We start from the raw sequence: 72,089 nt of genomic DNA on the forward strand, positions 1-72,089 counted from the left end.
TGATAATTGGAAGATAATAGTTCCTAGTGCTTTAATTGGAGATGCTTTGTATAAACAGCATGATTTAAAGGGGCATTTCGGTTGTTTTGAAATTTATGATTTTTGTAAAAGGTTTTATTATTGGCCTAAAATGCGTAAAAGTATTAAGGACTATTTAAGAAACTGTCTTTCATGTGCTAGGGATAAGCAATGCACCTTTAAAATTTCAAAGGAAGAATTACATGTGTATTCAACCAAACCTCACTACTTACTTTCAGCCGACTAATTGGTCCATTACCTTTATCTAAAGGTTTCCAACATATATTAGTCATTGTAGATGTAATGAGTAAATTTGTGATGGTTTATTGTCTTCGACGTGCAACCTCAAAGGAAATAATTAACAAATTTGGAATTTACTTTAATCATTACCCAAAGTGTAAGGTAATTCTCACCGACAATGGTTCGCAATTGAAGTAAACTGAATTTAAAAGTTATTTGGATTCTTTGAGTGTTAAACATGTGTTAACTTCACCATATGCACCTTTTGCCAATCCAATCGAACGTTACAATAAAGAGCTGGTGAGACTATTGAGAATGTTTTGTAAGTATAACCATAAACTTTGGTTTAATTATGTGGATATTGTCGTTCATCTATTGAATAATTCAAAATCGGAAACAACCGGTTTCACACCATCTGAACTTTTTATGCATGTTGATTATCACGATGAAATAATAGACAAAATAAGTTGGCCAGATGACTTGAAACATTTACCCTGGAAGACAAAGTGTATAATGGCTGAAGCAAATATAAAACAGAAAAACCAAAAGATTAAAAAGGATTTTAATGAACCTAAGCATCCGATAAAATCTGGTGACCTGGTTCTTGTTAGAAACCATCTTAAAAGCAAAGCTATTAGTGATAGCATTCACAAATTTTTCAGCTTCTATGTTGTTCCTTATCAAGTCAAGGAAGTTAAGAATAACCAAGCACATTTAATATCATTGTCGACGCCAGCAAAGGAACAAAAGCAGAATTTAACAAATCTTAAACTTTTTAATTGTACAGAAGAAAAGAGAACAGAGCTATTGAAAGCAAAAAATGTGTAACCCAAATGATTTTTGTGTATAATGTTGTGTTTATTTTCTGTGTTCTCAATTAAATCTTTGTGTATATTTATGAAAGTCTTAAATTTTGCTTCTTTGTATAAAGAGAATATGACAAAGAAAATTGCCTGAATTATGTATGAATGGCATGCTTGAACGCAAATATTTGTATTGCGTTCGTGTTTGTAGAAAGCAGTTTGTAATATGCCCCTTTTATTGTAAATTTTCTTCTTGTTCGACAATTTAATGTATATTGAATAATTGTCTCACGCAGAAAATGTTTCCTAAGAGAGTGGAATATATTGTGACAAGCACAATAGTTACAATGTTGTGTTATGTTGAGTTATGATGAGTTTGTAATGTGAATATATGAACGTACGTGTTGTGTTATGTTGAGTCGTGATGAGTTGGTAATGTGAATTTATGAACGTACGTGTTCAAAATGAAACAAATGACTATCGAATATAATAAACAGTTTGTAAAAGTTATGTACCATATCTAAGTTATGAATACAAGAAATATAACTATTGGAATCTAGTTTTATGTTGATAAAAATGTGTAGGTTTCAAGATGAATTGGATAAATCTTATAAATATTATATGACATTCATGCTTTTAGTGATATAATCGCAGGTAGGATAAGTCTTATAAATATTAAAATGACATTCATGCTTTCAGTCATATAATCGAAGGTAAAATCAAATATCTTACGTGGAAGATTTTTTCTTGCTCTGAACTCAGCCAAAAGGCATTTCGCAACGATCTAATACAGGGTGTATCAAAATGAATCATCCAATTTCAAAAGGCTATATTTAGGAAACCAATGAACATAGAACTTTGAATTAAGTTGTAAAATACATGTTGGAATATAAAGTTTTACTTACAATAGAAAGTACAGACCGTAAACCTTTTTTCGGGAAATGGCAACAGACTGAATGTTTTTGCACCTTTATCCAGTCATATCTGGAAATGCAGAACTGGCTTCTCCCGCAATTACAAGCAGACTCTGATGCCTTTCATATTCCAACAGGAAGGAGCACCACCACTGCCACCTGGATGTTCATTCATTTCTTAACAATGATCTTCCTCAACAATGGATAGGCCGTAGGGAGTCTACCAATTTGGCTTCACACCATTGGCGTCCGAGATTGCCAGATCTCACTCTCTGTGATTTTTTCTTGTGGGGGATTCATGAAAGATCCCTCATGTGTCTTCCCCCTCCCTTTAAGAACTGTGGATGAGCTGTGAAACCACATAACCACAGCAGTGACTGCAATAACACCAGACATGCCACCTCAAGTATGGGATGAATTTCACTATTGTGTGATTGTATGCTGTGCATCCAGAGGTAGACATATAGAGCAATTGTAAACATTATGTAAATAAAACTTTATATTCCAACATGTATTTTACAATTTACAGCAAGGTTCTATGTTCATTGGTTTCCTAAATATAGCCTTTTAAAATTGGATGATTCTTTTTGATACACCCTGTATATTCTTCAAAATGTTATTGAATGTTTCATGTCGATAATTTAATCAATGCATCAATTCTTGACGCTGAGACGATATTTTCTGCAACTACCTCTTCTCTCCTCTCGTCTCCAGTCACTTCTGTTCTTCTCTTCTCCTTCTTCTCTCCCCTCCTTCTCCTCTGCTTTTAACTCATATCGCCTTCCCTACTTTTCTCGCATCTTGTCTCCATCCCACTCTTATGCACTCCTCTTATCTCGTATCCTATCTTCGATTTACGACTCCACTGCACTCTTCTCCTCTTTTTCGTTCTTCTCTTTTTCTCTCTTTTACTCTACTCTCCACTCCTCTCTTCTCGTCCCCTCCTCTTCTCTCCTCTCGTTTTCCTCCTCTCCTCTCTTTATTGCTCCATTTTCCTCATCTCTCCTTGAATCTTTTTTCCTTTCTTCTCAGTACTCCTTGTTTCCTCGTCTATCCTCTACTTTTCCTCTTCTACTTTCGCTTTCTCTTTCTCATCTCCTTTGTCACCTTTCGTTTCCTCTCACCTCTTTTCCTTTCTGTAGACTCATCAATGATGAAATACTAGAAAACCTATTTTTTTTCTTTCAGAAAGAATTTTGTCATTTGCGATATAATAGTGATATTCTTATAATTTTATACAATAATACTTTTTTTTATTTCTTTCCCGTATTTCATAAATATCTATTGTGCATGTGGCAACCCTGAAATTGAGCCTAACTCTACACGCAACCCACCAACGCCTTGCGTAAATTTGTTTGCCTAGTTTAAAATGTCGTTGTCCTAAGACTTTTGAGAGACACTGTACAAAGATACGTATCTTATTACATCGTTTTGTATTATAATATAAACGAACATAAGCAGATTTTTAGCACTCTTATTTGGGAAAGTACTTAATTTTCCCCAGTAAATATGTATTCATAATAAGCCATACAAAATGTTTATTATACTTAAACATATGGGCATCATTGTTTTTTTATTAGAAAATATTGTTTTAATTACTGTCTCGTGTGCAGTAATAATTATATTTATTGTAAGCTTATTGTAAATTACTGAATAGAATAAAGAAATAAATAATGTGAAAGTGAATTTCGAACATTATTTCAGAGGGCAATTCTTGTCTTAGTGATCTTTACATCTGTTAAAAGCAATACGTTTATTATTTAGACAAGTGCACGCACTTTTGAAAAATTGAATTTTGGCTACATTTTTTTACGGCTCGGGAAGCAATCGGGGTGTTGATGAGAAATGCCAATTTATAGAATAGTATTTAGGAGGTATGGAATTCGGCGCAGTCGCAGGTTTTCTGGGATCCCTAAGGTCGTAGGAAATACCAATTATAATTGTATAAATATTTATATTGAAATAAGAAACCTCAATGTAAAAATGGGTTAAAAGGGATTTTGTCTACATTTCTATTAATAGAAAGTGGGTTATTAGACCCTGTTGAATGAAGAAATAATAGGTGTAGTACTATTAATATTGGTAGGGGAGGAAAATCTCTATCTATAGAAGTTTATTCATTTGGTTTATTTAACTTTGCTTCTCTCACATGTTTGCCTAATGGCGAAGATTAGAATGAGCGATGGTATGATGAAGGGAGATTTACAAGGAATACCCATGCCCAAGATTGAATTCGAACCCAAGATCCCTGTCGTTTTAGCGCGCTGTTGGCCTTTCATCGATTGGCCACCTCAGAGCCCTGATCTCAACCCCATTGAACATCTGGGAGATGAGTCAGAACGCCACTTGCAATCCATGCCAAACCGTCCGAACACCACCATCGAGCTGTTCGCCATTTAGCAGGAGGAATGGAAGCGACTTCCGGCCGACATTAACCGCAACCTGGTGGAAAGTCTTCTTTGAAGGGTATAGGCTGTGAAAGCGGAGAATGACGGATCTACCCCGTTATGACACCAGACCAGCTCCAAGTAAGCACATTCCTGCAGGTGTCCGGTCATTATTGGCACGTACATCAATCCTTCCTGTTAAAATTTTTACAGCATTCCTTATGCACCCAAACATGTTAGCTTCAAATTATATTCCAAATGAAGCTAATAAGGTTAGTTTCAAATCTTAATCGTGAATGTACCCTAAATTGAAACTGTGACATGCTTACTTACTTAGGAGAAAGTCGCCAAATATGGGGAGATTTCATAATATGGGTAAGTGGGATTTCTCGTCAATGAGGGGATTTGAAAGGAGGGATATTATACTGGGAGGTTATTCGCATAGTAAGTTGGCAATATTGATAATACTCATTGGCGGGCTCACTTGGTGCGCTGCAGTAGTGGAGGGAATTTCTTTGTTTTTCTTTGTTGTGATCACGAATATTCGGAGTCGCATGAAGAAATCACCTTTTCTGGTAATTGTAAGTATTGTATTGTTTTGGTATTTGAATATATATATAAGGTTGGTAGCTGCAATATACAGAAGACTCGCGATTAACCAAGTCCCGATTAACCGAGGCTCCGGGTTAACCGAGGGAGTTGTTAGAAAACATCGCGCTTCATAACGCACCCCCTGTTTGTTTATGGAGTCAAGTCACCGTCCGCGCTGCACGTGTTCGTTACATTGTCGGTGTATCCGATTGTTACGAAGTCTGTGTAGGCCTATTCTAAGCGGAAAAAGTAATCTTCTCATTTATGTTGTACTAGTAATAAATAATTACTATACAGTTTTAAGTGTTGTTTCGTCATTTACGACCTATTAGCACATTATCTCCGTATTATCCGAGTTTTTCCGTATCCGAGATAATCTCGGTAATCCCAATAATCGCGAGTCTACTGTACTGTGAAAAGACAGGTCAGGTCGAAACAATGATTACTGAGAAAGTACTGAAAATAATATACCGAACGAAGTTCCCTAATATGGGGAGGTACCGGGTGCCTAATATGGGGAGCCCCAAATTGGAAGCTGCAACTGGACGTTTGCTACTGAAGGTGACATTTCATTTTTTCAGATGGCCAAACGGAAAGAATGGGACCAAGGAAACATGGATGCAGCTATTGCAGCTGTGAGGAAGAGAGAAATGGGAAGTTTCAAGGTATCGCGCATTTTTTGTGTTCCACAGACAACATTAGAACGATATGTTAAACAGTATAAGTCTCTTAATGAAGGGGAGGACCGTGACGAGGCTACTGTAAGAACAAAACTCGGCAGAAAACAGGTGTTGCCTCCAGATGTTGAAGATGATCTCGTGAACTATTGTGTTACGATGGAAAAATGTTTCTTCGGGTTGTCTATGAGTGATGTAAGACGTTTAGCCTACCAGTTGGCAGTTCGCAATGGTATACCTAACACATTTTCAAAGGCAAGTGAAAAGGCAGGGAAGAAATGTTTGAAGCTGTTTCTACAACGTCATCCACAACTAGCAGTTAGAACACCTGAAGGAATGTCTGAGGCTCGAGCCATTTCATTCACTCGTGAAGCAGTGGATCATTTCTTCAATGTATTCGAACCGGCTATGGATAAAATCTGGCATTCCCCAGTACGGCTCTTCAACTGTGATGAGGCGGATATTTCCATTGTTCAAAGTAAACACAGCAAAGTCATTGCTTTGAAAGGGAAGCGTCAGGTTTCTACCTCCAGTCAGCTGAAAGAGCAACCTTGATCACTGTAGTAACATGCATGAGTGCAGCAGGTATTTATGTTCCGCCTCTCCTAATTTTTCCCAGAAAATATATGAAAATGGAACTCATGAATGGGGGCTGGATTCGAAGTGAAATTTTTCATACTGGTTCAGACATTTCGTGAACTATGTTAAACACAGTGCAGACACCCTGTTGTTCTGATTTTGTATAGACATTATTCACATGTGAGAAATATAGATGTCATAAATGTAGGAAGAGAAAACCATGTGACCATAACATCCTTACCACCACACGCAACTCACAAAATGCAACCCCTAGACTTGTCGTTCATGGGACCTTTGAAATGCTATTATTTTCAAGAAATAGAACGGTGGTTGAGTACAAATGCCGGTCGTCTTGTCACAATTTATCAGGTTGGGGAATTGTTCGGAAATGCATACATGAGAGCAGCAACAGCTGAAAATGCTGCCAGCGGATTTAAGAAAGCAGGATTATATACATGCAATAGAGACATCTTCGGAGATCATGATTTTCTAAAGTAAACAGTGCCTGCAGACGAAAGCCCATCTACAGCTCTAGACCTGCCATCCACTTCAGCAGGACATTCAATTGCGTCCACGGACATTTCTCCTACACCAAGTACACCGCATGTTACACGTTCTACTATGAAGGCTAGTGACATTTCTCCTTCCCCTGTTGGACGCCTCCTTAGGCCTACAACAAAACGCAAAGGATTTGCTAATGCCATAACCAGCTCACCTTACAAAACATGGTTGGAGGTGCTGCACAGAACCTAGGAGATAGTAGCGTGAACAGAACTGATTCTCAACCCACAGACTCATCCAGAGGACGACAGATGTGTAAGAAGAGTGCACGTTCTGCTGTGTGTGGTAAACAAAAAAGTTCAATAGGAGGCTCCGCTTGTAAGAAACTGAAACTTGTTCCCAATGTAATAGACTCAGGTTCCCATAATTAAGAGTCTACTGCATCAGATGACTGTGCTACGGCTGACACTGAGTGCTTATATTGCAGTGGACTTTTTACCGAGGATCATCAAGGGGAAGAATGGGTGCGATGTGTAGTGTGTTACATGTGGGCTCATATTCTGTGTGCCGGTGTGGAAAAAAGATGTTTTCATTTGTGAACAATGTTCTAATTGAGGCAATTTTCTGACTCTTTGCCTTTTATTTATTTATTTATTTATTTCCCTTCAACAGAGACAAGTCTCCAATTACGGAAAGGTAATATCAAAATATTACATTTTCATTTACAACGTGTATGTACACACGTACACATTCTCCCTCCTTCCTCCTTTACACACACACACACACACACACATATTCACAAACATAGACAGATAATACATAATATATATATACAGACATCTTGGTGACACATCAGGTTTACTGCTTAACTGTGACAACAGAAATTATCATATATTTACACATTTCATCTGAATTACACAAAACAAGTATCACAAACACTGGTACAATATATCATTACAACAAACTTCAATATGATAAATCCAATTCTCATAATAAATACATTATTACGAGAGATACCCCTTTAACATATTCATAAATTTGGTTCGTGTCATGCCGAAATCCAAGTCCACCAAATGATTTGAGATCTTGTTATATTGAAGTATCATTTTTTGTATTGGCGAACCTTTATACATTTCTGTTCTTGGGATTTTGTATGAGAGTAAACGTCTATTACGTAAATGACCCTGTCTTACATTAAACCATATTCTCTCTAGTATAGAACTACTATCAATATGTCCATTTATTATTTTATACAGAAACATTTGTTGAGAAATTTCACGTCTATTTGACAGGCTTACAAAAGCAAATTCATTTAGTAAATCATTGTATGGTATTTTAAGAATTATTGGCGATATTCGATACTTCTTATAATATAAAAATCTGAGAAATTTCTTCTGTATACGTTCAATCATATTTTGCTGGGAGTCACAGTTTGGCGCCCATACGGAACAAGCATATTCTAATTTGCTTCTAACTAAACATTTGTAGAGCATACACAAAGAGCACATATCATTTAAACTTTTAGCATTTCTTATTAGAAATCCAAGATTCCTGTAGGCATTCTGGGTAATGCAAGAAATATGCTCAGTAAAAGTCATATTATGGGTAATAATTACTCCTAGGTCTTTAATTGAATACACTCTTTTTACAAATTCGCCGTTAATAACATACTTATCATTTCGCACATTATTTCGTGCTCTAGTAAATATCATGTATGAACATTTCTTAATATTAAACTTGATATCATTCTCTACACTCCACCTATGAACCATGTTTATATCAGTCTGTAATTTCCTAGTAAACCAAAATTAATTACTTATCACTTCAGCACGATACTCAATAAAGATTGTCTCCGTATCTCTGGATTTTTCTATACTCTAGATAGTACCAATAATTTCAATAAAGGGGCAGACATGACATGACAGATCCTTTTGTTCTTTCCCACGTTTCTTAGATGTGTAATAAATAGTAATATGACGCATGCCAGTTATAATTCTTAGATTTTCTCTTTGCAGTATTCTTATTCCATAAGGCAATCTCACACCCCCATATTAGGAACCCGGTTTCGTAATATGGTGAAAAGTAGTACTGTCAGATTTTTATTTTTCACTTTATGCATTCTACACGGTTGTCGATTTTGATGACTGCAATAGATCCACGGGGAATACACCTATCACTCATGCGAATATGAGAGACATGCTTGTACTAATTTTTCCAGGATCACCATTTTACAAAAACCTCCCCATATTTGGCAACTTTCCCCTACTCACTGGTCGGCGCTACAGTCCATGTAGGTCTTTGGCCTTCCTGACTACCTCTCTCCATTCATCTCGATCCTCTGCTTTTCTTCTCCATCCTTTAACTCCCAATCTTCTTAGGTATTCTTTCATGTCCTCTATCTATCTTTTTCTGGGGCTACCTCTTCTCCTTCTCCCTTCCGATTTTCCATTGAATATTTTCTTGACAACCCGTGCTTCTTCCATCCTCTGAACATGCCCAGTCCATCGTATTCTACCCTGTTTGATCTTCACTACAATATCTGGCTGGTTAAACAATTCCTATACTTCCATATTTGTTCTCATTCTCCATCCCTCTTTATCTCTTACCGTTCCAAATATCCTTCTCAGTATTATCCTTTCCCACCTTAACAACAAATCTTCCTCTCTTACCGACATCACCCAACTTTCTGAACCATACTATGGCTGAGTTTGTGTTTTAAGTCCACTTTATGCACAGTAAGGCTAATCGGGACTGGACCTACAGCTTAAAGTGGGATCCGAACCACTTGTGCCTCCACCGGGTATCGAACCCGGGACCCCTGGATTACAAGGCGATGACGCTACCACTGCGCCATGGGGGAGGCCCTGAACCATACTATGGGCCTTAATATTGTTGTATATATTTTAATTTTTGTGTTCCTACTAACGTTCTTAGATTTAAACATATTTTGCAAAGAAGCATAGCATCGATTTCCTGTATTTCTGTAGCTGTCTTTTATCTGCTGTTATTATTGAGCCCAAATATTTAAAGGCTTCCACTCTTTCATATTCTTTTCCATTTATTCTTATGTAAGGTTCTCTTCTGCCTCTTTCTGGATCTCCCATCTTCAAATATTTGGTTTTATTTGTGTTCACTTCCAGTCCTAGTTCTTGAGCTTTCTCTTCTAACATTTGATAACTCTCTTCCATAGATTGCTTATTCCTTGCTATTAAAGCTACATCATCTGCATATGCTACTATTTGTGTTAGTCTATTTAATATTGTTCCTCCAGGGTTGATTGGCAGTTGTCGGATTACTTTTTCCAATGCTAAATTAAATAGTATTGTAGAGAGCAAATTTCCCTGTCTCAGTCCTTTCTCTAGTTAAAACATGTTCGTCATTTTCTGTTCAACTCTGACTTTACATTCCGTTGTTTTCATTGTCATTTTTGTCAGTCTTATCAATTTCCTTGGGATTCCACACTCTTCCATTATACTGTATATCTTATTTCTATCCAGGCTATCGTATGCTTGTTTAAAATCGACATATAGTTGGTGAAGTTCTTTGTTATACTTATAGAACTTCTCGAGCATTTGGCGCAGTAAAAATATCTGGTTCATCGTGGAGCGATTTTTTCTAAATCCTGCTTGGTTATATCCCATTATTCTTTTCATCCAATCTTCCAATCGTGTTGCTACATTTTTACCAAATACTTTATAAGTTCCATCCAGTAGTGTTATGCAGCGGTGGTTTTCACACTTAGCTTTATCCCCTTTCTTATGTATCGGGCATATTATTCCTATTGTCCAGTCTCTGCGCATTAATTATTTTATCCACACTTCTTCTATCACTTTATATATGGCCTTCTTCACTCCCTCTCCACCATATTTCAACAGCTCCGATCCTATGCCATCTTCTCCTGGCGCTTTATTATTCTTTAGAGACTTTATTGCATTTTTACTTCTTCTAAAGTTGATATTATCCCTTCCTCCTCTTCCTCACTTATTTCTTCCTCTTCTTCATCACTTTTCTCCTCTTCTTAATCCTCCTCATTGGTTCCGTTAAGTAATTCACAGAAATACTCCTGCCATCTTTCCATCATCTTTATTTTGTCTCCAATGAGGTTTCCTTCCTTATCCTTGTAGAAAACTGCTCTGGGTTGGTATCCTTTCTTCAGATCTCTTGTTCTCTCATAAAACTTTCGTATCTCATTTCTATCTTTCATTTCATTAAACTCTTCTATTATCTTTCTCTCAAACTGTCTTTTCTTGGCTCTATATGTCTTATCTGCTTCTCTACTCTTTTATCTATATTCTTCCACTACTTGTCTTGTTCTCCGTTGAAGCATCCTTTTTCTGGCATCGTTTATCTCCTGTATTAGTATTGAGCATTCTTCATCAAACCACTGTTCTCTCTTCTTGTCTTGTTTATTTCCGAATGTATCCTCTGCTACATTACCTATTACTGTTTTTAATATTTCCCACTTACATTCTAGTTCTCCTTTCTCCCATAACTCCTTTTTTGTTTCTAGTGCCTCCATGAGTTTTTCTTGGTATTCCTCTCTTACTCTGGCATTCCTGAGTTCCTCTACATTATGTTTCATGTTCCTACTTTCCTTTTTGATCTTTTCACATCAATTTTCTGTCTATACTTGATTCTCACTAGATGGTGGTGTGTGTCTCCATCAGTACCTCTACAACTACTAATCTCCATAATATCTGTGGCATGTGTCCTGTCTATTATAACATGACCTATTTGGTTTTACGTGCGGCCGTCTGGACACCCAGGTCTCCTTTTTTATGTCTTTTCGTGGGAGCCAAGTACTTTTAATTACAATTTCCTTACTGCTTGCAGAGTTTATCAATCTCATTCCGTTATCATTGGTTACTTCATGCAGGCTTTCTTTCCCAATTATGCTTCTCTACATCTCTTCTTTTCCTATTTTGGCGTTTAAGTCCCCTAGTATGATTTTTACATCGTGCCTTTGTACATGATTTATCTGTTCTTCTAATTTTGAGTAAAAAGCATCTATCTCCTCCTGCTCTGCTTCTTCTGTGGGGGCATACACACAAAACATTGTGATATTGAAGAATTTTGCTCTAACTCTGACTGAGCACATCCTATCATTAATTGCTGTAAAGTTAATAATACTTGGTTTGATAGACTTTTGGATTAGGAAACCTGTACCATTATTTCCAGTTTCTCCTCCACTATATATTTTCCAGACGTTATCATTCCTTGTCCCTTCCAGCATGTTTCTTGTAATGCTACCACTTTCACTACATACTTTTCTATTTCTTCTGTTATTTCTCTCAGCTTTCCTGGTCTCTTCAATTTTCTTGCATTCCAGGTTGCTAGCATTTTCCTTCTTATTAGCCTTTTCTTTCGCCGGGTCGTCAACAAATTATCCGATCTGATCCGAGGCAATCTTGTAGTATCCGTAACAAGTTCTTTTGACAGGGTAGGGGAGTTAACCCGACGCCCAAGCCCCAACCTAGAAGACCAGGATTATTTAAGGTTTACTCCCCTAGGTATGTTGGTGTTGCTTTGCCTTCGGAGCCCTTCCTGCCCCTTGGTTTTCTGTCAGGGTATCCTTCCCTTAGCCCTTGGGGATTCCTTCCCTCCCTGCAAGGCAGCAGGGGCTGTGCTTATTTAATGGCGGCACTTCTTCGCCATGTCAGAATGCTGCCTTTGTGCATTTCTGGGTTTTAATGGGCGTGATTCTGCCACAGATCACTCCCTCCACACCCTGGTAACACTGCCACCTCGTTCCGGGACTGCTTATTTGGCTATGCCTTATTCGCAGCTAACCATCATATCTGATGGCCATTCGCTATCCGCCACCTGCGACCCGCGCAGTAGCTGAGGCCCGCCCTGGGTGAAACTGTGACAAAAGCATCGGAATTCACGCCGTTTCAATATTTCCATTCTAAGCTGTATTATCAACATAAAATCCTCATAGAATGATGTTGTGTACTGCAATTGAATGTTGCAGGTTTTTGTCAATTGGGAAAAGCAACTAAAGCACTTCTTTCATCATATTACTTCTTGAATTCGATTTTATAACATGCTTGTGACGACCACAGTAGCGCAACCACAAGGAAGCAGGGGTCATAGCCCTCTCAACCATTTACGGAACCAAGTATAATTGGGGGGAGGAAGAGGGGCAAGCACTAAAGAAAGAAGCAAGAATAAGAAAATCTAAGAAGTATGACGAAATAGGATATTGAAGATGAAATTATACAGTCCCTACAAAACGGAAAGCACCTAGGAAATTCGAACACACGCCTAATCCAACAAATGAGACGAAATTTGAAATAACCAAAGAAATGATTAGGAAAATATATTATGAAATATTAGATACAATAACATGCGAGATGAAAGAACTACTGCCAAAGCTACGATGAAACTCCTAGAAATTACGTTACCACCCCTGTTGCTGAATGGGAAAGTGGTAAGAAAAGTGAGTATGAAATTACTTTGTACGGAATTGCATGCGATTCTTTCATCCAGGAGATGAAAATGTTTTCCCGTCTTTGAGAGTTTGCCAGCCCTGTTGCATTGTTCGCATTCGCAAACTACACGAAAGTCTTTCTCAGAAATCAAAACTGTTATTCCCGGATGTGTGGAAAGTCTTGTCATTACTGTTGGTCGTGCTAGCTACAACGGCAATATGTGAGTGGTCCCTCTCAATAAAAATAAAAACTTATTTAAAAAATACACTGTCACAGAAAAAAGCAGAAAAATCTTTGCGTACTTTACGTATATGAGGAAATTGCAAAGCAATCAACGTAGAAGCGATGGTGCAGAATTCTGTAAACTGAATTAGGGCCGAACTTCAGTTTTTGGATAATAATAGAAGCAAGCACTCTTGTTGTTGCATTTTTCCCAGAGAGAGATTTGCTGCTTCCTGATGTATGTTGGTTTGGTTTGAGTTGGTGTTTTAAGTCCACTTTATGCACAGTAAGGCTAATCGGGACTGGACCTACAGCTTAAAGTTGGATCCGAACCACTTGTGCCTCCACCGTGTATCAAACCCGGGACCCCTTGATTAAAAGGCAATGACGCTACCACTGCGCCATGAGGGTGATGTATGTTGAATTTTGTCTGACACACACTACCAATTTTTTACAATCGTTTATATATTTTTATCTAATCTTCATCGTTTTTAATTTGATATATCTACATACAATACATACAACTAAAACGTGAAGCTTTGAAAATGGGTCTCGTAACTAATATTAAGAAAACTAAATATCTCAGATGTATAAAAGGCAAGAGCAGGTTACAAGACCTAATTATAAACGAAGAGAGAATAGAAGAAGTGAGATCTTTCAAATATCTTGGATCAGCTGTCAATGGCGACAACACAATTGAAGAAGAAATTAGAGAGAGACTTATTCTAGGTAGTAAAGCATACTTCGCCAACTTAGCCCTATTTAAGAGCAAACTAATATCTAAATCTGCGAAACTGAGACTTTATTATAGCATAATAAGACCCATAATCACATATGCATGCGAAACTTGGACCCTCAAAGACTTCTGTAAACAGAAACTCTCAATATTCGAAAGGAAAATCTTAAGAAGAATTTATGGACCTCTGAAAGAACCTGATGGAAATTGGAGAATACAAACCAACGAAGAACTCAACAAGTTAATCAGGAATGAAAATATCATAAATTTCATAAAATCACAAAGACTAAGATGGTTTGGGCACGTAAATAGAATGTCTGATGAAAGATTTGTAAGACAAATATATAAATGAAAACCACTTGGGACACGAGCCGTAGGCAGGCCAAAGAAACGATGGAAAGATGAAGTAATTCAAGATCTGAAAGACATGAAAGTAAAGAATTGGACGAAGAGCATCCAGGATAGGAAAAAGTGGAGAGATGTTGTTGAGAAGGCCAAAACTTTAAATACATGAAGTTGTAGCACCTCAAGAAGAAGAAGACATACAATTCTTGATTTTTCATTATAGTTTCCCCCCTTTTAAACCTTAATTGTGTATGTCCTTTATATGTGACACAATATGAAATTTGTTTCTCGTGACGAAAACTTATTCGCGATTAGACAAATTTAAAACCTAATATCGAAGTTAAAAATGCGTTGAATCGATAAAATTGAGCGTAAAATGCTGGAAGCAGTTTATGTTTTCATATTCTAGAATAAATGGTTTCACAATTTTTAAAATTCCAATATAAACACTTTGACCAAAATTTATCATTGCTTTTAAAACTTTTTCTTGAACGCGATGTGTAAAAGTTAATTACAAAATAGAATAACTATGATTTTTAGTCCACTTACTGTATGAAATGTCAAAATATAATAATAATAAAAAACAGTTGTGCTGGATATTCGCTCATCTGGCGGATCGAGTACAAAAGTCTCCCCAAGAAAATAACATAAGTTTATTATAAGTGCCGAGTACAGCATAGAAACCTAATACAGCAGTAAATCAAATAAAAGCGTACAAAATTAGGCAGATAAAACAAGTAAGATATAAAATAATACAGGGAGAATAACATATTTGCATTTCAAGCTATAGTTTTCAAGATCTTCTACTATGTCCCGCACCGTGACCGTGCGGTCTTTTGGGGGTCCGGCTACGGGACGCGCGCAGGTTGGAGTCTTCTCTGGGGAAAGCATAACAACTTTTCTCCTGAGATTTCGGCCTGTGTATGGGACCGGTGGCCACCCACCATCATGATTAAATTGGGGAGCTACGAATGAGTAGCGTAACCCGGTCACGGAAACCTACAACGACGACTGGGGATTCATCGTGCTGACCACACGTCACCTCATAACTGATGATGATTTCCCACCTCGGCAGGAGGGAGTGAGGCCCGGCATTGGTAGGTAGCCCCCGGCACTCACGGCCTGTTGCGCCACGGGTTCTTATTATTTATATACATATACCTCTGATTGTGATAAATTGTTTATGTTACTTCATGATAAGCACATCAATGGCCAAAGACACTATCACATCCGATTTCCACAATAAATTCACAACAGATCTACCTTTAAATTGTTATAAGAGTTTTTATCAATTCACCATCATTGTAACTATTTATTGAAATAAGGGTTCGCGTTTTGAGCTATATTTGGGAACCTTGTAAGCAATAGCTCTCATGAAATGGTCATATCAATCTCTGAGAGTTAATTATCTTCAAATACGCTTATTTTGTATAATAATAGTGATAATCATAACAAATGTGGTATGAAATTTGTTTATTTTTATTAGTTTATGATAGTTATTTTGCATAACTATGATAGGAATTATAATAATTATTGTTATTATTATTACTATTCATTTTTTATCGCTAACCTGACGCCCCTACAAGAATTTCTGGCGACACAGGAATTGTTTTTTAGATTATATTTAGTTCAGTCTTCGTAGAGTTGCCTGCGTCTGTTTTCAGAAATAAGCTCATGAACATTCACTGTGAAATGAGATTTGAAAAGTCTAAATTGTGTAAACTTTGGGCTATACGAATTCAGGTTCGAAAGACAAATTCAATGGTACGCAGATAATGTAAATTTATAATTTTTATTTTCAACATATACGTATTTTCTAATTTATAATATGATCAGCAATGAATATACATCTAAGTCGTGAGGTATATACTATTGAAATTTGTCGAGAAACTCATAACGTTTAGCCACTCAATCAATCAGTTTCATCTTTGTATCGTTTCATCTTCCCTTCCTAGTCTTGGTTAATCGAATGATATAAATAGCAATATATTCAAGTTTATTCGACGCGTATATAAGTGCACACACATTTACTTCACTGTTAGATGAATTTGGATGGGAAAAAGTTACCAGAGAAATTAAATAGAAAGAAGAAAATGTATGGCCTTTATTGAAATCACAATCCTATAATTTAGAACTGACTGTATTTTATTATTATTTTAGTTGCTTTTCTACTTCTTGGGTTAATTGCGACGATGATGACGACAGAAGATAGCTATAATGGAATTGACATCCACTCTTTACCCAGGATTCGAACTAACTGCCATTTTAAGATGCATATCTAGGAAAGACTCTTGGCATACCCAAACCTACACCCAGAAATATTGTTTTCGTATCCAAATTATGTGTGAAAAATATTCAGAAATAGATCACTTCAAGTCACAATATGACACGGAAAATAGTTTCTTGTATGAAAATCGTGTCTAATTGATTACCGCATGAAGTATCTTCTTATCATCAAGTCATACACATACTCCCAACATACAGTGATGCCATCCTTTGTGACGGGGTGGTTAGCGTAGAACACTAACCCTTTAGATGTTCTCGGTTCGAATCCTAAGTAAGGCATAGGTATATGAGAAGATCGGCCTTGCGACATTTCTTCTTTGGAACCTTCGGATATGCTGTTCTGCGCCTTTTCTTTCTCCGATTGTCTTCCATTTCTGTAAGGTTTACTCTTCTAACAAAGGTCTGGCTGACACTTGTTACAAATAACACGAACTCCCGTTGCTTCGTAAAAGACACCGCATGCGAAGGAAGAGGTTCAAGCATTCCATTGAATGCCAAAAGTAATTGGGGCATTAGCACCCAGCTCCCTTCCGTCGCGGTCCTTCCGAAATGGTCGAAAAATAAAAGCCAACCACCAGAAAACACCATCTTTCGTGAAAAGAGTCGAGGTTGACTTCACCTGTTTATGGTATTTGGAAACACTATTGCCATCCTTAATGTAATTAAAACAAATTATCAAACCATTTGTGTTACAGAGAATTTGAATGTATAGATTACGAAATACACCTTTGAATAATGTCTCATAAAAATTTGAAGGTCGCAAGTCCAATAGTTACGGAGAAGGAGTGGAATCGATTGTTTCCCAAAACAAGTAAACGGGGAAAAGTCCGTCTTTCTGGGAAAGGGAGAGGGAGACGGTCGCGAGAGGCATCATTTCCTCTTAATCCAAACTATCCCTTGTAGGTTTTAGGCTCTGTTTGTATTCCATCAGCTCTGGAATCCTCCCCCGGAAAGGTTCTACATTCTACTCAGCATCAGCTCTTGTTCTGCAGGGGTAACACTGATGAACTCTTTGCAATTTGCTTACAATTAGTTTCTTCTCCCAGCATCTTTCACGTTTCAAATTCCAAATATGCATTTGATATTATGAGTAAAATATAAAGACTATTCAATTCTATTCTATAAAGTCTAAATGTTTGAAACAATTTTCATTCTAATGCAAAACTTGATTGATTGATTGAATTGAAACAATTCAATTGAACAATTAAGAGCGTCAGCACTTAGGCTATTTTCCCCCGTCTAAGGGGCCCAGCCCCTTTACTTGCCAAAACACGTGTCTGAGGTCTAAAACATTCTTACCTGGGTTAAAAACTGAGTCTGTAAAGGAGCACTCAGCATATACAAGGACAAAACACAGGACAAAACACACACACACACACACACACACACACACACACACACAGACACACACACACACACACACACACACCACACACACACACACAGCCCTACAGAGGATTATACTGGCCGTAGCTTCAGACGCCAGAGCCTCGTTGGCCTGCAAGAAGCAGTTACCACTTGTACCACGTGGAAGTGAGGTTGACATTTGGAAGATCACCCCCTTACACGACCTTATGAAAAAACTGCTAGCACTTGTATCCTTATTTTTCGTTTCGACCACCCTGCGTTGTTCCTATATGACTTCAGACAAGTGTTTGTATCTAATATAGTAAGTTAACACACAATTCTTCCTTTTGGGTCTGCAAGGTAACTTAAGCTAGTATGTTAGGCTATATTCCAAGTGCTTTCTGTAACATATTTATATATTTTAGTATTTGAAGACTCAAAACGAAGAATTAATTCATGTTGTGTGACAAGATTCGTCGCCGTGAAAGAAAGTGAGTCGACAGCAGTTGGTTCTCCGGCATAAGGCTGTAAGGTACAAATGGCCTTGCGTCCCTCTTCCAACTAAAAATTTAGAGACCCTCACAGATGGTAGAGACGTTGAAGGCGTTTTGAGGCTTTCCACCAACAGCTAGCTACCTGTACCAAAATTATAGATATCATTCCAGGAGCCTAGCAGTTTCTCTTCTGAAGAAAATCAACATCCGCCCAGCAGACATGTAAGAGCCAAAGCCACACAAGAGCGGATATGCACTAAACAGCGGCGGAGATCATTGTCAACAATCAAATAACATAATAGTGGTGAACAGGTGTGTGTCAGAAGTTTGTTTGCAATGTTTTATCCTATAAATATGATTACAAATATTGAATCGGCGTAATTAGTTTTTGCAAACACTCAGGCAGCCAATGGAATGGGACGAGAGGCAGTGCTGTAGTCGATTGAATTTCCCATACTCCCATATTATATACACAAAACGTTCCTTCGTCACTGAACGCAGGTATGCATTATAATGACCCTCGGGTTTTGTGATCGAACATAGGCTATTCCAGCCTAAATCTGCTCGCTTGCGCGAGAGGTACGTTTATGGCTTGGGGTAACACCCCTGAGAAACGAAGGTAACTGTAAACTGTAAACAAGCAAAGGGGCTCGCCCCTGTGAAGTAAGGACAACACTTAAACATTCGATTTTAATACTTCGGTTGACTGGTCTGGCGGGGTCATGGGAATAATAGAAAAGGAATAAACGAATGTTCGTTTACCTCTGGTATCTTGTAGAGATGTTCGTCTCGCTGATTAAGTAGATAAGGCTCGGTCCTGAAATGAAACGTCGATTGCGCACCCCTCCTCTCGGTAACTCTTTACGTATCAATCGTCAGCCCATAACTTGGAGACAAGAACTATTTACGCGATAACTTTCTGATTACAACTGGGGCTGAGAAATGTTCCCTCGAACTATTTAAAGAAGATTCAAATTTCCGATCGTTAAAGCCGTTCGGAGAGTTCCGTTTTGTCTTTAACTGTCTTTTCTGCCTAAAGCTGAGTTTACTTATTTTTCGTACGATTTCCGTGTCAGCGGAATTTTCAAGATCCGCTGAAGATTACCGGTTTTATGTGCTGGTAGGAAGCTACTTCCAGCCATTCAGCCGGATCCCTTGGCGGAGAGATTAGCCCTGGTCTATCGAGTTATGACGGCAAGGGTCCCGGCTTCGAGTAACGCCTTCAGTGTGATACGCATTATTAAATTTTACAAGTCCAGCTCCCCACTCCCATGAAAAAATCCTGCACACGTCAATGTAAGTGTGTTTTTTTTTTTGGCGGTACTCAACGGTACGCCGTACCCACGCCTTTTTATAGGTGAGAATAAGAGAGAAGAAATATCAGTTTTAGTTTAAGGAAAGAAATATGTGTTAGTGTAACTATGTGCATGTAAATCATTCATGAACATAACACCAAGGAAAACACGTTACTGAATATCCATTATAACATAATATTAATAATTTACAATAGAAAATAAGGGTTTGTATATCTAATGCATTTTATTGATATTGAAACTGATTGAAAATACTTCCGAAAGATATTAAATTGTTAATATTTATAAAAATGTGTCCCTTTGAAAGCGACGATCATCACTTCACAGACTTTCTCTGCATCTAGTGGAACTATTTGCTTCGGAATTTTAAATGTGGGCATTATCTTAAAAGCCAGAGGCATTCGTGATAAAAATATCGTTCACTGATCGCACGCCATGTCAAGATGAATAAATAGCCTTCCATACATGGAAAGTAAATTTGGGAAAGTTTCAAGAAATTGATATCATCGCTAGAAATAATGGAAAATATTTTTTTGTTTCCCTTACGCATTTATTTGACATATCGCTGGGCGATTATGTAGAGATGGATATTACGTATTATCTTTCGAGCACGAAATGGATTGATTCATGTACTAACACAGTTGATAAACGTGAAGTTAGACACATGTTCGATATTTCCTAGTAGAGCATAACAATATTATAAGAACATGAAACTCGATATAATATCTTCTACTTCTCGAAGCAGTTTTGTACTGACTTTTCTTGAAATTCTTGTGACCGAGGCGAATGTACCAAGGCCGAGAATTTTGATCAATCTCTCCATCGAATTTCAGTAAGAATTATAGGATAAATGGCGTCTTATTACATATATAAGCTACATAGGAAATATTAATGTTAAGTATTTGGCAATTATCTCAGTTGAGGGATGAGAGGCAATGGTATTCCCCAGTTAGGAGATATTATGCAAGAAATACACCCACTAACCCCCAAGGCTCGAAAATCCCCCATTGCAATTTTCACTACGAATGCTATTCTTTAGACATTAGTATTGTGAAAGTTTAAATATTTTATCGGGTATGGTATAGTTTAGGGAAATTGTTTTAGAGAACACAGAGGTAAATTCAGTCCTGGTGTCCGACTAGGGTGGGTCGGTGGGTGACCGCTCTTGATTTAGGTGATACACATCTTCAAGGAGAAATGTATATTCATTAATATCTATAATTTACGTAATTCAGAAACACTTACTATATTAACATTTTAAGAAAACCTAAACTCATATACAAAAGGAGCTATCGAACTAGTAACACAGAAAATTTAAGCAAATTTTTTTTCCAAGTTCAAATTTAATGTCCATCCATCTAACCTAACTACAAGTTTCTTGTGAATACTGTAATGCATGTAAAATATGAGAACAATGCCATGAAAAGTCAAGTGGAATACAGCCTACTGTTTCCTCGGCTCGGTAAGGTTGATCAATTTCAAAATAGTGTCCTTCTTTAATCCACAAAGCTGTATACTTTTCGTCAGGAAAATCATTGATGACTGGACTTTTAATGGACACGAATGATTTTTCAATTGTGTTTGTTACGTAATTAGGAAATGGTTTATGAATACTATATGGTTTCAATCCTACTTCCTTTGAGAGAGATAAAGACATCCCACGCAGGGATTTATTTTGTCGAGGACATATTTTTATGGGGGGGAATCCCCGGCATTTCTCCCCGTTAATTCTCACACCGCTGGTAGCGATCCCGTCTTTATAACCCAGAAGTTAGTGAGACTGCATATGCTTTCCATCCACACGCACGTCTATGAAATTTTCACTAAAATCTGCAGTGTCCTTTTTGTTTTAATCTCCATATCTTCTAAATAAAGATCGTGTATGGTATCTTAACCCTTAATATTTCTTACATGCCATAATATTGTTCCGATTGCAATTACAAATATAAAAACGAATATTACTAATACTCCTTGTCACGAATGTATGTAAATAAGTGTCTTATAGAAAATGTTACAAGAGTTTTGGGATCATTTACGAATTATATTTCTATGCTAGAAGGAAACGAAAAATAAATTAGGTATAACTTCAATTATTGTTGATAAGTAAGGAAATAAAAAATGAGTCAACAAATATCAATGTATTTATTTTTATGCATCACCTCACTAACCACTACATTGTTATGTTTTTCTTACAAGGTCAGCTACCTGTATCATTTTGTTGATCCTTAGAAATTTATTTTGAAACCGAGGACTACGTTGCCTAAAGAGAAAAAAAATTATTAATAAAGAAATTGGGGTTGATAAACACTCTACTAATATTATTTAAACTATTGTAGAGATATGGAGATTATTAAACCGAGAAAACCTCGTCATGGTAATATTCACGCTTGTTTATTTCCTGGAATTGTCCGACCAGCGGGCGATCCCAAGAATGCGCTAACTTAGTAACTTCCGTTAAACAAGGAACTGAAAGGCAAACGAATGGATCAAAACAAGATCTAGCGCGTTCGAAAGGTTTAACAACCTTTCGAAGCCTAAGATTATAAAAGGGAGCTCACTCCCGGAGCTCATGCTTTTTTGGATTTTGACGCTCATTTGAACTACACCTATCATCGACGCTCTTTTGAATTACTTTTATCATCGACGCTCACATGGATAATTAGTCTCTGATTACTCTACAACACATTAACACTACTGAACTACGACGACGGAACACGGAGTTACGGCTGCCTAGCATGCAGCGAGTCGCAAGGGATTGCTCGGTTTGGTGAGCCAAGGGTCGCAGGATAGAACCTTGGCACCTGCCACAATTCGGTCTGCAAGAAGCATCTGGACAAGAACATCACACACCTACCAGGTATGAACAAGCGTAAATAACCTTTACATTCACATTCCATATCTCTACCCTCTTAATCGGAGCAGGTTCAGCTATCAGATACTATTAAGCTCTACCTAAAATGTATAATTGAAACTTCCCTGTGACCTCAGATCCCAGGTAAAACGGGATTACAACATGGTGGAGGTGCTTCAGGCCCTTTTTGCAATTGAGTACCCTTCTTTACATTAAATTAGTCTCCCCCTCCCACTTTGGGAGCATTTTTGAAAGTAAATTTTTAGTAATTCCAACTCATACCCCCACAGTACGCTTAAGATGCGTCAGACCCAGTGACAATTTTGTATATTACCCTATGGAATACAACCCCTCTTTTCTCTTTTTATGCCGAGTCTCCCCCCCCCCCAACAAAATCCAGTTCTTCTGCATAACATTCACTCTGGACGTATTTGAGCATCATTCACACAGGAATGAGAACAATTGCTTATATTTATTTCACAGACGATATATTAACGACATAAATAACTGCATACCCATACTTTCATTTGTTCTTTGGTCAACACGACGAACTTTAGTTGATGAATACATCACAGATATTTTTCTCTGGCCAGGGGATAAATTAACTAAAACTAATGTTTTGGAATATGACATCAAGCTGACAGATGACACCCCAGTGTATGCCAAGACCTACCCTATACCCTTTCATTACAGAGAGCCTATGAAACAGGAAATTCAGAAATTATTAGACCAAGGTGTTATAGAGCGCTGTGAAGGGAGTCCCTACCGACACCCAGTCCTATTAGTCAAGAAACCCAATGGGACTTATCGTTTTATTTCTGACCTTCGCGACTTAAACAAAGTAATAGCTCCGATTTCATTGCAATCCCCAGACATAAAAACCATCATGACAGAGATGGCTGGTAAGAAATACTACTCACTTTTGGACATGTCTAGTGCATTTTTTCAAGTTCCATTAACAGGGCATTCTAAGGACATTACCGCCTTTTCTATTAACAATCTTGGTAGTTTTAGATATGCTAGGTTATGCCAGGGATTGAAAACATCCCCCGGTGTAATGAACCGCGTAAGCGAACTTGCCCTTAGTGGAATAGACAGTTCAGAACTTTCTGTTTACACTGATGACATTATTATTTACAGTTCAAATCTCCCACACATGATTAACATTCTGGATAGAGTGTTTCAAAAGTTACGAAAAGCATCCCTTAAATTGTCACCCTCTAAGTGTAGGCTAGCTTTTACTGAAGTGAAAGTCCTCGGTAACTTGGTATCTCAAAAGGGAGTTAAGATTTCAGAACATATTCTTAAAGCTACTTTGGAATATCCTACCCCTACCACCAAACGCAAGCTTCGTAGTTTTCTAGGACTTGTAAATTTCATTCGACGATTTGTGGAAGGATTTTCAGGACCCACAGAATGTTTATTCAAGCTTCTCAAAAAGAATGTCAAGTTTCAATGGACTGATGAACACCAGAAAAGTTTCGAAACACTGAAAGAAATGATCATTTCCGCCCCTATCCTCCGCCCTTATGACCTTAAGCGCCCCTCATATGTATACATTGAAGCAAGCTGAACAGCGATTGGCGGAGCGTTGTTACAGTCTGATGAAGAAGGAAATTTACATCCTTGTGCTTATTGTTCACGAGCCTTAACAGAAACAGAGAAAAAAGCTGACACATTTTCCCTCGAAATTGCAGGTGCATATTATGTTTTGAAAACTTTCAAATTTTTCCTTATGAATCAACATTTTGTGGTTCTCACAGACAACAAAGCCTTATCCTATCTTCGTTCAACTAAACACCATAGTTCTATTCAAGGAAGAAGAGCTCTTTATGTTCAGAATTTTGATTTCGAAATAAGGCATGTCAGCGCCAGTAAAAATGAACTTGCGGATGCACTTTCCCGTGCAAGCTTACCGCTAGAAAAGACTAATCCTGACAAGAAAGATGATGATGATGTTGATGATGATGCACTATTTTTTTATCAAGTATTTCATGCACAAGCAGCAGATTTTGATATTAGTTCAGAACAAAGTAAAGACCCCTATTTAAGATACATTATTGACGTTTTGGAAAACAAAGATAAAGCTAGTAATCCTAAAGTAGAAAAACTTTCGTATTCTTATGTACTCAAAAATGGTGTCTTATTCAGGACTAATAAAATCAAAACTGGTTATCGGGATAGACTTTGTATTCCACATGCATTAAGAAATCAAGTTTTCGATCTTATTCATGCACACAAAATGAATGGAAGTCACCAAGGCGCACAAAAGTCATATAATTTAATGCTTATGCGCTAGTTTTTCCCTAATATGAAGAAATTTGTGTACGATAAGGTTCGACATTGCATCCCTTGCCAGATCCCAAAGAAACCACAAGGTTCTAAACACATACCCTGCAAACATTTCAACCTGCCCAAATTCCTTTCCAACGAATTCATATTGACGTTTGTGGACCACTAGTCTCTTCTAAAACGCACAAATACAAATATTTTCTATCAGTAGTTGATAGTTGTACAAGATACGTTATTACAGCTCCTTTGGCTAATCATGATGCACAAAACATAGCATCAGCTTTAGTTGAGAAAGTCTTTCTAGTCCATGGCCTCCCGGAAACGATCTATTTAGATCGCTCAACACCCAATTCAAGTTTACTTTTACGGGAGTTAGCTGATATTACAGGCGTACAACTAAAATATGTAGATACTTGTGCACATTTCACGAATGGGCTAGTTGAGAGTTCATTTAGTTACTTAAAGAAAGTCATGAGAGTTTTTGTGTTAGAGAAGAAGGTTTCGTGGTGTGACTATTTAGCTAGTGCGACGTTCAGCCACAACATTACAATCCATTCTGGATCCCTTTAGAGCCCGTATTTTACTTTGTTTGGCTACAACCTAAGGATCTTAGCTGACGCAGTCCTTCCTTCGAACCCTGACAATATCTACCAGACGAACGCACAGAGACTTGAACTCCTGAAATCCATACGTAAGACCGCTCACGACAACTTACATAAACGTTACGAACAGCAGAAAAAGTACACAGACCGCACTTCTAGGCAAATACAGTACTCACCAGGTCAACATGTGTGGATTCTAGATGCCACTCCGACTCCAGGCGTGTCAAAAGCCTTTGCGTCCTCTTATAAGTATAAAGGAACTATTCTTCGCAAAGTTAACGAGAATTCCTATGAAGTCACTTTCATCGACGGAAGGAGTAAACAAAAGACTGACACTATTACTGTTTCTAGACTCAAAGCCCGCTACGACTAGTGCCATAAAAACCCCGCTAACATTCATTAACACTCCACTCCGTTATCACTCTCTTTAGCCTCCTCGCTACGTACATTGCACATGCTAACATCCCATGATCCAGCATTTTCTCACGCTCATACACCCCCCTTTCTTCACTTCCCGTGCTCGCACTGCACTTCTGCGTTAGAACGAACTCATTTTTATTTTTAACAAGACCAGGATTACAGAATGCTATCTCAATCGTCGGAACATTTATAATAAATCCCTTGCCTAATAATTAATTTATACTGATATTTTAATGTCATTTTATAATTTGCGATTATACGCATAGTAATAGTCAGAACATATCACTTAGCTGATTTGACTAATAAGTACTTAGCGCGTTTATGATTCTAACTAGCAAATATTTTTTTCCCATTTGCTGGTACATGAAAATGAAAAAAAAGTACAAAGAAAGAAAGAAAGAAAGAACTAAGATAGAACAAGATGAATGATTTAAAGAACAAATGAACTGCGTAGAACTTGCTGAACTATTGGCTTTCTGGCCATAGCAATTTTTTTTATTTGCGCTCAGGTGTAAAGCGAACTGCTTCTTTGAAAGCTGCAATGCACTAAATATGTTAACAAAGCATATAATAAATATAGGCAAATGTTCCCACTCTCTCCTTTAATTTTATAGTTCAATTATTGATAGCATACAACATGGTATAGCTCATATCCCATGAAATTAAAACCTACTCTCTTTTTCCATGAACTTTCTATAAATATATTACTTACTCTTTTACACTTCTTTTTCATTTTTTTTTTTTTTTGGTTAGCAGCGAATCGAAGGCGCTTAATCCTTTGCCCACAATACACGTAAAATTCTTGCAATTATTTTTATATACGACATTTACACATATTACAGACGGAAATGTCTCGTAATCACTTAGTTCGTTCTATTATCGCTGAACTCCCCTTTCCTTTCTCATTTCAGACTCCTACCACAAGATGTCTCCCGCTCATTATGCTATTCTCGCATCCATCGTGATAGCTCTTCTCGGCATACTTATTTTATTGGTGTTATTAATTATATCTTGCTGTTGGTCCCCCAAATCACGTGTCACAACACCCCAAAAACGTTTAAAGAAACCTTCCATCAGTGCCCCGATTGCTTTGCAATCAATTTCGCATGCCCCGGAGACAACAGTCATTCCCACACCACCCCCTCTTACCCCGGCCCATTTCACCTCTGGTACGAAACAAATAAATACCCCAACTCAATGTACCACCACTCTTCCGAAAGGACGTCGACTTCCGGCACCTCAAGTGAAGCCACCGCCGCCCCCGGCCCCTATTCCGGCTAGTCCGGTTATTCCACCTATTCCCCCCCATTGCCCCCCGGCGAACTTTCCTCATGTAAACCTGTCACTCATAAACAGGTCCCCTTAAAAACTCTGCGCCATATAAGTAACAACGCCCCTTCGCCGTCACTACGATCAGATATTACCTCCCCTCTCCCCCAAAATAATTGCCCAGTTTTATCTGAAAGTCCTCTTTCTATCGATTTTATCACCCGCAATCATTTATTATAACTCTGCTCCACTACCTTTTACATTTTCCTAATTTTTTCCCTTTTGCGCTTGTTTCATTCTCATCGCCACGAATGCTACCGGATGGATTCATCATGACGACCACCTGCCTGTGCTTCCGAGAGAGAGAGATCTTGGCTCATCGCAGAGAACGGATGACGATCTTGTGGACTTCCACCACCGAAGGACCCAGTTCTGTCTGGACCGCTTGGCTGATTTTACCATCTTCCCGGCCGCGATCCAGCTGTGGAACGTTTTATTCAGGACGTCTCCTGACCCGAAGCGACATCGTAAGCTTGAGTTCCAGACTGCCATTCAAGTGACGTCATGGCGACCTACATCGGCAAAGCCCCTCCCACTCAGTGCGTGTTGTCCTTGTTTACTGCCATCACGTGATACGCATTGTCGTTTTTCATCGGCTAAAAGTGTGTTCCAGTGTTCAGCCTCCATCACTTAACGTCAGGCACACATATTTAGTACACAAATATGTCGATTACAGTGCCAGGGTTGTGACCATGGGTGCTGCCCATATTTTAGTGGATTTACATTTTTCACGCCCTGTGTGAGATAAGTCTCTTTGTTTTGTGTTTTATCGTCTGCTACAGATTACACTCTGCCAATAGCGCCGTGCAGTCTACGGCGTTGCCATGGTAACAATACCTCAATGCCCCGCCCGACCGCGTGTGTGTTATTCAGTGTGTACTTTGAACTCCGCAAACAGTCAACAAAACCACGTGTGTTACGCGGCGTTCCTTCACTGTGTGACATGTGTTTTTTCCCCAGCTGTTTTCGTGTTGTCATGTTTAATTCAAAACTAGTTCAGTGTCAAACCTATACGATTATTTTATATATGCCTCAAGACTTCGTTATTGGTGCTCGTACTCTGTGAGTACACAAGAGGCTTTGACCTACAGTTTTAATTTTTTTCTACGTGATTTTTATTTTTTTTCTCAACAGTGTTTGATGCTATAACTCTTCTGATGATATCAATATTTTTTTTGGTGGTGATGTGAATCTTATGGTGAATGGATTGATGTATTGGTTTTCTACGGATTTTGAAATTTTTAATAAATGATAATTTTTAAATATAACCTCCTCCGGAGCTAGTCGACCATCCAAGAGTGGATCGATTAACTCAACAAGGGGAATGTAGAGATATGGAGATTATTAAACCGAGAAAACCTCGTCATGGTAATATTCACGCTTGTTTATTTCCTGGAATTGTCCGACCAGCGGGCGATCCCAAGAATGCGCTAACTTAGTAACTTCCGTTAAACAAGGAACTGAAAGGCAAACGAATGGATCAAAACAAGATCTAGCGCGTTCGAAAGGTTTAACAACCTTTCGAAGCCTAAGATTATAAAAGGGAGCTCACTCCCGGAGCTCATGCTTTTTTGGATTTTGACGCTCATTTGAACTACACCTATCATCGACGCTCTTTTGAATTACTTTTATCATCGACGCTCACATGGATAATTAGTCTCTGATTACTCTACAACACATTAACACTACTGAACTACGACGACGGAACACGGAGTTACGGCTGCCTAGCATGCAGCGAGTCGCAAGGGATTGCTCGGTTTGGTGAGCCAAGGGTCGCAGGATAGAACCTTGGCACCTGCCACAATTCGGTCTGCAAGAAGCATCTGGACAAGAACATCACACACCTACCAGGTATGAACAAGCGTAAATAACCTTTACATTCACATTCCATATCTCTACCCTCTTAATCGGAGCAGGTTCAGCTATCAGATACTATTAAGCTCTACCTAAAATGTATAATTGAAACTTCCCTGTGACCTCAGATCCCAGGTAAAACGGGATTACAACACTATAATCGTTTTAGTTTTTTCATTTTTTTCAAATTACAAAAATATTAACATAAACCTATATTAATACAACAAAGTGAGAATGATGCGAAGGAGTTATGTAAAGGAATTTCAGCAGAATAGAAAAAAATCGTGTGGGAAGGCAGGATATGAACAAGTGAGCTCTTCAAGTTGAAACAGAACTGATTTTCCAACAGAAAATATACAGGGATAACTCTGAATTTATACTCGGAGTGGTTAACATTGCACGATACCATGCTAGGGTCTCGGGTTCGAAATCCGATTTAGGCTTTGGTGTTATTTATGAGAGTCCCTTCCGTTGTGTCCTAATTGCGAACAGTCCTAATTGCGAGCAATGCCAAAATCGTCCTAATTGCGAACACAAAGGACTGGAAAACCTGTTTTCAGAGAGAAATAAAGGTAGTGAATCTGACAGCCATCTGCTTTGACTAGCTACAATAGCTAACCTGATTGACTAATCATGGTCTTCTGCTATGTAAATCCCTCCAAAGCCATTTCATCCTTTCACTCTGTCGACGTAATCTGACTTTCATTCGTGTGTTGATGTCTCCAACTTCACTTCCTCAGTGCCAAGAGAGATGTGGAAATGCTTCAACAGGAAGTACCGGACAAATAATGCATTGGAGGGATGGAACCACAAAATCAACAGTGAGCTACTTAGGCCACATCCAAGAGTGAATAAAAAAGGTAAAGTGCTCCCCTGTGCATAGCACCACGCCATGAAGGCGTATAGGGGGTGTGGGGGTAATCCAAGAGTGGAAGACTTCATAAAAAGCTTAAAGGCTCAAACATGGTACTTAGGCTGGATATGAACCTGGATGGTTTGCTTTTGTTTTTCTTGGACAAAAGGATGGCGAGGAGCAAAGGAGATTGGTAATATTCCTAACTTTATAAGAGCACTGTCATATATTTGAAATTTAGGTAGAAGATAACTATTAATTGGTGAAGCTCTTTTCAGTTAAGAATCGTGCAGTATGTATTAAAAGGTAAAAAAGGTAAAGTGTTTCCCTGTGCTAAGCATGAAGGCGTATAGGGGGTGCGGGGGTAACGCCCCACACTTTCTTGATCCGGTCGTGAGTGGGGGTGATGTGATCAGAATCACGCCCCTGATCGCCTTTACCCCCCAGGTTTCCCCCAGGTACCCATGTTATTCGACGCTGGGTAGGCGCCGGGCCACTTCCAACGTTAGAAAAGTTCCCGGATTTGAACCGGCCGGGACCGAACCCGGGACCTTTAGCATGGTAGTCAGACGGGTTACCGACATGTATTAGTATCAAAAAATAGGCCACACTTTTATAAAATTATATATACTTCAGCGACTACTTAAATCACGTTGAATTTTGTGTGTTCCAACTGTGACACACAAGGTACTGACTAGTTAGTCTCAAATGTTGGCTGAGCCCCTCTTAAAAATTCGTAAAAGTAACCCAGGAAGTGCGAGAGGAATTTGTAGGCCCTAAGGCAGAAACATGTGTTCGCAATTAGGGCACATAACTTCGATGTGATATAATGTTATTCCTGTTCAGACAGCAAGTGTTCTCAACGAGGACTGTTCGCAATTAGGACACATCCCTTCTAGGTGATATAATGTTATTCCTGTTCAGACAGCAAGTGTTCGCAACTAGGACTGTTCGCAATTAGGGCAAATCCTTCGAGGTGATATAATGTATTCCTGTTCAGGCAGCAAGTGTTCGCAACTAGGACTATCAAGATGACCCGTCCCCTCATCCTCGTCTTTACGATTAGCCGAAAGTGGCAAAACTTTGTGGGACAAAAAAGTGCAAAATCCAAAAACTACCGCATTAGCTTGTCAAAATCTTCACTCACAAAAGTCAGATTCCAAGTGAAAAACGGCTTTCAAATCGTGATTTATCGTAATTTGAGAGTAGTACAAACATTTATCTTTGTGGGACAAAAGAGTTCAAGGCTATGAATATCAAATTCAAAATCAAAGACTGTGATTGAGCATTAACTTGCAACCCGACTTTGAATCAGTATTTACTCTAATTTAGGAGTGGTAACTTTTTGGAACAAGAAAGTCCAAAATTGCACACTTGTAAAAAATACTGAAATTCATATTTGAGGTCCAAAATGAAGCTGGAACATGATCTTTACGTAATCTGAGAGATGTGCAAAACTTTCTCTTTGCAAAACAAAAGGGTGCAAGAGAAGTGCAAAACTGTGTTCATCAAAAGCCTCAAATTGAAAGTCGCGATTGGGCATTAACATAGAACGTGGCTTTTAATAATGATTCACTGTGAATCGAAAGGGATCAGGCACGTATCTAGAAATATGTTTCTGGGGGGAGTGTGCGAGACAAGTGTCTCAGGAATAATAATAATAATAATGTTTAAATTAAAATAATTATATTAAATAAAATTAATACTAATTACAATACATAAATTAATATTATATTATTATTACACGAATAGATAAAAAGACTGTATAATAGAGATATAACAGCGCATATTCATTGCGTAGCTTACCTGTAGTTAAGATCGGAATAATTTACATAAAAACAATGGCAATGAAATTAATATCAAATAGATGAATAATTGAATATTTATCGAATAACAAAAATGATGTTACATGTAGTTGGAGAAAAGTAAGTTTCTGATTAATATTTTTGCATATTGAGTAGTAGTGTACATAAATGTTCTTTGTAATGTCATTCACAGCCGTATGATACCAACATAATCCTTGCCTTCTAAAAAGTTCAAAGGAAATTAATAACCATCGATTATGCAACAAATGCTAATATTTCCATTACTTAATTTTAGTACTTCGTAAGTCTTTGGGGGGAAAGGTCCTCACCCCTTAACCCCCCTAAATACGTCATTCCTCTCCTTCAAAGCCGTATGATCCCAATATAATCCTTGTCTTTCAATAACTTCAGAGGAAGTTATACAACAAAGCCTGAAATAATATATTTTTCATTATTTAATTTTAGTACGTGATAAATCTTTCGGGGGGTCCGCACCCTCTGGACAACCCCTCCTAAATACGTTCTTGGAAGGGCGGTATACCTTTTTCTGTGGAAGAAAGTAGTACAATACTACGGCTTCACTAGAATTTGAAATATAAACTTGGGTTCCAAGTTTACGGAAATTTATGAGAGTTGTAAAACTAGTGCAAAAATCTCGGTTAGTCAGAACCATTCAATTCACAACATGGTATCCATCATCAACTTAAAACCCAACCTAAGCATGAGATTTTACGTAATTTCTTAGAGAGCAGTTTTTTTCTTTTCGAGACAAAGAGGTGGACAACAAGTGGAAAAGACGGCTTCCACGGCGGAGGGTTTAACATGGCGCCTACGACGGCAGGGGCCCCGGGTTCGAGTCCTACCCTTGGCATGGGTGTTCTTTGTGAGTATCTCTTCGTCAATTTTATCATATAATCACCCATCCTCATCTACGGGATTCGTCAAAAGCTTCAGAAAAGCGAAAAGAGCTAGTCCAAAACTATAGACTGATCATAACCCTCTAATTGAAATATCGGAATCCAGCTCCTACATAAAATTTCTTTGTGAAACAAAAAGGTGCAAAACTTGTAATGAAAAACATTCGTGTAACAAATTTGGGACTCAGACTAACATAACTAGATAAATTACTTACCATTATCATTTACACATTGTACAGAAGCCTGACCACGCCGACCTGCTGTAGATGTTGCGAAATTGCAGTTCGTCCCTTCTGGACAGTTAACCCATCCACATGGCCGTTTACTACTACCTGGAATGGAGAGAACGTGTAATTATACTAGACAAGTCAGACTGGAAAATAGGCGCATCCTATTGGCCCAACAAGCACAAGGTCAGGTAAAACTGCCGAATTACCCCCTCCTCTCCGTTATCTCCAGCAGCACTTTTTTAGAATTCAACTATTTCACCTAGCCATTGTCAGAAAGGAAGAGAACATTGGTCGACTATTAGCAACCAGTTATAAATATCTGACGATAAAACAGCCAAGAAATTGCAACCGGCTGTTAGGAACCATGGCGTCTCATTCATATCTGACATTAAAATACGTAGTAGTGAATCCGGTAAAAATGTATCTTTTGATGCCTGACTATACAATAGTAACGAATAGAATAAAGCTAGGTTTATACCAAATCACAAAATAAACACTTCCTGTTTTGGAGGTAGCGAGATGACTTTGATGTCGAAATATTCTATTATTGTAGAACTTGGAACTTTTGTCTGTGTACAAAACTTTAGCTTTGTATCGGTAGGGCGAAAATACATGGGAGAATTTATACGCCCTCTGGAGAAGAGAATGGATGGGCACAAGCAGCACACACTAACACACACTCACACCTACACAAAGGTGAAGTAAATATTTCGAAAATAGCCACGCATACATGAAATGAATCAAAGTATTCAGCTGATCTACGTGGCGGAGTGGTTGTCACAATGCGATACGACGCCAGAGGTGCCGGGTTCGAATCACACCCTGCATTTGGTTCTTCTTTGTAAGTGTCCCTTCATCAATTTTACCATATCATCACTCATCCTCATCATCGCATTTAGCCAAAAGTAGCAGAAAAGCGACGCTAAGTAACGAAAAGGTAATCTACATGGAATTCAGTGGAACAGCACAAAAGTACTAAGCAAGGAAACCATTTGCAAACTAAGGATTATCAAAGAAGGCTTCACATCCAAGTGTAGAAATCAAGCAAATATAATAACTTTTTCCTTAAATATTACAAATGATAGCATAAATGGACCCCAGATAGGGCCTCAGCTACTGAGAGGGTCGCAGGTGGCGGATAGCGAAAGGCCATCAGATATGGTGGTTAGCTGCGAATAAGACAATTCCAAATAAGCAGTCCCGGACAGATGCGGCAGTGTTACCAGGGTCTGGAGGGGTTGACCAGTGGCAGGACCATTTTCATTAAAATCCCAGAAAAACCCACTGACAACACTGTGACATGGCGAGGAAGTGCCGCCATCAAATAAGCACTGTCCCTGCTGCCTTGCAGGGAGGGGAGAGACCCCCAAAGGTTAAGGGAAGGATATCCTGACAGAAAACTAAGGGTAGGAAGGACTCTAAAGGCGTAGAGAAGCCAGCCTTCCTAGATCCTACAAGTTTGGAGGTTTGGCCTGGGACTGACCATTCCTCCCAGTAAAAGCACCAACAGTTGAGAAGATTTCAAATCAGAGAGTCGGACTGGAGCATGTAAGACGAACAGGCAAGGAAAAGGTTATGAGATTAGGAACATGGAACATATTATCCCTATACAGAACTGGGGCCCTAAGAAACCTTATCGAAGAGTTCAGTAATTCAAGCTTGATATTCTTGCATTACAGGAAGTACAGTGGACTGGGAAGGATGTGTTGGAGCAAAAAGATACAGTACTATACCATAGCTGTGGAAAAAGACATGAATTTGGGACAGGGTTTTTAATAAAGAAGAAGTTGAAAAATCTTGTAATGGATTTTAAACAATAGATGACAGAACCTGTATTTTAAGAGTTAGAGGAAAATTTCATAACTACAGCTTGACAACAACCCACGCACCAACGGAGGATAAAACTGAGGATTGAAACGATGCCTACTATGATAAATTGGAGAGGGCTTATGATTCCTGCTCTCGATATGATATTATAATAATCCTCGAAGATCTTAATGCAAAGGTATGAGAGGAAACCTGGGCTAGATCAGTGATTGGAACGCAAAGCCTGCATCACGAGAGTAATGATAACGGAATAAAACTGATTGATTTCACAAATAGACATCAAATGATCATAGCAGGAACCTTTTATCCTCATAAAGATATACATAAAGCAACATGGAGAACTCCGGATGCGGGATCAAGTTATCAGATAGACCCTGTACTTTTACATAGTAAACACCAATCATTTTAGATGTAGTAAGAAGTTTTAGAGGAGATAATGTGTATACAGGCCAATACCTGGTTATTCCTAAGGTTAAGAACCGAATATCTTGTATAAAATGGAGACAAAGAAGTGAAATTGCAAGATATGACATAAATAAATTAAAGGAAAAAGACGGAAGGAAAAGGTATGAGCAAGAGATTGCTGACAGGCTGAGGAAATTGAAAGGTGTTATGAATTGTATTAGCAGTGAGAGATGGACCAACATAAGAGACATAATAATAAAGGTAGCTGATAAAGAAATAGGGGAAATGAAGAAACAAAACCGCAGTGAATGGATTGATGGGGAGTGTAGGGAGATAACCAGTCAGAAAAATTAAGCTTATCGAAATGCGATACAAAGCTACTTTACAAGAACAAAGTTAGAACTATATAGTGAATTGAGGAAGAAAGAAAAGAGGGAGTATGAGGAAAATAAGATGAGGCAAGTGGAAGGATTTAATGCAAAACGAGAAAGTAGATGATTCTATAGAAATGTCAATGAAATGAGAGTAGGATTCCAAAGAGGAGCATATATACGCGTATTTAAGGATAAGGATGGACAACTGCTAAGCAATGACCAGGATATTTTAACCCGATGACAGGAACATTTTAATGAACTATTGAATGACCAGAACCAAAATGAGAATGAAAGGGAGCAAGGACAGAAACAGGATAGGGAAGGAAATCAGAATGCCACGAACCTCCAAATGAATGAACGGGAAAAAAGATGGGCCTAGCCTTGAAGAAGTTAGCAGTGCCATTGCAAAGCTGAACAACGACAAAGCGAGATGATGAAACTTTATGGAAGGGATTTCATAGGAGGCATACAAAAGCAAACTTAACACTGGATACAATTTTTTTCTAATATACTGTTTCGAAGGCTTTCCCCATATCTAAATAGAATAATAGGTGACTATCAATGAGGCTTTATAGAGGGAAAATCAACCTCAGATCACATACATACAATCAGACAAATATGTGCCAAGACAAGGGAATTTGGAATAAATATATCACCTTTACATAGACTTTAAATCTGGATATTATACCATAAAGAGGAGATAGATAATCGAAGCCATGAGGGAATTTGACATCCCACAGAAGCTAATAAACTTAGAAGAAGAGACCCTTAAAAAAGTATGTTGTAGAGTACTAATAAGAAATCAGCTAACAGAAGAATTTGAAACCAAACAAGGATTGCGTCAAGAGGATGCCTTGTCATGCAAGGTATTCAATGTTGCATTACAAAAGGCTGTCAGGGAAGCAGGCAAAGAAACTAGTGGAACCGTAATAAACATATCAGTGCAAATTATGGCATATGCAGATGATATAGTAATAATAGCCAGAACGACAAGAGCATTACGTGAAGCTGTAGCTAATCTTCTCACTGCAGCACAAAAAATGGGGCTCACAGTAAATGCAGCTCAAACAAATTATTTTGGAAATAACTAAAGCGCGTACTAATACTGCAACTTTTGAAGTTAACGGGCTCTCTTTTGAGAGAGTTCGGGAATTAAATATCTTGGCGCATATATAACGGAGATTTTCTGACAGAGATTAAACACAGGATAAGTATGGCAAGTACAAGCTATTTTGGACTCGGAAAACATATGAAGTCTCAGTATATCAAAAGGAAAACAAAAGTTAAACTATATAAAAAAGGAAATAAGCCCTACTTTAATGTATGTATGTGAATCATGGATAATAACCAACAAGACTGAGTCAATGATCGGAAGCTTTTAAAGGAAGATTCTGAGGAGGATCTAGTGGCCGATATATGAAAATGGATTATGGAGAAGAATATATAATATGGAACTATATCAGCTTTATCAGGATATAGAAATTGTGAAGGAAAATAAACTAACACGGCTAAGGTGGTTGGGCCATATATACCGAATGCCAGACAACAAGATCCCATTTATATGGATTGGAGAAGAAAAGTAGGAAGACCACCTGTAAGGTGGGTTGATTCGGTGGAAGAGGACTTGAGTGTGCTGGGAATTAGGAGTTGGAGAATGAAGGTTGTGAATAGAGATGGATGGCAGAAGATTCTGAAGGAGGCCAGGGTCTATGATGGAATGTAGTGCCAGGAAAGAAAATGAAGTAGAAGCATAAAGGAACAAAAAATTTATGAGCGCACCGGATTGGCAGCAAAATCATAGATCTGTCGGTTCGTTCACCTGAAGACGAGAGGAGACTTGCTTTCTAGAAATGTAGTCAAAAGCACTACAAACTGTATAATGTGCAGCTAACATTGCATGATAAGGATAGTTGTTTTTAAATGTCAGAAATCTCTTGAACGTCAATGGAGAATAAGTGGCGCCATTCATCAACCACTGCTCTTGCCGGCTTCAAGGAGGAGAGGTAAGTAAGGAAAGTAAACAATAACGAAAAAATCAAGAGTAGACTCTTCTGGTATAGTGAAGCCAGAGACCTAATAGAAATAAACCTAAAAATGTAAGTTCTCCATGATGTGGAGTTAGGCACAATGCCAGCAACCTTATGTAGTAAAATTTTCATCACTGCGTAGAATCAAATAACAAGAGCCTGAAGGAAACCAGGATATAATCTCATGCAACATCTGAGAATAGAAGGGTTCTAACTGTTACCTCAAGAAATGCGATGCGGCAAGAAGGAAAAGTTTTAAAATCACCTAAGAATCTATACTTGTCAAAATTTAAAAGATACGTTTAGTGTATTAGTTATAAATTATGAAAAACCAGATGGGCTAATAGCTAAATTATCGCCTTACCAACGCACAAACAGTTGAATGCTGCATGGCAACGAAATCAACAAACTCCGGCTATAATATCGGTGCAATTTCTCATGATGGGTTTTTACTTGTGTGCTCTCCACTGACCCGCCAACTAGTTTTTTACTCAGTTGAAGACATCGCCGTTTGAGGATCTTTACGGAAACTTGGAAGGGAGAGGTTTTTTTTTCTAAAACTAACCAGGATCTTTCGTTTGGTCATCACCAGCGTACTCAGCAGTTAAGGCGACCCAGGGTTTTCACTCAGGTACCTGATTATCACCGCTAACAAGACATTTACTTTATTCATAGGAATCAGCAGCATCGAAAAATTAAACAGGCTATACGTTAAGGAGGTGCGTTCCCTGGAATGGTGGTGCAACATATGCTGGTGACGTCAAGAGACCAAATAAATCCCAAAAGCGGTAACTGAATACAAAATTATTGTGGATATAAATTCTACAATCAAATAAAAATCTGTTCGAAGAGAGAACAGATAGATTCCGACCTGTAACTTCTGGCAACGGACAAAGTCTTACCTTCAGCCTAGAAACTAAGTCCGATAAAGAAAGATAACGATACCTGATACCTGTGGTGTCCAAACGACACAGGTATGTGACACTCAATACTTACGCCCCTACGAAAGACTCAGATGTAATTGTAATGGAGATGCTTTACATCATAGGACAAAACACCAAGAAATGATGCTGTGATAACTATTCCCTTGTACGATTTAAATGCAAGAACTTTGAAGGAGAAGGCAAATGAAGCCATAACTGGAACTCACACAGTTCGTAGAAATCAACTATTAATAATTAATGAAATAAGCCAAATTAAAGATTTTGGATTTAGCAACTATATATCAATATAAACAATGCATGGAAATTTCCTGGAAAAAGTCAAGTCAATCAGATAGATCACTATTATGACGATTATCTGGTGAAATACAGTAGCTATTTGGTTGGTCTTTTCGAATAGTAATCTCGGCTACCCTTTCAGTGAACAACCTTACCTATGATAGGAAGTGATACAGTGATTTGATATGTAATATATATTTGTACTAAGAAGAGCATTTCAAAATTAGAAAAGATCGTCAGGAATCAATAAACATAATACTTGCCTACATACATAACACACACATATATAATATATATATATATATATATATATATATATATATATATATATATATGATAACATAGACAGAACCTAATTTGATATTGACTGACAATAATATAGTTTAAGACACTTCATAGAATTCTGTCGTTTCCGATAACGCTCAATAAGAAATGGAAGTGGCTCTTTCAAGTCATTTGTGTTAGAATTATGTCAGAGGGATATTCAGACCTTATATTCTGAATATCATGATTATCGAGCATTTTAGACCCCCTTGTAGTAAATCATGCTACCAAATTTTGAACCAGCAAAAATTATATATACGTATATCCTGCTAATCCTCAAATAAATGCTCTAACAGTAATATTTCACGAGCAATATCTTTGTAATATCTTTGATTTCTTTGTGAGGCATATTATCCAAATATGTTGTGGAAAGCAAGTCAGAAAACTTTCGAAATTTAAATCACCTTCGCCCATTCATATCGTATATGAATGTGCTCTTTGTGATAACTGAACACGCTTTTCAATCCTATGACATGTCGGCGCTGAAGTCTAATATCCTCTCTTAAATAAGCTTCTGTTATGTTGACACCAGGAATTAATTTTCCATGATAGCATTAACAACTTGTGTACCAACGCAGAAACCTGTAAATATTCCACGTTTTACACGTAGGTTGACATAACCTCAAAGATGTCGAACTTACCAACAGGAGGACTCGGGCATTTCCAAGCTAGTGCACCAACGCCACACAGGAGAAGCACCAGAACTACTGCTGCCCATTTACTCATTGTCTAGAATATTAAATAGCAACAAAATTAATGACGTGAGGTAAATAAGGATTCTCAACTTCCGTGTTATGTCCCCGCCCAAGCACCGCTATTCCTTTGTAAGTGTCACTTTATTTATCTAACCATCAGTTATTTCCATAATAAATAGTAGCCCAAAAAGGCAGAAAGCCTTTTTTTTAATAAAAATAGAAAACACAAAAAATATAAATTAAAATGTGCTTTACACTTCTATATATCTATTTACAAAGATAATTATTGACTATGAAATAAAGCTCCACGTATTATCGACTTTGGTTTTACTGGAGGTGAAGAATTAGCACCACATTCAGGCTGTTTTAGAACCCTTCTCCCTCCACGATTGCCATAGATACCTATTGATGAGAGTCTGAGTGACCCCAAGGCAGCAGTGATATTAACGGAAATACACTCCTCACAAAAAAGTTTGGAAAATTGTTACGTTAGACAATAGGTATTAGGCATGGCCTTGGAATGCAACAACACATGGTACCTGTCTGGTGCCGACATATGCCACCGTGCCTATCACCTATTGTCTAACATAATAATATTCGAAACTTGTTGTACCTAATATAACAACATTAACTTTTTGTGAGGAGTGTATTTCCACCTGATATCACTCAGCCCATGGATCGAACGCAGATTTCCTCGTGATAGTCACTCATCTTTCCGTCGAACAAATACGAACAAAAATTCCTAGCTGTGAGAAAATATAATTGTAATTTGGTCACAGTAAAGTTTTTAATAATTGACTGATTGACTGATCGATTTGGTTTATATTACTTCGATTTCCTATCACATATGACCAATCGCGACGATGAGGATGAGTGGTGATATGATAGCATGTGTTGAAGGGACAATCAGAAAAAACACCCATGCCCATACCGGGACTCGAACCCGGGATCCCTGGTGTTGTAATGCTTTGTTCTAATCACTCCGCTCCGACGTAGGCTTATAATAATTGATGCATAACAATTATCTATCATGTCCAAATTTGGGGAATGGGTAAATTTTTGAATAGAAAATAATTTTACAGAATTACATAATGAGACGTATCAGTTACATTTAAATATCGAGCGAGTTCGATTCATTGTGCAAAGAAAAAATGTATTTTTTAATGAAAAAAAGAATAAAAATGTGTTAGTTTCAGATCTAAGAGAAAGTTAAGAGATGACCGTAACTGACATATAAAACACACACAAACACAAACACACACACACACACACACAGTGTATAGTGTGTATAGTGTCAGAATTTCCGAATGTTTGATTTTTTTGTAAATTATACTGTACAAAATTTTGAGATATTATTAGGGTTAACAGACAACTGGTATTTTCAGGACATGTCCTATATTTTAGCCTTATGTCCGGCGTCCTGGAGGAATTTGAAAAATGCCATAAATGTCCTACATATTGAGTGTCATATAATATTAATTAGGAAAATAGATAATAGAAAAGAATCATGCAAGTTACAAGTCTATGGACTACGCTTCCAAACTCAATAGTGAAATTTATTTTGATTCAGTTATTACCCCAAAAGAAAAACGTTTGTCCTGCTATTAAACAAACGGGAAAACGGAAGCACTTAATGAACAAAGTTTTGGGACCACTTTCTGATAACGTCACTGTTCAATGCCCGAGCAGAATTTCTTGCCTTAGGGTTTATATTGATGGAACAAGGTGTTGCACATTCTTATTCAATATAATTTGATTGTAAACCAGGGTGTCTGCTAGTCAAGAAAGTCATGATAGTCAAGAAAAAGTAAAGAAATCAACAAGTAGGTCAAGAAGTCAATAAAAAGGCAATATATTATTCTTGTGGTCAAGAATTTTTGCTATTTTTATGATTGTTTAGTTGATTTAGTTTATTTTACTTCACTTTTTTCTGTCCCTTTGGCTAATCCCGAATATGAGAATGAATGGTGGTAAGATAGGATGGATGAAGGGAAAGTCACTAAACATATAGGGACAACCGACACAAGCCCTTCGTTCGTCTGCCAAACAAAGCTCAGGATGCATTAATACGAGAAAGTAGATCTAATTCTCTTCGTAAATTCAGCTTCAGTTTTCATCTTAAGTGGCCCTTTGGTAGGGGTATTCATTAAATAAATATTTATTTTTTTTGATTACTAATTTCCAACTTTACCTAAGTAGGGGTCGAATAAATAAACGTTAAGAAAGACGGAAAAAAGGTATAAAAAAGTCTAAAAAAAATCAAGAATTCTGGATGTGTTATTATGGTAGTCACCCTGTTATTGAACTAAAAACTACCCAAGATGAAAGTTCTCGAACCATTTTAAATTACGGTAATTGCCTAATATTTGTTTGCCATTACAAGTCATAATTCAAATGTTGAGAGAGTACTTCCATTACCATCAACACAACACTCACGAGAAAAAATATTTTTTCATATAGTCTCCAAAATGTTTGTTTGATACTAGTCCTTATAATTTCAGAGAGTTTGACTGTCCACTTTAACATAAATATAGTTTGACTAAACCTAAAATTTTGATAAAAATTGTCTCCTCTGGGAAGTACCACTTAAATCATGTAGTAAGAGGCGCAAGTATGATTGCAAGTTTTGAAATTTTGCATTTAAAAATTCATTAAGAATTCATTTTTCAATTACTTTCTAACGTGTTCTATAGAAGTATGTATTATTTATTGAGAATGTTTTGTGTCCTATATTTTGACTTAATGTCCTACATTTTGACTTAATGTCCTACATTTTGAAACAGCATGTCCTATATTTCCTTTACAGCGACCTGGTAACCCTAGATATTATAATTAGTTATACCTATTCAAGTTATGAATCATATATATATATTGATTGAGTTGGTATTTCAACTTCACTTTATGCACAGTAAGGCTAATCGGGACTGGAACTATAGTAAAAGTGGAATCCGAACCATTATGTGCCTCCACCGGCACATATCGAACACAGGACCCTTTGATTTCCAGGCGATGACGCTAACAGTGCGCCATCGGGGAGGCATCAAATCCTATATATTGTGCAACGGTATAAGGTATTTTTTGTTTTATGAAAAAGTCTACTAAAATTAAAGTTAGAACCACATTTCAGTGTTGCAAGCTCTCCAACCCCTAGGGGTGCCAGAGGTGTCTTGGAGTTGAATGGCATTGGGAGTGTCCCTATTTATCTTAGCGACCCCGAAAACTGTGGATTCCACACTAATATCGGTCGTTTTCCATAATTTTTAAATGTCACCCCCTTCATACCACCACGCTACGGGTGCCAGGGGTGGATTATCCCCACAGTATTTCTTTCCACATTGTAAGTGTACCAAGTGTACCAAGTTTGGTCATCATAAATATCACCAATTAGCTTAGCGACTCCAAAAACTACGGATTTTGGTCATTTTGGTCATTTTAATTTTCACCCTCTCTCACCCCCTCTCCCGATAGGTGATGAACTTGAAGTTGAACGGCATCAGGAGTGTCACTATTCATCTTAGAGATCCCGAAATCTATGGATTCCAGACTAATATCTGTCGTTTTCGATTATTTTTACATGTCACCCTTCCCCCGCCCCCACCCCTATGGGTGCCAGCGGTGTCTTACCCTCAAAGTTTTTCTTTCGAGATTGCAAGTGATACGTGTTCCAAGTTTGGTTGAAATCCCTCCAGGCATTCGAGAGTTATGCTGGAACAAACATACATACACACATACACACATACATCCATTTTTATATATTATGATAAAAGCGCATCAAATGCAACTCTTGTGTCTGATAAATTTTTCAAGGAATAAACAACAGTAATAATAGTTCCATTAATATTGCATGACTTAAATACAGCTTTTATTTTGATAACCATGGAATACTAATTCCTAAATTTATAACACTATACTTAAGAGGTAATGTAATTGAAATGAGGAAACTGTGACCTTTACACACAATGAAGTGTGTTGAAATTCGTCACGAAACATTAGAAATGGTAAGAAATCAAGAATCTTTCATGGATTAATAAACCATGACTCATTAAAGGATCACTAATGGGGTTGTATCTTTTGTACAGCTGAGTTGGCACCTCATGCATTGAATCTGTTTTCTGTAAAAGTAAATGTATTGTTGCAACGTGTTCATTACACAGACAAAATTGTATTTCTAAAAAAGGGCCATTCATTTGAAAGTCGATAAGGTGAAAGTTCGAAAGTTAGTTATTGATGTCCTCATAACTGAAATTATATTAATCGAAATCTTGATGTTAATAATTCATTACATTTCCCCTTTACTTAAACCAAACTTGTTTTGGTTCAATGTCAGTATCAAAATTCTGCTCTTTATGGAGAGAATTATCACAGTAAATACAAAGCCAAAAGTTTATTTTATTCGTACCTTCTCAATTCTATTGTAGCTATATCATGTTTCTAGACCCTAGATTAGACTAAGACTTACAATATTAAATGTTAAACTCTAGAAAATATCCTCTCCCTCTGCGCCTCCCTATTCCTTCGTGGCGACATCATTGGACGTAAATAAATGCACACAATCCCACATAACTCAACAAAGAGGGGATTGGAAGAACATCAATACTGAAACGTTGTTTTAATTTTAACTTTAGTGGACTTTCTCATAAAACAAGACCTTTTTCCTTTCCACAATATATATAATTTATAACTTACGTTTCTGCTATTCACCGTTTATCGAAACCGGAACCCCTTGGCGACGACGCTACCACTGCGCCATTCTGGGAGGCCCAATTGCGAGATAACACTAAAATCAAAATTAAAGCAACGCTTCAGTATTGAAGTTCCTCCAATCCCCTTTTTGTTGAGTTATGTGGGATTGTGTGCATTGATTTACGTCCAATGATGTCGTCACGAAGGAATAGGGAGGCGCAGAGGGATAGGGTATTTTCTAGGGTATCACATTTAATATTCTCCTAAATGGTAATGCACATTTGGGGAAATAAGAAGAGTCATTGTTATTGGAGATCTTTGAGAAGGTTGAAAGGTCGATTAGGGGAGTCAACCAGCCTGTCCCCTTAGGACAAAGTAGAGGACAAGTATAATTCCTCTTCGTTGTTGCAGAGTTGGGGGTGGGTAGGCGAACTATTGTACGTCCGTCCACTTCTCTGGTGTCATCAATGCTTATGTTTTAGTATTCTGTTTGATTTCAGTTTGCATAAAGATCTGCACAATACAAAACTATCCTCCTCTATGACAGAGTTGTAATAAGTAACAAGATTTTGTTCATTATTCAAAAATGAAATAAATTTTCTCTTACCGACCACTATCGTCAGCTTAATAAGGAATATTCTAGAAGATAAACTTTTGATTTCTATCGAATGAACGATCTGTTTATAGAAAATGAAAGCGCATGAAATGCAACTCTTGTGTCTAATCAATTTCCCAAGGAATACAAAATAGTAATAATAAATAGTTCCTTTAATATTGCATGACTTAACTAGAGCTTTTAATTTTATTAACCGTGGAATATTGAATTCTAAATTTCTAACACTATAACGTAAGATGTAATACAATTGAAATAAGGAAACTATGCTCTTTACACAGAATGAAGTGAACTCAAAATAGTCACGAAACAGTAGAAATGATAAGAAATCGAGAATCCATAAGGGATTAATTAAGCCATGACTCATTAAAGGATCACTAATTGGGTTACACACCCACGCACAAGCACACTATATAAATGTGAGTATTAGATTTTATTGAATTCATGCTATATAATGATTAATAATTATCAGAAAGATAATTGCACTTTGTGTTTTATCTTTATTTTGTACATGCTTTAAGGCACGTGAGGTCCCGGGTTCGATACTCGTTGTAGGCACATAGTGGTTCGGATCCCACATAAAACTATAGGTCCAGTCCCGATTAGCCTTACTGTGCATAAAATGGACTTAAAACACCAAATCAATCAGTCAATCATGTTAGGCACGTACTCAGGACTTTTTTTATGGGGAGGGGCTAGATCCGAAAATGTGGAACAAAGAGAAGGTCAGGAACGCTGTGAGGTTGATTAAATTAGGTTATTTTGCTTTGGTTTTCTGACAAGTTTATCTTATCGCGACTATAAGAACGAGCAGAGATGATGAAGTTAATGAATTCCCTCACAAAGAACACCTATGCCCAGCTAGGATTCAAACAAGAACCCCTGGAGTCTTAGCGCGCTGTGCTAACCACTCCTCCACGATGGAATTCTGTTGTAGTATTAGTATTAGATGTAACTGCCAATGCCATGGTAATATTACAGCCAGAGCTAAACGTACAATTGTAGAGGCGCAGTTGCAACATAATGGCCCAAAGTAACGGAAATAATAGGCCTGGTCAGAGGAAACTATTGTAGGTGGCAGCAACCCGGTTGTGTCCCCACGCTTTTCGGCAATTGTTCTCCCATTTAAATACATGGGAAATTTGATGCCGAACGTGCTGCTATTACATTAGATTGCAAGTTTAATATCATCTTAACATCAGAAATGATGTCTGAAAATGATAGTTGAATAATCAGTGCTGTAAAAGTAAGACTTTTGAAAAGACGATCGTCAACAACAGAAAACATATCGGAACTCCAAAAAGCCTTAAAATTTGCACAGCATTTCTTTACGTCACTTGCATTTTCACAATTTAAATGATCTATTGTTGAGAATCCGGTCAAGAATAATGCATAATGATTCCGCAGCGACTGTACTTATATTTTTATAGTTGTTTTTAATAACTGACTTCTATTTCACGTGATACTTTTCCACTTAGCCAGTAAATATGGTCCTTTGTTTTATATACACACATTTATCGTCAAGAATAGTTATTACAAAAATATTTTTTTCTTCTGTTATCGGAACCTCTAGGGCTATCTATTTACAGGGATTATAAATTTAAAATTGTTGTTACAAAGAAAAAGAAGAACGAAAATATGAGGGGAGAATATCTGCTTAATGCAATGAAAACATACGTTAATCTTAAATTATCGAATAGAGAATAATGTCAGTCATAGTGTATAATAATATATGTCATTCGTTTACAACCTTAATATATTTTTCTATATAATTTTGGGAATTTCTTCGATTCCCACCCGCCGTTGAATTACACATGCTCGCGACCAGAAAAAACAAACAAAGAATACTGTAAAAATCTAAATTTTTGTATTTTCGACTCATGGCAGCTAGAGATGACCCAAATGACGTCAAGTTTAGTGTTCTTTGTGCATAAACGTACTATATTCAGCTCGTTTTCGCAACCATTTCGTTGCGCTTTAATATATTAATTCTTAGGTTCAAGAAAATTTAATTTTCGGAAACTTATGACTGGCTACATAATCTTAAAGCTTTGCTAAACCCATTTTCATTATCGATTTACACGAGAAATTCTTACCTTTATTGAAAATAACGTTTGAATAGCCATCCGATCGCGCTCCAATGTAAAGCTTAGGGCAACCAAAAGACGAACGAAATTATTTAGGGACGCAAGAGGGGTGGGTTTTCGCCACCGGAAAAGTTTGGCAATGAACAGCCCCATTGAACTGACCGATAGACCTCCCCCCTCGACACGACAGTCAGCATCACAGTCGCTTACAGACAAAAGCTGTCACGGCGTACAGCGTAGTGGTATTGTTAGCATTCTATTCTTAGGAGTTCTAGAATTGTACTGTTTTCTTCAGAACAAGTTTTTCAAATTCCAATGATTGATTGGTTTTGGTTTATTTTGCTTCGAATTTATGCCACTTTTGACTAATTGCAAAGATGAGGATGAGTGATGAATTCGACGAAGAGACACACAAAGAACATCCTTGCCCCGCCCGGGATTCGAAGCCTGGACCCCTGGTTTCGTAGCGCGGTGTGCTAACCACTTCGCCACGGGAGACCGGTTTTCTTTCCTTATACCATGATCACTGAAAAAACATTGTAATTCTATGTTTAAAAATAAATATATATATATTTATAAATTAAATGATGCGCGATAGCAATGATTATTAAAATAAAGAACATGTCTAAAATTGAGTTTAAAAAAACGAGATATTTTCGCATCACAATTGGAGTTCGAAAAAAGTCGGGATAGGGATCAACTGTCGGGACGTTCCGTATCCTTACATCAGTGGTTATAAAAATGATCAAATTGCACACTGCTGACTTCTGGAGTCTGCCTCTCTACACAAGATGTACATTCATTTATGTAAGGACAACATTGAAACTTTTAGGGCCGAGAGCAAATGAAACACCCTGTATTTGATTCAATTATCACAAAAGAGGTAATAAATTAACAATTTTTATATTTCATCGTTAAAAGTAGAATTCATATTTCTCTCATTTTATTCAGAAATAAGTGTACAGTGTGTTCTAAAAAAATTGATATAATTACAAATGTAAATATCTCGGTAACTACATAGCCAAGGTGAAGGAAACTACGCAGGTGTAATCCTCAACTCAATAAGATTTATGCATAAAAATTTGAATAAGAAATTCAAAGGTATGTGGATGTCACAAATGATTGTTCACAAGTGTTCAATATGCGCACAATCCAGTTCCTGCCAAACAGGCAGCGGCCGCGCCAGGATTAATCATCTGGGGTTGCTGACGGGGTGCGGAATGAAATTTTGGGGGTGCGACGTTGAAAATAAAGAAAACATGAAATATACATGCATGTTTTAGTCCCTAAATCGAATATTTATCAACCTTTAGTATAGTCATCTATGTTAATATGCTAATAAAACTGAAGAATTCCAACGACTTTCTTCATTTTTGCCTGATTTTAGCAAAACGGCGAGGTTTTGTAATTTGAAAAGAACAGCTTGTTCGAGGGAGGTCAATGACCTATATGGACGACTCGAGGATATTTTCCATGCAGAGGCAAGCAAGGCAAAGTATTTTTCCACAGAGAGGGGCCGAAGTATATTTTTCACCCTAATAGTGTTGCTCACTCCATCTAAAATAAATCCTTCAGTTTGAAGTTACCATGTTACTGCAACGCTCTTATAATAATTAACATAAATGACGGTGACCGAAATGTACACTTTTAGGTTGACATCCATGGTTTGAAGTCCACCTTATGCACATTGCCTAATCAGGACTGGACCTACAGTTTAAAGTGGGATCCGAACCACTATGTGCCTCCACCGGTTATCGAACCCGGGATCCCTTGATTACAAGGCACAACCAATTGAGGTACAATATTTATTTATTATTCAATGTCAAATGCGTTGTATAGGTGACAACAACTGTTAAGTGTTCAGTTCGTGTGCGTTGGGTAAAAGAAAGCCAAACCTAAAGTTCAGCAATTTGAAATAAGAAAATAAGACAATAAATACGAAATTATGTAGTCACTTTCATGTAATTATCAATTCACTTTTTTGGACTGCTTCACGTTTCAGAAAATGTTCCGTTGCGTTCGATATACATAATACATAGACTCCCTTCCATCTGGCCGGATGCTGTGGGTGTAAGGACAAAAAAAAGTGCACAGCAACTTCTTAGTTAAAATCACTTGGGTCGCACTCTTCCCAACAATTAACCACAACATTTCTTCGCGAATTTTTGGCATCTTCGTACCAGTCATTGAAAAAGTCTGAAATGGGACATTTACTAGAACAAATAGAACAAATTAACAAGGAAACGACCGTCACGATACAATCGTCACGCATTAAATACAAGGTTTGCCCAGTGACGTGCGGTGACGTCGACACTTGGGGTAGCAGTCAGCGGCGTGCTCAAGGGGGGTTGGGGTTGGTGTGGGTCACACCCCCCTCCCCTTTAGGGTCCAGCTTTCCTAAAAAAAGAATGCCAATAACAGGAAAAGATTACAAAATGATGAATGAGTACTAAAAAAAAATACATGTACACCCCATAAACCCCACCCACATTCGAAAATAAAAAAAAAACGATTTGATTTGACTACTAAGCCAGAGATCCTGGGTTGGAATCTCAGCTTGACCATGGGTATTCTTTGTGTGTGTGTCACTTCATCAGTTTTATCATATCTTCACGATTAGCCAAAAGTGGCGGGAAAACGAAGTAAAACAAACCAAATCCAGCAATCAATCAATGATATGATTTCATTTTTGTTACTTAGCGTCGCTTTTTGTCACATTTGGTTAATTGCGAAGATGATGCGATAAAATTAATGAAGGTACAAACACAAAGGACACCCATGCCCAGGACGGGGTTCGAACCCGGAACTCCTGGTGTCGTAGCGCGCTGTGATAACCACTCCCGCACAGTTGGTTGATTTGGTGTTTTATGTCCACTTTATGCACAGAAACAAAACAGGAAACAAAACACACTTTTTTGTAGTTTCTTCAATAATATTCATTTGGCTTTTTGAGGTCTGAGATACACTTTCCATTCCAAATTATTTCATTATTCACTGCAGAGTACAACACATAGGACAAGAATGCGCACTCATCACGGGTTCGAATCCCGGCCTGGATTGTTCATATGAGGTCCCTTCATCAATTTCATCATATCATCACTCATCCTCATTTTCACGATAACCAAATGTGGCAGAAAAGCGAAGTAACATTAACCAATCCAACAACAATATGAACGCGCGTTCTCTTGCCCAAATAAATACATCCGTATTTATGACTGTTAGAGGCCAAGAATAGTATATTTAAATAAAACAGTACTAAAACGAGAGTGAGAGAGAGCCCGAGCACATATTTGTAATTTAATCATTACATATTCCATACTTGAAAAACAAAAAGAAAGAAAGCATGACATTATTGTCTGCACATAACACGTTCCCATTTCTTAAATAATAAAACTACATCCCATATTATACATACATATTCTACAACGTGTAAAATGTTTTGTAAATACAGAGAACTGCAGAAAATTTTACCCTGAGTTCTTTAGAGGATTTACAAAAAAATCTATGAGAAACCAATCCCCTATCTGTCCTATAGGAGATAGACTGGGGGACCTGAAACCACGGCTTTCAACCATTGCAGCAGGGAGAGGGGGCAAGGGAGGTAGAGGTAGAAATCTTCCTTTTCTTTCGGGCGGCCGTTTCTACCTGGAAACTGCTCAGGCGGAAGAAGAGCGTGCTAGGGTATCCAGCTAGCTTTGCCCGCGGAGAAGAGCGTGGAAAAAAAGGTGTTGCATATGAGCTGTGGTGGCTTTAACAAGACAATAAATATTGTGATTTGAATATAATTCGATATGTGAGATTGATTGATCTATCTCTGCTAGACTAGCTACTCCTCAGTGCACGTCACTGGGTTTGCCCATAAGAAAACCGAACTTTTTTTTATTATTGTAGGAAAGAATACAAGTTGACTTTATCAACTTCAAAATAATCACCAGAGGAGGCAATACACTTTGACCAGCGTTTGTACAGGTCTTGGAAACACTGTTGATAGTCATTGACAGTAAGTGTTCCAAAATACGTGTAACATTTAATTTAATGTCCGTGACGTCGTCAAATCTTCGCCCTTTCATAACCATCTTCAGCTTGGAAAAAGGAAGAAATCAGCAGGCGATAATACGAGACTGAAAGATGTAATGTTTTTGGTAGAGGCTGTGTCCGAAAGCTGCAAGACCATACTTCGAGAGCATACTCGGTCTTGAAGCCTGGAAGCGGAAAGCTTTCGAACTGCACTTTGAATGCAGCGCCTAAGACAAGTGAGGAATGCAACAAGAGTTGCTTCAAAACTAAATTTAATAAAAATTATCAAATATCGACTGGATGTGCTTTCGTTACATAAAGATCACCAAATATCATTGTTTATGCACAAATGGCTCAAGTTATCACTACGTAACATAAATGAGCTTGTTCCCGGATATTTTAACATTAGCGATCAATTTTTTTGCATGCGATGATGTGAAAAAAAACGGCACCAACTTGCATGACATGAGACACCCACCACCTCTTGTTTTCGTCGAACAACACACATGACTACTCGCCGTGAAGTTTATATAACACAATACGTTATTAATTATAGAAATATGAAAGAAATTTGCTCTTCCAAGTTAAGTTTCACACATTCCGCAACATGGTTCAAGATTGCGTAAAAAAAATTGTTTTCTCACTTTTAAATACTTCTCACTACAGAAGAAAGAAACCATGCATATATGAATAAAACCAATAAAAAATACATGGTATTTTAAAAACTTGTTATACTTCCATTTCCACAGAATGGAAGAACTACAACTAGCAGCTGGTTGACTTCCGACGTCCATTTTTTTAACAAGTGAAAAGCAAGCACAGATCGCAAGTGTGCATCGCTTTTGTACTGTGTGCTCTGGTTTTGTAGGTTCGTTTGCTTGGCGCTTTCGAACTGCACTAGATGACGTCACTTCCGTCAAGACTGTACTTCAAGTCTGTACTTTGTACCTTTTGGAGACAGCCATAATATAGGTTTTGTATAGGGGTGCGGATGAAAAGTAAGGGGTACCCAAGCACAACCTCGAGCCCCCCCTGGCGCAAACAATTAGCAGCATGTCTGCGGTAACAGTCTCCAGTGGACGGTGATTCTCTGCTGGAGTTCCTCTAGGCTTGAAGGAATAGGGGGAGGGGACATTGGTGAGGCCCTTCACTCAGCCACAGATGAAGAAAATCACAAAGGGCCAGGTCTGGTGAACTACATATCGATACAGAATTTATTACGCATTCGCTTGTCATCTGTCTTTAAGTCCTGGACGAGCTGCAGCCTATACGCTGGTAAAGTAAACGTCACTTGCGGCGCTGTCGCCATAGCAACGGAAGACCTGGCTTTATACAACGCGCTCCCCGTACTTTCCCCATGCAGGTAGTATGGAAGCCAGTGGAATATTCTGGATTTCTTTTGCTGTACGCAAAGTTTTTAAAGCATATATATTATGGAATGGGGGATAGCATTATACGTATTCAATAGTTGATGATTTGCACATTAACATTACTAAATATTGCATAACGTATAAAGTTAAAGAAATATGGATAATAAAGTTCAAAACTCACCAGGTTTCATGTCTGTTTTGGAAGTCTTCATAAAATTATGAAATTACTTGATATTTATAAACAGTTTATATTTATATTGGAGATTCACAATTTAGGTTTGTTTGGCTTGTGCAAATAACATTATAGTAGAGACCTAAATTACAATCAGATATGCAGGAACAAAAGACCAGACTTAATTAAAATAATTTAAATCTAAATTCTGCTCTTCTGTTTTGAATGGTAAATTTCCTTATAACATCTTCGTAAAATGAGGACAATGCTTTAATTTTCAGAAGCAGCTCTTTTTCAATGGATAATATACCAAGCGTACTTAATCTTTCTTGCGATTTTGTGGCTCCAATATAATTATTAATTCTTGTTAATGCTGAAAAAGATTGTTACACTGATGCAGTTGAAGCTGGTATTGACAAAATGAGTGTAGCCAACTTGTAAGTTTTACTTATAATGTTATGAATATTGTTCGTGTTCATATATGGTACTAGTGGATGTACAGGTTTATTTTCAAACTCGGGGAAGAATAAAGAGCAATCAACTCATTCAATAATAATAATAACCCTGTATCACACCCTCGGTTTCATTTCCCGTCATTTTTAAAAATATTTCGGGAAAATACTGCACTAAGCCATGTGGAACTTTTTAAGAGGCCCAGAAATAAAAATAAACCAAACTTTAAACTAAATGTGCATTGCACTGTACCTCCAAGGAAAAAAAATCAATTGCTGCCACCTCTTTGTTCAATGAAACAACAAGCATACTCTTCTCTGTATCTGTCACCTCACAGCATGCAGCCAACGCGATATTCACGCATTGTGAAGGGGAAGAAGCGGAAAGGGGAGAGAAGAAGCACGGGAGCAGCGCTTGCCCATGTTAAAATCTTCCTTCGCTGATGCGGTACATCGGACAGCTTCCTCTGCGACGACATTAATGAGCATTTCTACATTCCAATTTCTTCATATAGGAGAAGTATTTATTTTACACGAGAGCGCTCAGCTAAGCTTATATTACATTTCTTGGATCTGAAGTGAAATAAAGTAATTATTATTTTCCCACAATTGCCGGATGCGCCCAGAATACGTCTCTGATGGAAACGGATCGCGAGGGATACATTTTGTTGTAAGTGACAGCGTTTATAAAAAAAAATGGTAATATGTATCTTACACCACTGGAAAGATTAGATTCAGAAGAATACGCAAATAAAATACAGGTTGCTTACAGGCGACAAGTTAAATACAAAATGGGGAAACAAAGCAGACATTTTCGAAGAAAGTGACCGACAAACAATTGGCCGGAACTTACGATTTCTTCGGTTTAGCTACCATAGGCTTTCTGGCGAGTAAAGGAACGTGACGTTACATGGTTCTTTGTCTGAGGTCAGATATGTATTTCTGCTTTGTGTGTGATTGCAAACATTAGGCACATGTTCTACCTTCTACACCACTGGGAATTAAAATATAGTACGTACAATGCATTTTCTCGCTCACAAGAATATATGTGTAGGGCTATATTAGTCCATCATAGTCAATGGATATCACCAGAAATGTTTGTAGGGGTGGTCAGGCCATTGACAAATTTGAATAGTAGTAGTAGTACTAGTAGTAGCACAGGTAAAGAATATAGACTACTTCTTTGTCTGTGGTAGTAGTATTAGCAGTGCTTAAAGTGGTTTCATTCAACAACCTGAACGGGAACCACAATGAATAAACACGACTACTGCCACTACTACTACTAATAACAACAATAATAAATGCAATAATAAATTGAGGAAACAACGGTATTGTGATTAGCATTAGTACTCTATCCAAAGTTGCCAAATATAACAATATTCCAAACTTTTTGTCAGGAGTGTATATATACACACAAGCTCTGTATCGTCTGTTGTTTCAGGAAATTTGGTTCCCATTACATCTTAAAGGAATAGCACTTACCAAAATATAATATTTTTCTAAATTTCCGGAAATATTGAAGAATAGTAACTCGTAAATAAGCGAATACTAACCGGAAATATTTACTTACATTTATTATCAAGGATTGACATAAAATAATGTAATTGTTTCTAAGTGATTTTATTTATCACAGTACACAACCGAGAATGGTAAACTGCAGGGTGGTATTTGTGGGGGGGATTTCCCCGTATGGGTATTTGTGTCCCGCCCTCTGCTTGATAAATATTATCCATGGGGGATATGTTATATGGCATAGAATCATTATCTCATGCTGTCCCTAGACAGTCAGTAGAATTTCCCCCTACTGGAAATTTGTTAAATATCACACTGGTAAACTGACATCAATAGGGAATAATTCTCCTCAAGAAGCTTAATCTCTCGCTTGTGGGAAATTCAGCCCTCTTCCAAGATGTGCATATCGCTTTGGGCATTTCAGGACTATCCAAGGAAAGATTAAACATGTGATAAACCTGTTGCCCTGGAATGCCTACTACTGACTGTTCACCGACGGGAGACAAATTTAGTGCAAGAACAGTTTCTGTTCCTCTTCATCTATTGTTTACAATATAAGAATTCACGTCATAAAGGATTGACTTTTGAACAGTTATTAAAAAAATAAGATAAATGTCCAATGCACCAGCAGGAACTGATTTACTGGAACGGAGTTGTGATGCATTCCGGCTCCCTGAGTATTAGTAATAATTATTATTATTACGGTTATGATTGTTGTTATACAATGACTATTATAAACTCATGGATATAAGCCAATTTTATTCAATAATAATAATTATATTATTATTATTATTATATCCATCAGAAGATTTTTTCTACTCGATCCACCAGATAAGTGAATAACTAGCACAACTATTTTTCATTTCCTTTCACATTTCATGTAGTTGGTGTACTGAAATGTATAGTTATTCTAGATTGTTACTAAATTTTACCCTCAAAAATTAGGCTAAATTTTAGTCCTAAAGTTTGTGTGTCCTTTCATATAAAACTCAGTTTTGGAAACTGTGAAACCATTTATTCCTTGAATTAAATTGTAGAATGAGAAAACGTAACCTGGTTTCTGTATTATTCCAACCCAATGCAGTTTTTATTTTGGTTATTCTGCTCTCTACTTCTCTTATTAACAATAAAATTTCTGCATTTTTGTTTGAAATGAACTATGTCAATTTCCATGGGTGTCCAAGAACTGATTCGACTCCCTTTCCCGACGCCCATAATTCATGCTAATATCATTATTGTTAGTCAAGCATTTCGGTTGGATCTTTTTATTTATTTATTTCTTTACCAGAGAATTCGAAATACAGCGTTGGCCATTTTACATTGGATTGTAAAAACAATGGAAGTAACAATAAAGAATAATAATATAAACTAATATATATATATATATATATATATATATATATATATGTGTGTGTATATATATATATATATATATATATGTATATATATATATATATATATATATATGTTTATGAGATAAAGTGAATTATATGTTGTGAATACTAAATTAAAGTTATCAGTATGCTACGTCCCGTGTAGCGGTGCACTTGACAAGCACACTTACCTTGTATGCTCAGCAGAGCATGCTGGATAATCCCAGGGTTCGGGTTGAGATACTATGTTCCTTCCCCTTTGATCCACTGGTGAAGTTCCGTGACGGCCTCGTGGATGTTCTCCTATTCCTGCTCTGAACTAAGTATAACGGCTTTTAAATAAAGAAAACCGCAGTCTATTCTAATCTGGGTTCAGTGGCGCAGGAACGTGGGGGGGGGGTACATTGTACCCCTCAAATTTTTGAAGGGGGCTACTGTAACCCCCTAAATCCGTAAATCGAGTTGTACCCCCTGTACTCCCCCCCCTTTAGTAATTTGAAAGCAGACGCAGGTTGCTACTGTTAAAGGAACCTATTTTAAATTTGCCCAATAAAAAAAAAATATTTTTTTTATAACTTATAAGCATTATCTTCCTTACCACAGAAATTCAAACCATTGTAAACTGATTCTACTACATTGTGCTTGCTACTAGTTAGTTCATTGACCTTGTTCTTGGAAACCTCTTTAAGGAGATGAAAATTGTTTAAAATATGTGTGGAACGATGTAATCAGATTTGCTCTCAGAATATCACGCTGCAGACGAATGCTCCTTTGCGTAAGGGGAATACACTTTTCTAAAGAGGTGGTCGCGTCGATTCGAAGATAATATACAAATCTTCATCTGAAGAGTGTATGACTGACCCCGTTTTATTTTGAATATTTAAAATGGAATTTTTCGAAACGAAATACTTACCCGAACAAGACGAGACACGACAAACCAACTTTTGGGGTGGGGGGTGTGGTACAATGTACTACTACTGTGCCTCACCCTTATTTTTCATTATCTTTGTAAGAGGGTGTTCGGAGAACTATACTTAAACCTACATACTGTATTAAGAGATTTTTTTATAAAATAGAGTCCCTAGGCTATCTGAGCATGAAATGGATCTAGAATGTGTTTTAATAACTTCAGAGTGGAAACCGAAACAAAAATAAACACAAACAAGAACGAGAAGGAACTCACCACACATGAGACTAGATGAGGCTGTGACAATTCTAGTGTCATCGTATCGGGATATCATTCCTATAGTGCAGGAGGCCTTAGAAAGATCGCTTCGCGGGCTTACAGCAGACGACAATATGGGGGTGTGTCTGCTAGAACCAATCAGGTCCGCGAATGAGCGAGCCAGGTTGCCACAGCTAGCTCGCTGCACCCTCTGCCTCTGCCTCTTGCCACGAGAGTATCGGCAATAGTGTGCGAGCGACGTCTGCTGTTAGCCCGCGTAACGCTCTTTCTAAGGCCTCCTGCACTATAGGTGAAATGAATTTTTTCCTAGACATTTAAACAGGGTGCAATCTGCGATTTTATCAGGGGGGGCTTATTTTTACCTATGTTTTAGGTATACTAATAATATAATTGGACATTAATTGCTTAAAATCTGATTTTGGTATCGAATGCAACACAAACACAACGCCATTTTAAGTTAAACAATAAAGTCAAACTGCAAGAAAATTTCGTTAGTCAGATGAATGCGGGAGATAAATAAGATACTGCGGGTTCTATTGGTAGATTTTGGATTGGATTCGCAAGGTCATTGAGTGAGATGGGAATGTTTGATTGATATATTTGGTTTATTTTACTTCGCATTTCAGACACTTTTAGCTAATCGCGAAGATGAGGATGAGTGATGATATGATGGAATTGGTGGACACTCACAAATAACATCCATGCCCAGGCTGGGATTAGAACCCGGGACCCTTGGCGTCATGGCGCGACGGAGGCCGGCGAGGCGGGAATGTGTTTTGCAATTTCTTTGTAGATTCAAAAATCTTTAACTATGACGTGCATGCTCTCGTTTACATTAAAGTTTATCTTTTCACATAAACTAGAAATTGACATGTCACCCTAAAACACACACATGTATCTGCATTGGATACCATTCCATGTAAACGCCCTCCCTTGCCCGGGAAACCAAAACTACCACTACCTAGATAGAGGCGGCAAAATCTCCCTCGGACAAGTGAAAGTGCTTAACGGTCCAGGTTGAGTTCGTGTATAGGGACGGTGACCAACAGTACATAGCGATTAGCCATATCAGAGAAACACATATACGTTCAATTACCAGACTTTTACCTGTAGCCGGGAAGCGGCTAGCTGCATACCTGAAAATCACGGGTAGCGACATACGTATGAAATGATATTGCCCAAATTAACATAAAAAATAAAAAGTATATTCTGTTCATAACAAAAAATCAATTCAATACAGCTCCCCCTCTTGCATTCTCTCATTCACTCACACATCCAGCTTACGGGTCATATCAACAAAAATAATATATAAAAAGCACAGGTTTTTGACGACGAGCCCTAATTATTGCATTCACATTTACTTTTACATTGACTTTTGTTTAATCAGGTCATTTATGAATTGCTCCAGTGCTACTTCAAATCACCAGCCAGCCCTTACTTAAGTTTACCTTTAAAAATAGCGGTGCGGTGACAATACATTATTTGTCCAGAATAAACAAAGCGTCTCAACTGCAATTACGCTCACGTGGGCGGACGTTTTTCCTTTTACTCGACCTCACGTGGTTCTAAACATAACAATAACCTCCGTTGAGTGACGCAAACATATACTCTCAAGCGGGCGGGACTCCAACACTTCGCCGCGACGAGCAATTACTATTACCAGGCAAATACTTTAACAATAATCACATACGCGACCTGACGTAGCTAGCAGCGACATAGCGCTGACACATACTAAAATGAACAAACCTCAAATTGATTAAACAATTAAGCGGGAGGCGCTTTACTCTAGCAGTACGCACTTCAATCAATACAAAAGGAGCACAAACAACAGTGAACTTAAGAACATCAATAATCACAAGAAATGAGTAAAATTGACCTGAGACAATTAAATACAAATATTAAGCGCAACGGAGTCTGATACGGAGTTTCGAGTTGCGTGGGCGTTTGTAAAACATCGACGAATTTCTAGGGCATTCTCTAACTATCAATCGAGCCGGTACGTGTTGACATTCAAACAGATGAATACGTTACCATCTCTCTGGTTCCACGGCGGTGGGGGGTCGTTCATGGGCGTCGTCGGCGACTTCTCCAGCACCGTCGAACGATCTCAAGCGTCCGGGCATCGATATGGCAGCGTTCAGCATCTCTCTCTCTCTCTCTCTCTTTGTGGCGTCTGGTAGGCATCAGGCGGCGTAGCTCGGGGTTTCAGCATGATGTAGGCATTCGCCGGGCGTCTCGTCTGGCATCAGGGCGGACCGATGGTGGCCCTCCTCCTCTCTTCTACGGTCAGCCGCCTATCCTTATTCGCGTTTCACTTTAAAAAAAAGTCAAAATCTCGCCTACAGCCACTTCTCACAAACTCGCTCTGAAGACTACAGTAGGCTGGCGCACTTCCGCTCGTCCTCACACCAAAAAGGTAACAACACACGACGAGTCGGCACAATGGTAGTATCCACGTTCGGAGCGCGTACATGTGTTCTCCTTGGAACTCGCGGTAAAACTGAGTGTCGAAATGGCAGGTCCTTTATGCGGATTTCGAAAAAGAACGCTTGACAGTCGTTGAGGGTACGCTTCCCACGAGGTCATTCCTCTTCGCTCCATTGTCTCCCAGCCTGGACAGAGCGTGCTTCTGCTAGGGTACGTTAGGATTAGGTGGGGGTCAGCCTGGCGCCGACGGCTCAACTGCAATCTGTGTCCATAAACTGATCGATTATAACCAATTCGATCTAGCATCCGTAATTCTTGCTTGATTGCGACGAATCTCCACACATCCGTCCTTGCATACGTGTTGCTGCGCTGGTAAATATTTCATTTCAGTCCGGCTGCTGGAACCCGAGATTTTTGAATGGCTGTCGCTAAGGTTGAATTTCCTAAGTTTCAGATGCAAAACGTGACCTTTCTGGTGCTCGCCCGTCAGACTCGCGACTTCCTCCCTTACTCCCGTTGGCTTGGCAGATCAAATATATATAAAGTAAGAATCACGAACCTTCCGACCCTCTGTAAACAACCGTCTCACTTTGAGTAACATATCACTCCGCGCCAGCTGTTAGTTGAATGGTGCGGCCATCATATGCTGCTCACTCGCAACCTTTAATTTTACGTAACATGGAAAAACGTATTCTTATTTTAACTGATAATCAACACATTGAAGTATAATACATTTTCTACAAGTGATAAAATACGTGTTCTTGTTCAAGAATGAACATATTTTTCTACGCCAAAAGTCCCATTTATCTGACACTGGGTTAACAAATCCCCCTCCTCTCTCAGTATGACAGCGAAAAAGTTATACAAGAGAGAGAGAGAGAGAGAGAGAGAGAGAGAGAGAGAGAGATTCGTTTCAATAAATTCAAGCCTTTTGATTTTATTGCTTCCTCTTCCACCAAATTATTGCCCAACATTGTTGACATGTAGAGCATTGTTTTCTCCTTTGTGCAACAAATATACCGCCAGTTTTAGCAGAAGCTAAACAAAGATAAGCCGGGGAATAAAAAGAGATTGTTTCTCGGTTTCTCTTGCACTAGAAAACAAGAACACTATAATAAGCACATTATTTACGCACGTCTCATGCAAGTAATGTATTTTCTTACCTTGATTAAGCAGTTCCTTTTTTAACTTGAGGCATTTTCGGCACTAGACATCATCCTGTCAGAGTACGGTCTGTCAAATTTGCTTCCCACAAAAAGGAACTCAACGTGGCACAAGAGGTGATTTAACGTCGACTGCTAAAATTCGGGAGATCGTCATCAATCATCACAACATCTTCCACACAATGGACAGGACGGCTCTTTGATTGAAAGAATACGAAAGCAGCTCGCCTTGTATTGCGTTTATCTCAAAATGGGTGTACTTATTTATACGAGCAACAACGTGTTTTTTTTCGCGGGACTCACAACTTCACAGCAAGAAGAAGAAGAAGAAATGGAGTAGGATCACGGCTGTTGTAGCTCCGTAAATTTAGTGAAATATTACAGTGTGTGCACGTTATTGAAATGAAATAATACTGTGAAACAATGCAGTAAGTACTTAACTTTGTAACTAGATAAAAATATGGGAAGGAAATACGTTCTTTATGTACTTTATTAACTAATTTGTGGTCCTTGCAAATGTAAACAAACTATACAAGTCGATTAGTGCATCTATTTTTTATACAGCACGGTTGGAGCTTTGGCCGGATTTCTCCGAATATGAGTACTTGCTCAGAATGTTTTAAACCTGTATCAAGACAGGATATTTCATCGAAAATACAGTGCAGTGGTTGTTGCAATTGGTATCATATGAAATGTGTGCAGTTAAAGGAAAGTGATGTGGAATATTTAAAATCTGAAAACAGGGAATGGCGATGTACAAAATGCATGAAAGAACGGCGCAGTAGTCTACTTCTTGAAAGTGCGGAGGAACCAGCTAAGGTAGTGAATCCAACCCTAACGGACGTCTATGAACTGTTACAGGCTCTTACAAATGAAGTTAAAAACTTGAAGCAGCAGCAAGAAGAAACGGAACGTGAACTAGGAAAATCAATAAACCTTGCTCACGAGAAATTAGATGAAAATGCCGAACTAATAAAAAAACAGTCCGAGAGTATAGGTGCATGCTTAGGGCGGATAGAGGTGTTGGAAAGTGAGAATCTGTTATTAAAGAAGCAATTGAAGGAGACACAACTACAACTAGATGATCTGGAACAGTATGGTAGGAGAAATACACTTGAAATATATGGTGTACCAGAAAACTTGAATGAAGATCCCTACGAAATTGTAAAGAAAGTAGGACAAGTACTAGATGTAAAGGTAGAAAATGAAATGATTGACATATGTCACAGAATGAAAAAACTTCCGCAACAGAAATCGGCGGGCATTATTGTTAGGTTTGTTAGACGTGTAGTTAGAGATAAGATAATTGAAAGACGTAAAGTTAAGAGAAATCTAAACTGTACACATCTGAGCTACACAAATAACGATGTTGTATATATCAATCAAAGTCTCACTCCCCTCAGGAAGAAAATTTATGGCTATGCCAGGAAAGTTAAAAGAGAGAAAAACTACGCATACTTATGGGTTGATGGTTCAGGGTCTGTAAAATTAAGAAAACGAGAAGGTGATAGAGATATTTTTGTTCTGAAAACAATTGAAGATGTTGATAAGTTAGTATAATTTGGAATGGCTTCACAAAAGTATTTCACAATTTATTATCAAAATGTGAGGGGCCTGAACACAAAAACTCAGGAATTTTTTCTAAACATCTCCATGTGTAGCTATGACATAATTGCCATTACAGAAACGTGGCTACATAGCGGTGTGTACAATACTGAATTGTTTACTGAGAATTATAAGGTATTTAGACATGATAGACAAAGTAATAATAGAGGTGGGGGAGTATTAATTGCCACTAAACAAAACATAAAAGCTAACAATGTTGTATTAAGCAATAATCTAGACATGATCTGTGTTAAAGTGACCTTAGATAATAAGATATACTATATAATTACTGTGTATTTCACACCTTCCTCAGCAGTAGATGATTATATGTATTTCTATAACTTATTCGAAAACAATGAAGAATTACAAGGTAACAATATTATTATTATTGGAGATTTCAATTTACCATATATTGTAGATTCAAGTTATAATCTCCAGACGGGAGGACCTTCATATAAAGCTTTAGATAATTTTTTGTCTTTCTATGACTTGCATTCTATTAATAACATAATAAATAAAAACAATAGAACACTTGATCTGATTTTAACTAATATATGGGATTATGTTACAGTAAATACAGACGAATTACCTCTTGTAAAAGAAGATATGCATCATCCGGCATTAATTGCAAATGTGAATTATACAAAAACAAAACAAACTTCAAGAACTTATCCAGTTGTAATGTTAAATTTTGAAAAAGCAAATTTCCGCCGAATGTATGAACTGTTTCGAGATACAAATTGGGAACCTATTAGTAGTATGAATAATGTAAATGACGCTGTGGAATATTTCAATCTTAGAGTTAACTCTGTTTTTAATTCTACAGTACCAACAAAGAGAATCCACTCAAACAGTAAATACCCTCCCTGGTTTACTCGAGAAATTAAGGATATGTTAAGACTTAAAGAGTGTTACAGGAAACGAATGGAACATGATAATGATAGCAGAATAAAATATAAAGATACTCGTAAAAGAGTAAAAACACTTATAAATAAAGCATACAACGTGTATCTAAGGGAAACCGAGGAGAGTATTAAGTATAACAGTAGACTGTTTTGGAATTATGTAAAAAATAAAAAGGGTAAAATTGTGATTTCAAACCAAGGTATGATGTACGGTAATACAATATTACAAACGAATCAAGAAATAGTAAATAGCTTTGCTTCTTACTTTAAATCTGTTTATGCTGATTATCAAAGTGCATATGACATAATTGAGGAAGTTGAACTACAGGTATCTAATCCACTTTCAAATAATAGAATTACCGACAAGGAATATTGGGATGCTATTAAAAAATTGAAACCAAAAAAGACCAGTGGGCCAGACGGAATTCCTCCTTATGTAATCAAAGCTTGTGCAGAGGTATTTAAAATACCTTTATGTCTGATATATAATTTAATAATAAATACGCAGAATTTTCCTAAGATATGGAAATTAACAAGAGTCTGTCCTGTTTTAAAAACAAATGAAAATACAAAAATTGAGAATTATAGGCCAATAGCCATAATATGTGCACCAGCAAAAGTTTTGGAACAAATCTTGTATTCAAGAATATTTAAACATGTTAAAAGTTACATACACAATAGTCAACATGGTTTCTATCCCTGTAGGTCTACCACAACAAATTTAGTAAATTTTGTGCAAAATGTTTTCGATGCACTCTATTGTAGATCAACGGTGCATACAATTTATATTGACTTTGCAAAAGCCTTTGACAACATTAACCACGACATACTTTTGCGAAAATTATCTAGTTTTGGTTTAACAACTAATTTCTTAAATCTAATGAAATCATATCTTCAAGGAAGGAAACAATATGTATCATACAAACAATCTACATCTGCTGAGTATGTAGTGAATTCAGGTGTTCCTCAAGGATCAAATCTTGGACCCCTGTTATTCAGCTTGTTTGTGAATGATTTACCGTCTCATGTTAAGAACTCTAAATGTCTTATGTACGCAGACGATATAAAACTATACAAACAAATTGACAACAGAGAGGATTCGTTAAAACTTCAAACAGACTTAGATGTGTTATATGAATGGAGTTGTGTGAACGATCTTAGTTTTAATGTTAAGAAATGTTGTTTCATGCAGTTGACGAATAAGAGGTTTACTTCTCAATCTACTTACTCCATTAATGGGCAAGTACTTCCACAGGTAGATATAGTTAAGGACCTCGGTGTCCATTTAGATTCTAACCTGACTTTTAAACAACATGTCTCACTTGTGATTAAAAACGCGTACAAAACGCTAGGTTTTATTATAAGAAGTACGAAGAATTTTAGAGATATTGACTGTATTAAAACCTTATATAAAAGTATAGTGAGAAGTAAGCTTGAGTATGCGTCTATTATATGGTCCCCTCTTTATAAATCTTATGAAAACAATCTCGAAAGAATTCAAAAAAAGTTTCTAAGATATTTATATTTTAAAAAATATAATAGACCACCACAAATTACAACGCCCTACAGAGACCTCCTTCTGGAATTTAATTTCGAAACCCTTAGCAATAGGCGAAAATTGTTAGATCAATTGTTCCTGTACAAAACAGTAAACGGCATATTAGATAATAGTTTATTTCTTGGACAACTTCAGTTTAATATAAGGAAGATTAATTTACGTTGTAGAAATATGTTCATCCCAAAAATTCCAAAAACACAAAAATTTAAGAGCAGCCCGATTAATAGAATTTGTGACATGTATAATGAAATTATGATTTATAATCATTCCATAGATTTTTCAATGCCATTCCTGACTTACAAGAATACATTAAAGACAATTTTTGAAAGTACGAATATGCAATAGTTAATGCATAATAACATGTTAATACATAGTAATTTACGCAATATACTCAAGATCATATGATTAGGCTATTATTATTATTATTTTTATTTTACTTATAAACTGTTCTGTATGTTTATACTTCTGTAATGAATACAATTTGTGAATAGATTGCATATGTATCCATCGTAATTGAAGTTGTATTGTAATTCTGTAATTTTGTAATTTTGTAATTTTGTAATTTTGTGATTTTGTAATTTTGTAATTATTATTTATTATCATTAATATTAATATGTACGCCTTCTGTAATTGGAGGATATACCTCTGTTGAAGGTAATAATAATAAATAAATAAACTTGACCGGTCGTTTTCCGTTCTTTCACCACACCGAAAACACAAAGACGCAGACACACAATTACACTTGGACACCAACTTCACTGCTTGCTCAGGATAGCACCGACACAACGTCACATAAACGATAAGAACAACCTGCTTGTTGCAGCTTTCAAACGGCTGTATTTCCGAAAGACGACTCTCAAAACACGGGAGACGTTCCTGCACGCATGGAAGTCGTCATGTTCGAAACTGGCGCTATTTTCTTGCTGTTCACGTGATCGATTGTAATTTATACAATAATTACGTATTATTATTATAAACAGAAACCTTTAATGAAAATATATTTTAAAATGTATAATCCAATGTAATTTGCACGTTTTTCTTCCATTAGCGTACTTTCGTAGAACGGACTACATGATGCGGAAGAAATCCGTTATTAGGCTGTTGCCAACCTCAATACTTCTCACTAAGTCAAGTACAGAAACGGAAGTGGTATGTGGAATGTCGGCATATGATAGTGTGATTTCACATTGTCAGTGACGATCCTCCGAGGATGGGGGTGGGGGTGGGACGCAGGAGTCGATCTATAATCCAGAGGTGTTTTCACAATCCGGATGGTAACATCCTCACACTGCAGAATACTTTTGCGGGTGAAGGAGGGCAGGCCGTAGGGTGAGGGAGGTTGATTTAAAATGAACACCTCTCAACAAGAGAGAAGAAAAATGTGACAATATTTAAAAATTCACCCCCAAATATGCATTTTATTTTATATGTAGCGTACAAAAAAATGTAACTGCCTCAAAATATTTCTGTATTCTACAGTCTTCTTTCCCCACTTTTATGCTTCTCTAAGTTGCCGTTTTAGTTTCCCTTGGTGTCTTTGCTGCATAATCCAGCATTTTTAAACTGGATGAAAAGGACATACGAGTGTGTGTTTTGGATGAAGTAACTTTAGAGATGTTGAAGTACGCTCTGGAGGATACTGGAATGTGTGACATTGAGCTGTAGATCGACCACGTTGTGGCACGCACATTTGTCATTAGTTACGAGACTATGAGGGATAGGTGATATTTGAATTCCAAATTAGTTATCCGCCCCCGTGACGGAGTGGTTAGCACATCGCGCTACGACGACAAGGGTCCCGGGTATGGGCATGGATGTTTGTGAATGTCCAGTCCATTCATCGATTTCATCATATCATCATCATCATTCATCCCCATCTTCGCAAATTAACCATAAGTGGCACAAGAGGGGAAGTAAAGTAAAGCAAACCAAATGAGTTATTTCCATTATTTTTATCTAATTAATTATTATTAATTTATTCAATCAAATCATATGTATTAGCTTACTTTCATTATCTATAATAATAAATCATAACACTTTCAAGCATCAAATAAATTTAATGAAGAAACCCCGGTTTCAAAACATAATTTATCTCAATGTGTCACATTCTTCTAGCAAGGTTTTTTTTATTAAAATATGAGAGAAAATTAATCCTTTGGTACGGAACCGTCTTACTCCTGGGAGACAAGATGTAAATTTTGTATTTGATTTTTTTAAATTAGCGTTGCTTTTCTTCCCGACGATGAGAATGAATGATCGTCAGATGAAATTCATGAAGGGACACTCACAAATAACATCCATGCCGGGATTCGAACCAGGGTACTTCGGTGATGAGTCTGAAAGTCGGCCACAAAGCAAGATGTACATTTTTTTTTCATACATACATTCAATAACTTTCAACGGGTCATCAGTGATACACTGCTTATTCCGCTTATTCCGCATCTGTTGACAAGTGGAATGTTTTTACACCTTGTAGACTATGTGAATTATTTTTTTTTCATAAGTTTGCAACACTGTTAGGGTACACGTGCTTTTGTTTACAGAAGGTCTTAAGTTCTATATTTCTCACTTTACATACAAATAAAAGCACACAACACCTTGATAAAACACATTTTGCACGGTTAAGGATTAGAATAATAATAATGAGGCAGGTCGACGATAAATATGACTGTGACATCCATACGAAAAGGAGCCTTGGCCGGATCTTCATATTGTCCACCAAAGATTGATTGATTGATTGAAAAAAAACTTTTGAGCGTATGGCTTTCCTTGCTTTCTCCGAGATGTGAAGGATTTAGGTTTTGTATATGTAATGATAGTACTTTCAGTGCTTGAAGAGTGCCATTAGGTACAGCTAAATATATAACAAATAAAAGCTTTGGCAAATTTTTCACAAATATTTCGAAGTTAGACTTCTTACGAGTTGATCGGGAACCATCTCAACTCAGTTTTTTTTTTCTTTTTTAATACAACGCCCTATAGATGTCTGAGAAAATACGAAATACATGGCTTCTGAAGGGAATTGGATGTGGTACACTTCTGCCATAAATTGTTTAAAGATATTTTTATGCGTAGCTATGGGACTTTATTATTAGAATGAACTGAACTGAACTTAAGTGGAACTCTAAAAGTATGATCGTTGTATTCAATAATGTGGTTTCTATATCCAGTGGGTGGGAGATGATTATTCCTGGTTGGGGTGGCTCAAGATCCTCCTCCCCCCCTTTAATCTCAACCTGCATTAAAATGAATAGATGTACCTTACATTGGTTCGCAATTTTCAGATTTCAAACTCCTGATTTTCCATTCCGTTAAATCCAAATAAGCCCAGAACGAGGTCCAGAGCTTTATATGTTTCAGAATTGTTATCAGGTTTTAAAATCTATTTAAAAAAAACAAAATAAATTCTAAGAAAAGCCAAGAAATAATATATTTATGCAAATTTTGCATTAAATAACAGGACATTTGTGTGTGTTGTTCTAAAATATAATGTTTCCCATGGCTTCACATTATACCTAGGTATCAAGGATGTATTTGGGGGGTCCAAGGGGTCCGGACTCATCCCCCGAAAGACTTACGAAGTAGTAAAAGTAAATAATCAAAATATAATTGTTTAGCATTAGATATATAATCGATGTTTATTTCCGCTGGACTTATTGGAAGGCAAGGAAATTGGCTCATACGGCTTTAAAGGGTTCCAAATATTTATGCACAGTACTAATGATAATATCCATAAAATATTGATCAGCGACTATACTTTTCGTTAATTGGATCTAACTCCTTTTTTGTTATTCAATAAATATTCTATTATTTTTCTATTTGACATTAAATCCTTGCCAGGGCAGTTATTTTTAGGCTAATCTTGGCGATCTTAACTACACGAAAGCTAGATAATGAGTACGTGCTGTTCTGTATATCTATTATTTTACTATCTTTTACCTATTCATGTAATAATAACAATGCAACATTAATTAATTTACATATTCAATTAATATTTTAATTTAATTAAATATAATTATTCTAATTATTATTATTATTATTATTATTGCGACACTTAGTTGGACCCCCGAAATGTATTTCTACATACGTGCCTGCTAGGTATAGTAGTAGTAGCTGAATTTTGTACCCCCAAATGAAAAACGTTCCTGTGTCAATATCTGGCTTTATTAGAATATCAAACACACTCGTATACTACGTAATACAACCTAAACACAGACAATTCCGATCGTTTTCCGTGCGAGATACGTACGCGAAAACGCCCGCGATGCGAAGCAGCTCTTGCATCGCGAGATCTCACCGAAAAACTGTTAGGCGTTCTCTGGGAGACGGTTACACCCAGGGGGTGCTCGTTCGGCGGCGCAGATTGTATGCGCAGTTGTCCGTGGATGCATGACGTCACCATCGAAACACTCGGCACGGAAAAGGCTGGTTCCTTATGCAAATATTGAGAAATTTGACAACGAATATCTCCTAAAATATAGTAGCAAGGGAAAAGTTACAACTTTACTGTTAAGATTCATCCTTTCTAATCAATTTATCACAAAGTTGATTCAAATGTGTAAAATGGTTTTCAAGAAATCGTGTTACGAAGGAACCCCTGTTTTGTTCTCTCCAGGCTTCCAATCTAAGGGAGTTTTAACTTAAGCGCGTTGGATTTCTTTTTGCTGTATGTTTTGAAATAAGATTATTTTGTTCTTGTCAACTGAAATCATGCCTAAATGCTATGGAATGCTGTGAAAACTATTATCAGAAAACTAACGAAAAAATCTAAAATATCACAGCTTGATTGATATAAAAAAATGCGGGATTGCCCATTTTTGTGAAAAAGGCATTGTGCGAGATCTAAAAGCAGAACTTTTTAATATTGTATGTAAATGTAAGGGTGTAATAAACGTGACTGCTTCCCAGGCACGTATCCAAGGTGGGGGGCTTACTGGGGGCAGGAACGCCCCCCAATTCTCGTTCGACAATTTCTCTCTCTCTCTCTCTTATCTGCCCCCAGTAAAACGACAAAATAAATAAATGAATGAATGCTCTTTTAGCCAAAATATGCATTTTTGTGTCGTATGTAACGGAATAATAAAAATGATTGCTCCGGGAAAATATGATTTACCCCTCCATCTTTACTATTGCGCCGTCACTAGCTACAACATATTTTGATTTCTATTGTTCCCACATATTTATTTTAATTTTAGTATTGTGAATCATATTCCACTGTGTTACCTCACGTAGCCACCCCCCCCCCCCCCACACACGTACGACTTCAGTTGTAAGTTTTAGACTAAGCTTGTCAAATATCCACTTATATCTTTGTATTCTTGAGCCATTTAAAAAAAATCATTTCGCCCCTTCTTCTGGACTATTTCATAAGAATGTTTTTCCACTGGAAGCCCCTTTGCAGATCGAGATCCAGGGCTATAGCCTTCCCAAGCCAGCATCCCCTCCAAATACTCTCTTGGCCCCATGAAAGACAAATATATGTATTTCTACGAAATATTAATTTGACTTGGCAGTTTCTCTTTTCGAACAGGAATAAGTTTTAAATTTTAATAGCTTATAAATTTACACTATCAATTTTGAGTAAAGGTTTTGCGTAACCCTAAAAGTACATTTAGAGACTGCAAGGTCAACTCTCGATATTTCAGATATATTAATAATTTTCATCACAACGTCTTGTAATAATTATTTGTTACTTCAATAACCTCCTCGCAAATGTTTCTCGCATATTAAAACATAGATGCCAATTTCTGTTTATTTCCTTGTAATGCTGACCTCCGTGGCGAAGTGGTTAACACAACGCTTTACGATGCCAAGGGCCCCCAGGTTTGAATCCCCGCCCGGGCATGGGTCTACTTTCCTTTCTTCAATTTCATCATATCATCACGCATCCTCATCTTTGCGATTAGCCATATGTGACAGATAGCGAAGTAAAATAAACTAAGTCTATTAATCAATTATTTTTTAAACTCTTTAATTCTTCTTTAGCATGCCACGTTTTTGTTAAAATTATATTACGATTTGTAAAATGACGAAATTCTAAAGGAGAACACGCAACTTTCATTGTAGCGCATCGGTCAGAAAGTTTCAGGAATATGGATTTTCAAAATACATTTTTCACATGTACTTTGCCCCCTTTTAAAAGTAGCGCGTTTTCAATTATGTTACTAATCATTAAAAGAATGCCTCAATACCATCTTGGAGGATGACAATTATTATTTTCCCCCTCCTAAAAGTAATAATATACTTTCGCTCTCTGAATCTCCCATATAAATGCTAGGGGCCGTCTGCTTCAGCCGAGCTCACTGCTTCTCCGGTGACGTCACACGTTCGTGCAAAATCGGCAATCTTCGGATGGCTTTACCTAATCTCTATATTCCTTGGGTTACACCTTCCCTCTGCTACAGTGGTACCAGACACAACAATTTTTATATTACCAGAAATTGGATATGTTTGAACAGTGAAATATTAGAAGTATACATTCATCTAGCACAGTGAATTATTATATGCCGTGGCAACAATGCAAGCAGGAACGCATGATCTTCTACTCGACAAAAGAATTTAAACAAATCAACAATGCAATTTGAGATCATGCGGAATAGAATAGCGTCTGCCAAAAACATGAACTACAAATGAATGTAAGGAATTTAACTTAGAAATTAATAACTTCGGCTTCAATTCACTGATCAAAATGAAACTTATAACACTTCTTAGAACAATTAGAAACGAATCAAACTATTGCAATTGAGTATATTAAATTTGCTTAAATTTGCCGCTATTCATACTTGTAGATATATCAGTGTATAATGTTAACGATTATAAAGGCGGCCATATTGGAAAATTGGCTGAAGGCATTAATATAATATTTATGAATATATATATATATATATATATATATATATATATATATATATATATATATATGAATTATTAACTGTATAATACGTGCAACCATAATAAGCATGAGATAATAATATAAGATATAATAATAATAATAATATAAAACTACGAAGTAATGGCCAACTCAGGGTCATTGCAAGTACTGCTGATATTTTTG

The 72,089-nt window shown here is 37.4% G+C and overlaps 1 long non-coding RNA gene across 1 annotated transcript; it reads right to left on the reverse strand.

Annotated features, from left to right (window-relative positions):
• Positions 1-22,010: 22,010 nt before the first annotated feature.
• On the reverse strand, positions 22,011-45,311 carry LOC145987232 (uncharacterized). Its single transcript, XR_014441630.1, has 4 exons — positions 45,203-45,311; positions 39,859-39,946; positions 33,026-33,142; positions 22,011-22,147 (listed from the first exon to the last, which is right to left on the reverse strand). It is a non-coding gene; the product is annotated as an uncharacterized LOC145987232 (long non-coding RNA).
• Positions 45,312-72,089: the final 26,778 nt, after the last annotated feature.

This window comes from Lepisma saccharinum, chromosome 4, assembly GCF_977018435.1.
Source record: "Lepisma saccharinum chromosome 4, izLepSacc3.1, whole genome shotgun sequence".
NCBI lineage: Eukaryota > Metazoa > Arthropoda > Insecta > Zygentoma > Lepismatidae > Lepisma > Lepisma saccharinum.